This window comes from Pinus tabuliformis, chromosome 6 (genome assembly GCF_031772625.1).
Source record: "Pinus tabuliformis cultivar Carrire ecotype Pingquan chromosome 6, CPIR1, whole genome shotgun sequence".
Taxonomy (NCBI): domain Eukaryota; kingdom Viridiplantae; phylum Streptophyta; class Pinopsida; order Pinales; family Pinaceae; genus Pinus; species Pinus tabuliformis.
In genome coordinates this window covers 1,485,079,093-1,485,151,181 of record NC_142292.1, presented here as the reverse complement: position 1 = coordinate 1,485,151,181, position 72,089 = coordinate 1,485,079,093, and the positions used below count along the sequence as shown (strand labels likewise).

The following is a 72,089-nucleotide window of genomic DNA, read 5'->3' as shown; positions in this document are numbered from 1 at the left end:
AGATAGCTAGAGCAAGGAAACAAGGCCATCACCAAACGGGATAAGCATACTAAGAGGTAGGCCCTCTTAATTGGTTCTAACCTAAGTAAATCTTCATAGAATGTCTTGTTTGTGGCTAGACCCGCTCTCGGGCTAGAGGAATTGTTTGTGTCTGCACTTAGAATTCTACTTCACCACATGTCCTAAGGTATTGGTGATTGATAGGGGTACACATTTTCTGAATGAAACAATCAGCGCGATGCTTGAAGAATTCTAGGTGTACCCTCAAAAGAGTATGCCTTATCATCCCCAGGCCAATGGTACTATGGAAGAATTCAATAAGATTCTGGAGAACGCGTTGGCAAAGGTCTGTAACACGTAGAGGAATGACTGGGATGTGCATGTACCAGCAGTTTTGTGGGCATATAGGATGACCTGCAAGAAGTTAACAGGCCAAACTTTGTTTAGGTTGGTCTATGGGATTGAGGCGGTGATGCCTATGGTGTACATTGTGCCAAGCCTGTGTATTTCAACATTGATAGAGATGGTGGATCACAAGACCTTGGAGGAATGGCTCGAGCAGTTACTGGAGCTGGAAGAAGATCACTTTCTTACGGGATTTCACTATCAAGTGCAAAAGGAACACAAAAAAATTTAGCATGATAGGAATATTAGGCTGCGCACTTTCAAGGTGGATGAAATGGTGTTGCTATATGACAGCAAATTCACTAAGTTTCTGGGAAATTTTCAAATGCATTAGTTAGGGCCATATTTTATTTAGGAAATCATGGATGGTGGCGTTGTTCAACTCGCGAAGCTAAATGGGGAAGCTAGTTTTCTCTATATGTATCAACAAGTTTGGGAGGACCTAGTTTCCAGTCCAGCATTCGCGAAGCTGCCTGAAATTTGCCGGCGGCTTATTCTCAAACAAATGTTTGCTCCAGTAAGTTATGAAGTCATGATCTCTTAAGTAGAGACCCCTAAAATTGTGTCCATGGAAGCCATGCCCTCAGTGCCTACAGCGTCGAGGTCACCCCGACCAAAGAAATCGGCTGCTAAGGAGAAGCACAAGAAACATGTACCCATGAGGCAGTCACTGAGGAAGAACCTAGAGGTTCGACAAAAAGAAAAGAAGGACAAGGAAAAGCAGCCAGAGGAACCAGTGGGCTTATTACACAGTAATTTGTCACTGCCTTCACTCCAGTCCTTCTACTGTGTCATGTGTCCAATTCAAACATGATCATGTTGAAAAAATGCTCTCTTGTGCTACCAAATGACTCACTTTTCCTAAGTTATCTGCCTCATCGCGACTATGGACTTAATACATGCACTGAACGGCGCTCATAAACAGTCCAGCCGCGCTTTCAGTGTGGAAGTACATCTAATTCCCACGATGGTCCAATTTCATGCTCCAGCGTGAGCTTACTTATTATCTTTAGCGATGATATGACTGGCTACATTGCTCACTAGAGATGTCAGCGCTAAAGCTCAGTTATGCACCTATGATGATCCAGATTGGACGAATTTGTTCCAACAGTCGGCCTTCTGGATGACTCTAGACCTGGTTGTTAGCATGGTTTGTGTCGCCTTTCCTCCTCTAGTATGGGTGTTCCATCATTTGTGCTACCTTCCTTGGGGATAAGCTCACTCTTCCACCTTTCATGGAGACTCCTCCTATTTAAACTCTCGCCATTGATATGCTCTACTAGTTGGATAATTGGGTAGTTGGTAAATTCTTGGATTGAGCAGTGTTGTTAGTGTTTGTGAGTTTGCTAGATAGCTGGTGTGGGTGTGACAAGTGTAGGATTGTTGATAGCTTGTGGAAGGTTGTGAAGTGCCATTAACTTTATGTAAAACTTGTGAGTGAGAGAGAGAGAACTTTGTATGTTGGGAGATCCATCCTCAAAGAGTGAATGCTTGAGGAACATGCTGGCTAGATTCCTCTAAGACGGCTTGCGACGTCAAGACTTTGGTTGTAAGCTTGCTCTCATTTCATTATTAATACAATCAATGATGTTTTCCTATGTCTTGTATGTAATTTACTTGATAGCTCATGACTTCTTGAATTTGTGAGTAAATAGATCATTGTTGTTTTCCGATTACATGCTTTGTTGTATTTCCTTTGCATTGTTTCAAGTTGATCACTCGTTGTGGAGAAGGAAGCGGAAGCAGAGTAGCGCAACGGAACTCCATCGACCACCGGTTGAGGTAGGCCTCCAACTATGACTGTTTAAGGAAAGTTATTGTTGATATGTCCTTGTTTGTGACTAGACCCACTCTAGGGCTAGAGGGGTTGCCTCTGTCCACAGAGGGAACACTTTCCTGCATCACAAATTGGCGACTCCGCTGGGGAGTCTATCCTATGTTCTTCTCCTATTTACTCTTGTTTTGATTTTGGTTTGGTCTCTTTTGAAGTTTGGGGATTAGTTATCAGTCTTTTGAGTTTCTTGGCTTGATCTGGGAAATACCTCTATTTGATTGAAGGATTGATTGGTTTTGGTTTGGGAGTTTTTGTTCGCCTGTCATTGTTTTGAACATCATCGCGGATTAAAATTTAACAGTCGCACTGTCATCGCTCTTACCCTTTTGTAATATCCTGTGCGTCTCTTAATAACGTCTCACAGTCGTGATGGCTCTGTAAATCCATCCATTGTGGAAAATTCATGTACTTCCGCGATGACATCGCTCTGTTGCTGCAGTTAGTTCTTTATCAGCGCTAGTTGCTTGTGTATTACCTGTGCTGATTCCTGTAGAATTGATTTTTTCAATTCTGCCTCCTGAGTCCATCAGTCCTGCTGGTCCCTTGCTTTTTTCGCTTGCTCATTAGCTTGTTTTTCACTGTTTATGGTTAAGGCACTCTTTTGTCAGCTTTGTTGAATGAATCTTGCATTTTCACCTATGTGACCTAGTACATAATTTCAAGTTCCTTGAATCAGTTGTCTTGGTTGCTGGTTCGCTCAAGGTTCGTTTGCAGCTTTCTTGTTGGTTTGATTGAGCCTTCCCCATTGATTGTTTTTGGTTGATTGTTTAGTGACTGTTATTGAACCAATCTTTGGTATTGATTCGATTTCTTTTCACTATCAAACATAGATCACAATTGTTTGGATCAACGGGTTTTCTCCACACTTGCTTGTTTGCTTATTTGTTTCTTCTAGATTTAAAGACATCAAATTCAAAAAGATTGTATTCATTTAGCATACGAAAGTGAAAGTGAATTTGCATTTCAAGTTTGCATATTGGAAAGTGAATGTTAAAATCTCTCATTAGTAGTATCCATGCACTTTAAGAATTGATGTCTGTATGCACTTAGTGACTGTCTTTGTTTATCTTGGTTTTCTTGGTTTGGGAATGATTTCTCTACCCTCCCGTAGGTAGGTGTTCATTGAAGTAAAAAGATATTTTTCTCATTCTAGCTGCATCCTAGGATTTGTTGTATACATACGGTAAGGCCCAAAAACTGAAACATAATTCAAGATCAACTCTAAAATGAACTGAATAAACCTAACAACGCATTGGAACATAACGCACACTGTTTAGAGTTCTAGGCTAGAGACGTGCTCCAGCGTCGTTAAACCTAGTCACTATTGTTTTCACTCAAGGTTGGGTGATTCCTCCTTCTGTGACTCAATAGCGGTCTAGTACGGAATTGTGCTCCCATGTACCGTTGAGTATATGTTGGGAGACCCCACTAGGTTATCATCCTTTATCCTTAGGAAGTTGTGTCTGCCACCTTGCAAACCGTAACGCACCAAACACAGCGTTCGGGAAGATTGACTGCCATACGGAAATGCCTTGGTTTTCATACAACTGCCAAGGTGTATATACAGTTTTACGGGTTGTTTGTAAACCTTTTGCCTAGTTTCTCCAGAGTAGTCACTTTCGTTCCTTTTCAGACTCCCTAAAAGAAAAGGTCCATTTGAGCACTTGTCACTTCAGGCTCATTAAATATTCGAAGGAAACTAGAGTCATCTTTTCGTCCTTTTCTCGACTCTTTAAAGATGAAAATGCCAAGTTTTGTTCCTGCATCTTAAATTTATTCGGCCATGTTCACATTTACCCTGTTAGATCTTGCTTGCGTTTTAGCTTTTGTGGGGTCCTTTCTCGTTAAGTTTTCCTATGGTTTTTGAATTGAATCATCCTAGCGGAATCGTCGATCCCATCTCCCGTTCCAAGTGACCAAGGGTCTCCATCTTCTGTTGCTCCTGAGATACCGGTTGTTAGTGATACTCTCCCTGTTATTCCAAGTATCCAACTGATTAACTCTCGCACTCCAAAAGACGAGTCTTATGATATTCATTGGAACCCTGTTTGGGAGCCTTCCGAAGAAGATATTCCCGGTACTCCTCCTAGTGTTTCGGTCCCAATGTCTTCTTCTGACATGGATGACACATCCCCCATCACAAGTGAATAATCCGTTGTGACGAGCGGTGAAATTCCTATCCCAACAAAAACTTCACCCTTCCGTGTCACCCCTCTCGGTGTCACGCCACCTTTATGCTATAAGTATTTGAGGGATGTTATGGGTTCTAGAATGCCCTTACGAGTTCCATGTGGTCTCATACCATCACTCCGACTTCGGAGCCTTTTACCCCTCAAATTCACAATGTGTCTGTCACCTCAATCCCGACTATTCCAACTATTTGTGTGGCTTCTTCAGCCCCTGTTGTTGGTTCCGTCACTACATCCGCAGTTGTGACCACTGTTGTTGGTGTCGTCACTACATCCTCAGTTGTGACCACTGTTGTTGGACCTTCGTCTGGATTTGCGAATAGTGGCCCATCGGCATCTACATCCGGAGTTGTTGATCCTACACTAAATGCCCCACCTTCTTCTGGTTTCATTCCAGCAAGGGGGGCATACGATCAATATTTACAAGCTCTTCAGAATCCGGATCCCCAAGATCTGTTTCATTATTACGATTCTCGAGGAGCTCATATTTATTACCCCGGACCTTTGCCATCTCAACCTACGGTTGAGGTCTCGGTTCCGTTATCCATTGCTTGGGGTACCACCGCTTATCATGGTGGCCAAGTACCCCCTGCCAATTTTCAGGGACCACCCTATCAAGGTCAGCCATCTTACGCGCAGCCCTCTAATGGACAGCCATATTACGGACAACCTTATCTAGGGCAACCTGGAGGCCCACAAGGACAACCCTTTCATCTCTTACCTATTTTGGGTAGCCTTCTGGTAATCCGGGACAACCTTACTTAAAACAAGGCCAACCTGGTGTCCAGCAAGGCTACCCTTCTGGGCAAGTCGGTCAGCCTTACATTTAGCAAGGCCAACCCATTGTCTAGTCTAGTCAACCATCTGGACAAATTGGTCAGCCTCAAATCCAACTAGGCCAACCAACTGTCCAGTCTGCTCAGCCATCTGGTCAATCAGGACAGCCCTCAGTTGGGCAAATACAACCCAATACCCAGCAAGCTCAACCTTCTGGGCAAATGGGTCAACCTCAATATCAACTAGGTCAACCTTTTGGCCAGATGGCTCAGCCTTAGCAATCTCAAGGACATCCATCTGGGCCTGCTCAACCGGGAACTCAAATGATTGTTGCTTCTCAAGCTCCACCCGGTTTTCAGTCCCATTCTGGGCTCCATACCCAATCTGGTCCTCAAATGCAGGTTGGGTCTCAATCTCAACCTAGTTATCAAACACAGCCTAGCTCTCAGGCTCAGTTTGGAGCCCACCCGCCTTATGGTTTCTAGCAATCCCAAGGGCAAACCCAATTTTCCCCGTACCAAAATTATCAACAGCTGCAAGTGAGTCCTTACCAGAATTACCAGCAACCATATGTTGCTCCTCCAAGCCAAGTTGGTAATCAATGGAATGTTGGGGGGCAGATCCAGGGTCAGCCATCCAATTATAGTTATAACCCCTATGGACAAAATCCCTACGGACAGAACCCTTCTGGGTCAAATCCATCCGAACAAAATCAATGGGGGCAACAAGCAGCTAGCTGGAACTCTGGTGCTACCTCCTACCCATGGCCTCAGATGTCCTTTAACCCTCAATTACCCTTTTTAGCAACGTTGGAGTTACCGAATGTGTCCAAACTGACAAATGATCCTATTCTTCATAATCCGTATTGGCCACTAGTTCCAACTAAAATTCCCGATGATTGTCCCAAGTTCGACGGGAAAGCTGGAGAAGATCCCCAAGCCCACGTTATGACTTATCATCTATGGTGTTCGTCAAATTCGTCGCTTGATGATTCCATCTGGCTCCGCCTTTTTCAACAGACCCTCACTGGATCTACTGCTAAATGGTATATTGAGTTAGCTCGCGGATCTTTTCAGGACTTTAACTCGTTGGCTATGGCATTTTTTACTCATTTTCAGTTGCCGATTCGATATGAAACGGGCACACATCTCCTGACATCATTAAAATAAACAAAAGCTACACATATCTCCAATCATATCCATGAATGGAGACGGCGTCGCCGTTTGATTAAGTTTTGGATTCCCGATCAGCTTCTGACCAACTGGTTCACTACCTCATTTGTCGGTCCGATAGCGCGGGACATTGCTATGGGGGCATGTGTAACTGAAGAGCAGACTATTGCACATTCTCAGTACCTTGACTTGGTTTACTCCCAGTCCGGTACACTATATGATTATTTTCCTGATGCTTCGAGGCTCAGAACTTCCAAAGCCTCCCCAACACCATCTGTTGACATCGTCATTGGTTCTGTTAATCCGTCCTCTAAGAAATCTTTCGTGAACCGTGGGAAGCAAAAGACGAATGCTCCGAATGAAAACACTTCTTAGGCTGTATCCAATTCCAGTAATACTTCCTAGGTTAACATCGTCCAGTCCACCACAGCAGACAAAGCCTCAAAAGGAAAGAATAAAGCTGATCAACCGAAGCAGGATTCCCCTAAACCTCCACCCAAGGAAGGTACCAAACGCAAGCCTAAGTATCCTTGCCTTATCTGTGATGAGGATCACTATACCAAAGACTACCTGAGGCGGTCTGAAGTTAGTCATTTGTTGAAAGGTGCCCCCGGGACTCCTGCCATGCTCAAAGAACTTTTTCCCTCGTAGCAAACACAAATGGTGGTTGATCCATCCCAATCCTCTTCTCCCTTTGGTTCTCAGGTATTTATGGCTGGGACAATTCCCATCCACATTAGTACTCGGGAAAAAGAGTATTCGTCGCCTACCGGGAAAGAGCCTGAGATCCCCTCTAGCGCTCCTTTGTCCAGTTCTGGTCCCCTCCATATCAAGAGACCTAGCACTAAAACGACAATCTGACCCCCTCCTAAAGGTGTACTCCAGAAGTCTTGTTACAACCCTAATGCTCATGCTGCTCAGCACTATAGCATCATTAATGACTTAGCCCAAGATCCATTAGCTATGTCTGCTTTAGAAGTTCTCCAGAGCTACCCCTCCCAGAGGAAGTCCTTGCTATCAACTATCGGTGGCATTGACCTGGCCAACTTGGATTTGATCACTTTCGACCTAGATAGTCATATACCGAGACTGCCTCACCAAATTGCCTTCCTTATTCAGGTCATCATCAATTCTAAAACGATTCATCATACCGTCATTAATGAAGGCGCTTCTACTTGCATAATGTCTGTTGCTTGTTGGAAGGCTATTGGTTCTCCGACTCTAAGCCAGTCTCCTACGATCTTGGAAGCCTTTGATGGGAGAGAGTCTCGCCCTTATGGTATACTCCAACGCTTGCCTATTACTTTGGAAGGGAAGACTGTCAAACTGGAGGTTGAAGTCATTGATGCCAATCTAACTTACAACCTCCTTTTGGGATGAAGCTGGACATATGCCATGCGAGTCGTGGCTTCATCTCTATTTCGTGTCATTCATTTCCCTCATCGAGGGAATATCGTCACAGTAGACTAGTTGTCCTTCTTCGCCTCCTCCTCCTCCGATGGAAACATGCCTTTTGTGGATCATACCTCCATTCCATGTGAGAGTGTGGGAGCTGGACTCTTTAAAGATCCTACCCTTATGGGTGTTTTTTCACTCCCACCTCCCAACGTCACTCCTATTAGTATGATTTATGTTCGCTCTGATCCTTGGTTTCTCCCCCCCGCCGATCAGATAGAATCCTCGGGCGATGAGATGCCATTGATTCCTGCCGAGCTCAACTACATTGAAATCATTTCTGCATCGGCTCCACCCTCTGAATCTGCTCCTTTGAGCAGAGCTCTCGACTCGTACGCTCATTCCTCTTGGCTTGGAGATGGCATTTCTTTAGACCCTTTAAAGGAAATTTTTCCTTCTGATGAAGCCATTATTGAGACCATGTCTTTTGAGGAGCATCCTTGGTCCGATCATCAACATTGTTCCTCATTTCTCCCTACCCATTTGGAGATGCTTACATGTCTCGAGCGATTTGCTCCTTGTCTCCCATCCCAAACCCTTCAGACACCCATTCAAGTTCATCAAGTGTCTTCTGAAAGGAACATGGGAAACATCACGCAAACTCAGCCAATCGACATCTCTGTTAAACCAAGGATTTCCGAGCACATCCATGTCGGAGTAACCTGTACTCTGGAGGAGATTCAGATTTATACTGATCTTTTTCGTGAATCTCGTGATGTGTTCGCTTGGTCTTACAAAGAGATGCCCGACATCGATCCTAGCATCGTGGTGCATGAGATACCTACATATCTGGGTGCTAAGCCTGTTCGGCAGCGTTTACGCCCCGTGCACCCCCGAAAGGCTGCAACTATTAAAGCAGAAGTTGAAAAGCTTCTTAAGGTTGGTTTTATTTACCCCATCCCACTCACAGATTGGGTCTCTAATATTGTCCCTATGACTAAAAAACAGGGCACTATCAGGGTATGTGTTGATTATCGTGATATTAATCGAGCCTGTCCCAAAGATAACTACCCTACACCCTTCATTGACCAGCTCATTGATGAGTGTGTCGGGAGTGAAATGTACTCATTTATGGACGGTTTTTCTGGTTATAACCAGATTAATATTGCCCCTGCAGATCAACACAAGACCGCTTTTTTCTGTCCATGGGGCACTTTTGCTTACAAAAAGCTCCCTTTCGGTTTAAAAAATGTTGGTGCCACCTTCCAACGCGCAATGTCTTATGCATTCCATGATATTTGACACATTGTGCAGCCTTACCTGGATAATCTGCCAGCTCATTCAGTAAAGCGCCAGGACCATCCAGCTCACCTTTGTGAAATCTTTCTCTGCTGTCGGCACTACCGCATTCGGCTTAATCCTCATAAGTGTGTCTTCTGCGTTGATTCAGGTCGACTTCTCGGGTTCATAGTCTCCCGAGAGGGTATCCATCTGGATCCCCTTAAAGTCAAAGCCATCCTGAATCTCCCTCCCCCCACTTCTTTGCAAAAATTGCATAGTTTGCAGGGTAAAGTGAATTTTTTACGACGATTCATTCTGAACTATGCCGAAGTGGCCAAAGGCTATATGTGGTTATTGAAGCGGGCTACCCCTTTTCTTTGGGATGCCGCTACACAAGAGTCCTTCGAGCGCCTCAAGGATCTCCTTGTTTCTGCTCCATTGTTGTGTCCTCCTGATTATCACCATGATTACACTGTGTATTTAGCCGCTACAGATACCACTATTTGCATGGGTCTAGTTCAAGATGATGACGAAGACACTCAGCATGTCGTTTACTATCTCAGCCGCAATTTACTAGATACAGAAACTCGATATGCCTATGTCAAGAAATTGGCATTAGCCGCCGTTTGTGTTGTCCAACGTTTCCGCCATTATATCTTATTGCGCACTATGACAGTGGTTTCTGATTGTAACCCAATGATGTACATCCTGTCACGTCAGTTACTGAGGGGAAAGTACTCGAAGTGGGTTGTCATCCTCCAAGAGTTCGACTTGGAATTCACCATTGCCAAGTCTAAGAAATCCCTCATCTTTGTTGAGTTGCTTTTCTCTCTGCCATCTGTTACTGTGCCCTCTCAGTTAAAGGACCATATTCCGGACGAAACTCTATTCTTAATTAGCACCCTCGATCCTTGGTACAGGGATATCATTGTCTATCTCCAGACATCCTCTTTTCGTCCCGATTTGTCCAAGGATGCTTGATGACAGATTCGCCATCAGTCTCAGCCCTACCATATTATTAGGGACACCCTGTACCGTCTTGGTGCCGACTCTGTTCTCCGCCGATGCTTAACATTCGAGGAAGCCGAACGAGTTCTAAATGACTGCCATTTTGACGCCTGTGGTGGTCACATGTCCGGGTATGCTACTGCTCAGAAGATCCTCCATGCTGGTTAATTTTGGCCCTCCATCTTTAAGGATTGCATTCTTTTCGTCCACTCTTGTCATGAGTGCCAAATCTACCAACGGAAGATGCGCGCGCCTCCCGCTCTATTGCACCCTATTGTTACCGTCGGCCCTTTTTCAAATGGGGCATTGATTATATGACCTGTAACCCTCGCTCAGCCGGGGGGCATGGGTATATCATTGTTTTCGTTGATTATTTCACAAAATGGGTCGAGGCAATGCCTACACTATCTGAAGACGGTCACACAGCGGCGCAATTTTTATTTAATCATGTTATCTCACATTTCGGAGTCCCTCAGGCTATCGTCACTGATCACGGCAAGTATTTTTGTAATCATATGATGACTGAGTTAACAACCCATCTAGGCTTGCAGCATGATATTTCGACACCATACTATCCTCAAACCAATGGCCAAGTAGAATTCGTCAACAAGGTTCTAGTTACGATGCTTCAACGCACCATTGGCATGCACAAGTCCAACTGGCACTTGATGTTGTTCTCCGCCTTATGGGCCTACCAAACTTCTGTGAAGGATGCCACCGGATTCACCCCATTCCAATTGGTTTATGGGCTGGAGGCTACCCTTCTGATTGAGTGTGAGATCCCTTCTTTGAAATTAGCCATCGAATTACTCCCCAACACTACTCCAGTAGAAGAACGCCTTCTCTACCTAGAGCGACTGGACGAGACTCGTCGACTAGCCTCTCTAGCTATTGAAGCACAGAAGAAGAGAGTGAAAACTCACTTCGATCATACTATCCATCCTCGTTCTTTCGTTGAAGGAGATTTATTCCTGCTCTATGATCAAGCAAATGATAAGCTGGGGGCAGGCAAATTCGAGCCCATGTGGCACGCGGCTTATATTGTAAAGCGAGTTTTGAAAAAAGGGGCCTATGAGCTGTATTGATTATGAAGGGAACCCTCTGTATAAGCCCCTAAATGGGCTTTACCTGAAAAAATATTATGCGTGAACTCCATGCACTCTGATTTGTACATACGTGTGTTTTTAGCAGGTGTGTTATGTGTGCGTTTTCATGTTTGGCTTGGTGTGTAGGCATAATTTCCACTTATCGTGTCATTTTCTTCTTGTGCAGATGTCTGGTACACCTTATGTTGGTTTCGCTGATGGTGCCTGCCGCAGTACCTGCAACCTATCTTCTGCGGCATGGGTGATCTACGATCCTCACGGTGAGTTAGAAGACCTTCAAGGTGTTTGTCTGGGTTGTACCACAAAAAATGTCGCTAAATATAGTGTTGTTATTCAGTTACTGACCGAGGCTATCAATCTCGGTATTCATACATTGGTTGTGAATCTGGATTCTCAGCTTGTCGCCCACCAGCTTAATGGGCGTTATTCTGTCGGAGACCATTGGATTTTAAGGTTGTATTTACGTGTTAAATTGTTAGAAAGGAATTTTGATTTTATCACATATCGGCACATTCCCAGAAGATTAAACACGTTAACTGATGCATTAGCAACCATGTATTAGACAGACATTTGTGTAACATGTAATCAAAACAGCATATAGAAGCATTCAAAACACAATAATGAACCATAGGAATATGTATATATATAGATATATAGATATCTCGTGTGGTGCACCGAGGCGCTCAAAAAATAAGTGTATATGTCCAAATATAGTCTGTGTTCTCCGTACATCCGAGACACATTTCTCTCAAAAACTCAACAGGAAATAAAACCTAGGTGTCTACTACGGTGGGTTATGCTCCCTATAGCACACCACCACTCGTGCCACTCGCCTCAATAGGCGGTGCACCCTGGGTATCACTCCTACTGTGTGAATCTAGAACTTTATGGGGACCTCCTCGACCCCCATGTAATCAGGGATCCCCGCCGTCAAGTCCTCAAGATTTCGGGCCACTGTCTCCACCAGATCATCAGCTGGGGGAGCCAAGGCCAGCACTCCAATGCCCTGTGCATCCCTCCGTGCCTCTGTAACCAGTCCTATAGGTCTCACTGGTCCCACATCTGCGAATACCATAGAGTACATCATTAGGACATATACATGAAAAAATCTAAAAAACATCATAAAAAATAAAATGCAAAAACAATGTGATCAAGTGTCTTACCACCATCGTCCCACTGCTCGCCAACGGGCAGTTGCATGTCAGGGTCTTCACGAAAGTCCATGCCAGCATATGGCCAATCTTTGACGAAGATCATCTGGTGATCCAACCACTCACGGAATAGTGTCCCCCATGACATTGGTCGTCCGCCACCTCCTCGTGGCATAACGTGTGCCCACCGTGTGATCCTGGTCTCCCGTGGTCTAGGAAAATCCAAGTCCATATCCTGCAATTGTAACACCGGCACCCGCTCTAGCATGAGCGAGACTAAGATGGACCCGTAGCTAAACTGTTTCCTCTCTCCTCGACGATAGTTGGTAAGTTGTCTCTTCATATTGGTTGTCAATGTTTCCGCCCAGTTGAACATGGTTGGATTGAGACATTCGAGAGCCAAACGGAGATGGGTCTTCGATGCCTCGTGTTGGGCTTGGGAGCCCGCTGCCCTCATCACCATAAATAGCATTACACAAAGAACCACATCTTCCACCGTTAGGATTTCCACCTTCCCACTTCTCATTTTGCGTGCCCGTGGGCACACTCATGCCATCAGCATCTCTAGAGGTTCGGCCCCGGGTCACCGCCTCTCTAGAATTGGCCTCTCACCGCGATGGGACAACCCGGTCAGGAAATATACGTCCGTGGCATCGAACTCAATGTCTCGGCCTCGAATTATGAATTTGCTTTCTGTCAGATTCCAGGCATGAATCAGTAACTCTAGCAAATCAGGTTGGGCCCAAAGATGCGAAGTGAGGAAGAATTTTAGCAACCCGCACGCACATAAATCATTTCGGAACCCAGCATCAACAAAAGCTTCCACATCGTTATCATCGTGCGTTCATTCCTGCCAAACAAATGCCATGATGTCCTACATGACGAGAAGAAATGAATTAGAACTTTGTTTACAAATTTCAATCCATAATTTGCACAAAAAAATAATTTTGCGTCGTCATCGCGACTGTTTTTAAAACAGTTGCGATGGCGCAAAGTGGACAGTTCATTTTTCTCGTGGTCATCGTGAGAATACATCATATTCTCACGATGATTGGAAAATGTTACGTGTAAATCATGCTCGGTCATCGCGGACCCGAGCAACATACCTGCAATAACCAAGCGGCGGACTCTAACTCAAAAATCCGTCTAAACTTACATGTCTAACGCTAAAATGCATCAAAAAGATACTGAAATGAAGCGCAGGAAGAAGTCTACTTACCTGGTAGAAGTTTCAGGATGAACCATGGGCGAATGAGGCCGAAATCAGAGCGCCAACTTTGCTCAGGTTGGTGCTCCAAAAAGCTCCAAGGTGAAATGAACTGTGCCAATGGTAAAAGTAAATGGATTACCCCCCCTTTTATAGTAATTTTTGAAAATTAAAAAAAAAAAAAATTATATTTTAAAATGTGGGTTTTTCCTCATTTTTAACATGGTTAGTTAAATATTGGCTTTTTAACTATGTTTCCACATATATTGTTCATTTTATGTCGAATGGGTTTACATTTGACGTGTTTTGTGCAGAGCTACAGGTAGTGGAGGTCTGTCATGCTTCGTGTACACTTGATCCGTAAAGTCTTCTTTAACCCTAAAAACCCTCCCAAAAATGAAATGAAGGACTAAAACAAAAAATTAAACGGTTAAAATGAAGAGTGGGATGATGTGGATTACCTAGAGAAGACGGCGTTCGATTCCGACGATTGGATTTTCTGCAATCTTCACGGGAAGTTTTCTGAGCAAAAGCACTATTTTCTCACCCAAACTCAAACGGTAAAAATGAATTGACAAAGGCCCTTTTTATAAGTTTTTTGAGTAAATAAATTGCAAATTTGTTTATGTTTCACTTTGAAAAGGTATTTTTGCAACATTTTTATCCATTTCAAACAGGTATGAGTAATGTTTGTGTTTTTGTGCAGAATAAAGGATTATTCAGGTGAAATCTATCATTTTCAACGGAAAAAAATGTAGAGTCATCTTTAAGCTTTTTTCTGACTCCTAAAACATGAAAAGATTGCCGAGTGTTTCTTTTAAACTCGTTAAAATGGAATTAAAAGACGGTCCACTTACAGCTCTTTTCCGACCGTAAAAACATGAAAAGATTGCCGGATTTTTGTCGTTTCGAATTCAATATTGGTTATAAAACGACGTGTCATTGATCGCTTTTTTACTTTTTTGGGTCAAGGGCACTAATAACGAAAAGTACTCCTTGGTCATAAAAGATCAAGCGGTTCTCTCAAGTATTATTTTATACTTTTTCGGGCTTGGGAGACACAAATTTACGAAAAAGGTCAACCCTGGAGTCTTCTTAAGTTTTTTCAGACTCTCTAAAATTGAAAAACGCCGAGTTTCTCCTATACTGGACTCGTTAAAATTTCACAGTAAAGGACCTGTTCAATTACAAACAGGAATGAACCACTCCTTCTTAGGGTTCGAATTTAAACTAAGTTGGACTCATCCGAAGGATGAGCTTATAATCAAGCAAATGTTATCCTCCTCAAGCTTGTCAAAAATAAAGAGGTACTTGCCAGAAATGGTGGGGGAAAAGAGAGAAAAATGAGTCTGTTTGTCATACTTTGTAACCACTCTTGAACACGACACTTTTATTCACCTGGGTTGGGAAATCCTTTGCCTAACAGTTGATCAAACCACATTGAAAGTCTTCAGCCGATTTCTGGGTATTAACTTTGGGCCAATTGTCACCAAGCCATCTGTCGTGTCGTTATGTGTTCAAGAGGTCACTGCCAATAACCCATTCATCTGCAAAATATCTGTCATCCATCTTGACCATCCCTGAGTCAATCCTTGCAACTAAATTTCTTCAACTTGATCTATGATTTCGTGTTGTGGGCTTGCCTACGACGGATCGCTTTCTATCGACATCAGCTTATTAGCTAGAAAGATGATCTAGGAATCGTCAGTACCTTGAGATCTGCATGCCTCAATGGAAGGTTTCTCGCCTTTGACGACAGTTTACATCATTGACTTTCGATCGAAGGATTCCGTGATATGTTCGACATCAACACATCTATTCACATCTCAAGGATTGTACTAGGTACTTTGAGAGCCATTGACATCACTAGTGGTTTCTCTCACACTTGTTAACAGTTTACATCATTGACTGGTAATCAAGTGGTTTCTACCATGTTCGACATCAACACATTTATTCGCATGGATAGAATCGTACTATTTCGAGAAGTAGAAATGAAGACCCTGGATCTAGTTTCCACCATCCAGGCTGCGAGGAATTTTGTATTCATTATGTTGTGGACTATTCATAAACAGATGGCTGCGTCCATACTGTGTTCACATGAGTCTATACTTGTGATGTTTTACAAGATCATTCCTATATCAGAGCAGTAGATAGTTTTCTAGTTAGTTTTGATCTGAGTATGGGAATGCCTACCTCAGCGATGATATGATATCATATATATATATCTTGCATTGAATGTTTTTACAGGTTTCGACTGGGCTCTCCACAAGATGATCCTCGAAATGATAAAGTACTTCACTCTTCCTATATGATAAATGAAATCCTCATCTACTACAGACTTCGCACTTTAGGGGGCAATATGTTACACAAAAATATCGTCACCATGATTATTTGCAGTCAGTATGGGTCTATCATCACTTGTACTGTCCTCCTAAGCAAGTCTAAGACCTCAGCTCTTCAAATCAAGCTTTGGAAATGGGAGAAAGACATTAAAAATCAATGTAACTCTGGTTCCGCACTTTCTCTCATGGTCACCTGTGGTCCCGCACCTTCTATGTACAAAAGCTGCGTACCTACCCACTCTGTCCCTAACGGTGTAGGTGCGGACCCCTGTGAAAGTCAAAAGGCGCAAGTTTTATCTTTAAAAACTCACTTTGGGTTAATTCTAGAGTTTTCTAGAAGGAATTTTGACGTGGATTGTTCGCTCTGAGGTGGTTCATGCATCCCAAAAGAGAAGGAGCTAATCCCTTGACTAAAGGAGCTATCCCTTTGAAGGAGTGTTTTATCCCTTTGAAGGAGGACCTAGTAACTTCCCTCCATTGCACTATAAATACAGGCATTGGAGTGAGGACTAGAGAGGTTAGAAGTTGAAGATTTTGAGGGTAAATGCTGGTGAAATTAAGACTTCCTAGTTGAGCTTAAGAGGAGAGATCACATACCTTTTTTGGCTTCATTGGGGAGTGAGTGAAACTTGTCAAAGTAGAGGAGACTTCTTGTTGGACCCTGGGAGGAGCTTGTACAGCATCAAGGCAAAGGTTGTAAAGTTCTTCTTCTTTTGAATTAATGCAATCAAACTCATTTTTCTCAACAAGTATCTTATGTTATTTGTTTCATGAACTCCTTGACTTTCATGTTAAATATGTTTTATGCAATTGGCTTTTCAGGTGCTATTTAATTTGTTTGCCTTGTTTGTGTTTGCAGATTCGCGAAAAGGAGCTCATTTGGATCAAAGGAGCGAGGGCATCCACAAGCTTGCGTTGGACCAAAGGTAGGCCCTAAAAACACTTGTTTGCTATTGTTTATCAAAACATATTTAGAGAAAGATAGTGTCTGGTTGGTTTGCTTGTCATTAGGTCTTCTTTAGATTCTAGGAAGGTTTATCTTGTCTGCAAGATCGACTCATTCCGTGTGACAAAATGGCGACTCCACTGGGGAATTAATTGTTTTCCTTGTTTATACTTTGACCTGAGAAACTGTATTTTTTGTTTCTGTTTTTGACTTGATGATTGTGGGATTGGGTGAATTTAGTTAATTTTGAGTCAGTTTTTATTTTTCATAGTTTTGGGAGAAGTACGCACCCTCTGAGTTAAGCACAGTGCGTACCTGTACGCACTTTTGCTTTGTGCACAGAGCGTGAACGCACCTGTGTAAACAGGCTGCCTGCGTACCTTGTCAAAAATTTGAGAAATTTTAATTTTTTCTCTTTTTTATCAGTTTAGAATTTGTTTATAGGTTTTAGCCATTGCCCAGACCTGCTTGTTCCCTGTCAAAAACTTTCCTTGGTTTAATTTCATTAGTGTTAGGGTTTTAGGTGGAATTCCTAGGAGTTTTGCTTGTTGGGCTTGTTTTTCAATTTGGTTGTGTAGTGGCTCTGAGCTTAGAAGCTGTAGGGACCTCAGATCACATTGGTGTCTACCAGCCTTCTTATGAGTCTGACCATTTATGAAATCTCCCCTTGTTGAGGAATCCGCTTTGTGTTTTCTCATTTCAAAATTTCGAAAAGCTTGTATTTAAAAGTTTGGATTTTCATTTTTTAAAAAGAAAACGAAAGATCGGTTGTTTTTTGACTAATTGTGATTCTGCATAAATTAGTCCTTAGCTCACATTTAGCTAAATAAAACATCCTCAAAAAGACACTTTGTAAGCTTTGACTTCAAATGGGTTTTTCTAGTTTGTAGAACTCAAGATTAGTCATTTTCATAGTTTTGAGTGTCTTATGAAAAATATAAAAAAAAATCTCTTTTGGAAAAAGTTTGTTTTTGTAGTGGTTGAGTGCTCTGAAAAGAAAAGGGAATTTTTTGTGAAATAACTAGTTGTCTCGTTTTGAGTGCTTTGGAAAGGAAAAAGATCTTCTTTTAATTTGTTTAATTGAGAAAGATTTGTGTTTACAAAGTATTTGCATTCTCAAACTCTTTCTTAGTTTAGAAGTTCATCGAAGAGAAAAGATTGTTTAAATCATCTTAGGTGCATCTTTTTAGTGATTTCGAGTCGAGTCTTTACACCACGAGTTTCATCTCCGCCACCTCTTGACTTAAACAACAACCACTAAAATTAACACTTAAAGTAAAATTCACCTAGTAACATTTTATTTCTAGGGCTCTGATACACCAACTTAGCTTAGGCTAGTGTCTTGGAGTAGGAGAGTAATTAACTCTCCAAGACAGTAAAAACAAACAAGTAGCTGTATCGTGTGGTAGGAAGAAATCCAATTGTTGCATTTATGCTCTGGGAAAGCTCCTCTTAAAGGAGAAGCACGAGATCGTGTCCGAACCAGTGTGGGAATCAATCCTTCCTCATTGGGAACGACGCCAGATATTCACGTATTAAAAACGGTAAACCTCGGATTAACCATTGTCGAGGAGCCTGGGGTCACTTGTTGGTAAACCTTGGATTATGTCAAGGAGCCTTCAAGGGGATTGAGCTTGCTACTCTGCCCTTGTGTGCGTATCGGATCGTAGACTGTTCCCCCAGGTGTATTTGTCTCAGTTGGTAACCTTAGTGGCCATATTCTTTAGGATTATTCCTAAGGTGACAGTGGTGGGAAGATCCCACTGTACCTAGAGCAGACGTCGGCTAGACTCACTTGGATTTTCTGGGGGGTTCACTTCACTCGAGACGGTTAAGTGGAGGAACTTGGTCCAGTCTATTCATTAAGCAGGTTGCCGGGGTAACTGTTCCAACCGCCATTTCTGTACTGAATTCTGCGACGTTGGATTTCATCACCAACTAGTGTTTTCGGTCCGGAAAGTTACTGTTTGTGTGTGTTTGATCTCCGGAAAGTTACTATTTGTGTGTGTTTGTTCCTACTATGGGGTTGGTCTCCACACCTGTTTCAATATGTTGTGGATATTCCAAATCAAAAAAGGAAGGAATAGATACGACAATAAAATGTTGTATGAAAGGAAATAAAGGTATTAAAGGCATGGATGAAGACCAAAGGATACCACAGTTCCTGTCATCTTGCGTATATTTTGTTGTTCTACAACTAGTCAACCTTTCCTGTAATAAAGTGGAGTTTACTACTTTTTTGTTGTTATACTACCTGTATCTTCAGACATTGTACCTTGATCTTGTGATTGGTAATGTCGTAGCAAGTCCTATATGGGTACCTTTCTCTATGAGACCTTTAATTCTGCAGAGCATAACTGAAATTATTTCAAAAATTGATGCTTCACTACTCATCGAATTATTCACATCTTGAGTCATTTAAAAAAAATTAATTCTAGAATACTCGTTTGTGTCCACAACTCAAGTTATTTCAAAATTAATTCTAGGAATCTAGACTATTCATCTGATAATTTCAGTTATATGGGATCTAGTTGCAGAACATTAATTCACAGAAACATGCAAGTTCAAAACTTTTTTGGATTGCATTCGATTTTGATTTATTTAAGTGAAGATTGAATTCAAGTCTGAACTATTTCAAAAACGGGAAAACAAAATAATACATTGTTAGAAACTAAAATTAGGCCATAAATTTAGATTTGACTTCATCATATACTAGAAAATGTTAAAGTGGTTAGTTGCAACTTGCACTAAAAAAGTGAGGTTCTCTACAGTCCAGGTGGGGAAGATGCGCCTTCATCTGTGTATGTAACGCTAAATAAATTAAAAAAAAAAAAGCAAATAAAAAGGTGACCTTTTGTTTCTTTTACCTATTGTATTTAAACAATAATTAAAAAAACTAGCATAGATCTATTTTGAGTTGAAGCAAAAAAATCCTAAGCGTAACCCTAGATCTCTTAAGCATCAAGAGGGAGGATCCATAAATTCTCTTTGAGCTTTTGACCCCTATTGGAACTTGATATATCTGGGGCTAAGATGGATCTATCCTTTTATAAAATGATAAATATGTGGAAGAGAGATCTCTATTTTCTAACTAAGCATGCATCTCCTGTAAAAAAATGGTTATTAGCTATAGATGAAAATATTTGATATTGTTTGGAATTACTACCATTGTTGCATACTAGGTTCAAAAATATCGTTGTCTAATGTGGATGATGTTTTGAACTTGTAGTTTAAGATGGAATATTAGTTATGTTACCAAGTGTTGGAACTTGTTATTAATGGTCCATAGTCCTAATAGATGTTTTTACATTGAGAAAATGATAGTTCTTTGCATTTAGTTTAAGTTGATGACTGCTTAGTATTAACAATCATAGTCATGAATTATTCTATTTGTCTTTGACATCACTGCATATTCCAATCATCAATGTTTATCTAGTGTGCACTTCCACAAAGAATTGGTTATTAGCTAAGAATTAGACATGCCTCTAAGGGAAAACAAGAATCATGAGTGGAAGGGGGCTATCCTTTCATTCATACAAACACATTGAAGATGCAAAAGGTCAAATGGGAAACAACAAAGGAATTCATTGATTTAATCAATGCCATAGAGGAAAAATGTGAAACAAAACCAACATAATCTTGTTTGAGTTAGAACATTATATTTGTATTAACTTAGTCTTGGAAATGATTTTACAATATAGCTCAACAATTCATTTCATTACAATTAAGGGCATTAGATGGAGATTGTATAATATCATCCATAGGCCTATCACTTTTCATATCGCATTTTGGAGATTCTCGTGTACTTATAGAGAAAAGAACAAGGAGAGAATGAAAACAATTTTGTAGATCCCAATTTAGTATACCCTTAGATAAACTTCTACAACCTATTGTTATGACAAATATTGAATTTTTTGTAATTGAACTCTTCTTTATAACCCATGGGGGGTCTACTTATTGATCCATTAATTACTCTAAATTTGGAATGAAATAATGAATTCAATGCTTGGTGTGTTGGTAATGAGGTGAAATTAGGGTTTCTCTTGCGAGAATAACCAAATTTAGTGTTTTCATTTCTTCATTTTTTTTAGATGTATCTTCTCTTTGAGAATGTGACCTGCCTTGCTATGAAATTTGAGCAACCATAATGTGCTAATGAGTGGCTTCATAAATTTCCATGCTCTATTGGAGGTTGCTATCACTTAGTTTTATACCACCCTTGAGGGCATGGGAGGTCTTGTCAGCTTAGTTATTTTCCACGTTAAGGTTCTACAAGGCCTTGGCTAGCTTGATTTTGTTTGTGAAATTTGTGGGAGGAAGAGTTCGAAAGAACCTCTGTGTTAAGATCCATGTGTATATGGAAAGTTGTAAATGGCCCAAAAATATCTAATGTTGATGGAGGTTTTTCCAGATCTATTATGATCGATAGTTCCTCTTTTACAACCTTTGTGTTCTCTTGGTAATTTTCCTTGACTATGGAGATCTCACTAGTCATTCCAAGGACATGGAAGTCTAAAGGTCCCCATGTGAGGGACATTATTTTTGTAGTTGCTATACATTAGAGCTCACGATGGAGGTTCTTGTGTGTACGAGAGGAATCCCTTGTCGCTTATTTTGATTGAGTTTGAACTCTAAAGTAGAGATTGCAAATATTGCTTGATTCAATTGACTTCTTAGGGAGGAGTTTTTCCTTTGTTCCTCTTGGAATGATATTATCCTTTCTTCAAGGTCTTTCCTAGATGCATGTTGATATTCTTATTTAAAAATACAATCTCCCCCTTCAATTGTTGTTTCTGCAGCAAAGTGTTTGTACATCATAGAGTGGTTCAACAATGATAATAACTTCAAATGCTTGGATCTGTTCTTACTTTTCCCTTAAAATGTGGTTAACTTCAACAATAGTTTGTTAATATTTATAGTACACTTATTTGGTGCTCTATAGTCTAGTATTGAAACAATGTAGTAATGTCAACATAAACATTTAGACTTGATAAAAAAAATCATTTTTTTTTTTTAATCTACACCCCTTTGTAGATATGATTAGCTTGACCTCAGTTTAGAGCCAAAAAGTGGCAATTAAAAGTTATTTTTTCAATAGTTTCAAGTTACCCTTTGAGTGGATAGAAGTTCTGCATATAATAAAGACTAGGAAAAATAATAGAACAAGAGGTTGCCAAACGTGTACAAAGTATTCTATGTATTTATATGAAAAAAATATTGACTATTAAAATTGATTACCACATTTCATTTGCTTGGAAGATTTGAGTGTCATTTCTTTTTTTATAAATCCTATTCCAACCTACAAAGTTGTTTGCAATTGTCAATAAAAGATTACAACATGAGACTCATTAAGTAACAAATTAATATATTGTGAATAATGCTAGTGGGCATGCCATGAGATTTTTTAAATGAACTTATATGAAGAAAATTTCAAAGTATTTAAAAAGAAAACAAAATTACTTGCACTTAATTCATGTATATAAAAAAGACAATAACATGCCACCACATAACTCTTGTTAAATTTTAAATAAATATTAAAATTATATATATATATATATATATATATATATATATATAAAGGTCCATGGGCTTTGGATTGGTGGTGAATAGGTGCACTGTTAGGACACTCCTTGTGATAGGTCACTCGTTCAAATGTTTACCTACTAAAATAAAATTTAATATATAAAAATAGACAAATGATATATATATATATATGGATATGGATATTACTACACACATAATCTCCTCCATATTTTTATACTTTATAATACTAATTTAAAAAGATTTTTTTAATATTTTAATATTTTTTAAATTTCTATAAAATATATTTTTTAATATTTTAATTGAAAAAAAAAACTCTGAAATTTTAAAGGAAATTTAAACCTATAAAAAGAATTATTAATCTAACTTTATTGAATTCACCCATATAAACATATAAAAAGAGTTCTTAATCTAACTTTATTGAATTCGCCCATATTTATGTTTATAATGAGAGTCACATCTTAATAGAATCTTTATTGTAACCCATACCACTAATATTCTTCTTAATTTAATTCCAATATATATCTTTTTTAAGGATCTTTGTGTTTAATAACTATCAATTCATTTTATTAATAATTATTATCTCATAATAAAATTATATTTTTAAAGTTATTTTTTAATGATGGAGGTTTTTTTTAATGTTTTATCATCGTTCTTTCCGTTATTATTTAATTTTAGTTTTTTTTATTATCATATTTTATAATAATAGGTTGAGTGTCTATTTAAAATGCGGGATGTTTGGTAAATTAATACAAATTTTATTTCATAAAATTCAAGTTATAAATAACATCATAATTAATTATGAAAATCTTTATTTATATTTAAAAAAAAAAAATTACAGAAAAGATTGTCTCAATAAAACTAATATCTTTAAAAAATTGAATTATAATTTACATATTTTTCTTTTCAATTTAATTATAATATTTATTTTTTTTCAAATATTTTTATTAATAACTATCTGTTTTAAATCTTTCTACAAAGGGTTATCTAAATAAAATCAATATTTCAAAAAAATGAATTATAATTTATTTATATATATATATATATATATATATATTAATTTAATTATAGTATTTATTTACCAATATTTTTGTTTAAAACTATCTATTTTAAATCTTTATAGAGAACATTTTCTCAATAAAATCAATATCTTTAAAGAATTGAATTATGATTTATATATTTTTCTTTTTAATTTAATTATAGTGTTTTTATTAACTAGTATCTATTCATTTTATTAATAATTCTTATTTTAATAATTTTTTCATAAATTATAACTTGAAAGGGTGAATGAATGGAATTATGAGGGGAACAGCGGTATGCCTTCCCTCCTCCTCTAGAGTTGAACCACAATACAACTGGCATGTGGTACACATACACATAACGTGGACGTTTCTTGATGGATGGTGTTAATTTTATATGTGCGAGGGTAGGTGAATTGATGTTGTTATTGGTTTTGGGCATGAGCAGTTGTGAAGTTGATAGAGAGAATGAAGTGTTTCTGTAGGCCACCAACTTATGCAAACTTCTTTGATCATTGCTCCCAGTGATACAGGTTGTTATCTGTAAGCAAGGATTTCTTTGGCACATTATTGGAGGCAACGACCATCAGGTCTAGGACCCCGAAGAGGAATTTAGCTAGAGGCTATGCTACAGAGTGGTTAACAAGACGCGTGAGAGGAGCTCACATAACTGGTTTACAATAGTGGACACATTGATCTGGTGTGCAAATTCAGACACCCTGGTAAGTCCACAAAATGGGCATCTCAAATTCTATATTGTGATTTCGCATTGTATCTGGGGGTTGGTGTTAAATAGTTGTGTTGGTCTCCAGATTTTATAATTCCCTGCTAAGGTTAGCCTGGCCTTTCGAGCTTTCTAGGCCTATTGTAGTAGTGTTGGTGGTTTTGTTGCTTTTGATTGGAATTCAAGGTTAGAAACTTTGCATTGGGAGATTTGCCTAAGTTCTCAAGGCCTTTTAGTTGAGACCAACGTTAGAGGGGGGCACAATACCTGATGTGGTGTTCTCATACTTTTTCTCATGGTGCTTCTCTCCATAAGGGTTGTTGTTGGGAGAGGGTTCACACATAATAGGGCTAGCAGATGGGGTCTTCTCCACTGGTCATGCCAAATTGGGGTTAGTGAGGTGTCCTCAGGGTACCGTGAACCCCATATCTATTTGGGAGCTGAGTTGTTGGAGCTAGTGGAAAAATTGTTAAAGGAGAGTTACTGTGGTCTTTTGGTGATAGTAATGCAATAAGGTTTGAATACAACCGTTGATGGAGGTGGCCGCCTAGAAAAGAGGTGCAACTCTCACAGCCCTAGAATTCTATAGTTGGGTGCTGGAGGTTGGTGGATTATTTGGTCTGTGGTGAATCAAAGGAGGTTTGGCTCTATGTACATCAGACTTGAGGGGTGGTGAAGATGTTTAGACAGAGGGGTAGAGTAAGGAGAGGGATAGGACTGTGAGGGTAAGGGGTAGAACATAGAAGAGAAGTTGTGACAATGGAGGGGGAAGGTGTCGAGGATGTAGAGCTCGATGAGAGGATGGCCCATAACCCTTATCAATCCCCTGGTCGTATCTTTCTTCCTATCTCCTTTTACACCTTGGAAGCACAATTGGGGTAAGTCACAATGCTCTTGGAACAACTGAGTGAAAATAGGCACGATGATTGCAAGGAAATTATAAACTTTGTGAATGAGTTGCAACGCAACTAATGGAACATGTAGGATCACCTAACGTCACTTCAACAAGGCCAAAGGCAACTAGCTCAATGTATGGAGCAACTAGAGGGGCATTTGGAACATGCAGTATTTCATGTCCATGGTGAACATGGGCTTCCAAATCCTCCAAGCAATGTTTTGGATCATCCTCCTGTTCATTGATGTTTGTGGGTTGTGCTTTTATCTTAGGATCTTTTTGGGCATATTAGTCTTTCTGGTTCACAGTTTTAAGAATCTCTTGATATTTTGTAAACAATTTTTGTGTTATTCTTTTGGCCAACAAATCTAGTCGGAGTGAGGCCGAAAAAGTGCTGAAATTTGGAAAAGAAAAATGTAATATTTTGATAAATTAATAAAATCCTTTGAATAATAAAAAAAAAAATCTCTTAAATTTTATACTATTTTTACATGCTTATAAAATTTTCATCTTCCTTTTAAACACTTTCACTGACAGATACTGATATAAATGAAGTGTCTGTTTGAAAATGTCATGACTCATGTATACTTCCTCCTAATTTAACTTTAATATTTATTTTTACATGGTTTAAAAAGTATTTATTCAATTTCTTAGTATTGGGTAGCTTCCCTTTTAGACACTTATAAAATTTTCATCTTCCATTTACACACTTTTAATTGGTTCTTATTTCCCTTTGAGACACTTTACCAACATTATTTTAGGTCACACATAATAGGTCACCATTATAGGAGTTTTTGAAATGAAAAGCTTTGGAGGTGCATAAAAATTTCTAATTTAATTAGAAAATTCAATCGTTAAATAACAGAAATCATAAAAATATAAAAATAAATAACTAATATTTTTAATTAATAAAACTTAATATTTTAATTTTAAAAAGGAAAAATAAAATATAAATATATGTTTTTAAATATTATTAAATGGAGTTGTTTTTAGTGTAATTTTTTAGAGTTTTTTTGCCAAATTCAGTGGAAATATTTGTGGTGAAATCTTGATTTGTGTTATTTAAATTAGTTTTTTTACTATATATATAGATTCAACCTCTTGAAAAATCTCTAGGGCGCTTCTATTGTGCAAGGGTTACCTATCAAACTTGTGATTTCAATGAATTCTTGCTAGATTTTAGAGAAATTAAACCGAAAAATTCCACCCAAAAAACTTTCAAAAAATCATATTAAAAACAACTTACTGTACTTACACAGACAACTCGATTACCATTCGCCATCATAATAAACAGTTAAGTCTCGAAGATTCTGGATTCAAACCATGTAAATCAGCGAAATTAAAAAAGAAAGAAAAATTTAATAAAATATATATGTATATATATATATATATATAAACATTTATAAATATAAAATTTATAAATATAAACCAATGAATATCTGGCTCATTTTCTCGTTGTGGAGAAACTTTAGCCGCTGGGTGGGAGGGAATCGTTGTTGTAGGAGGCTTGCTTTTCCAGCAGATTCTTGGAGTAAGTGAGGGTTCTGACATGCTGTTTTGAAAATGTTATAGTATTGTGATTGAATAAAAAATTTATTTAAATTTTTAAAAATAAAATTATACATATATAATATTTATTATTTTATTAATAAATATATTGTTTTTTTGTTATAGGAAAAAATTAGTATAGTTTATGGAGAAAAAAGATTAGTATAATTTGATATATAAAAGTGAAAAAAAAATTATTTTAAAATTAATTTTATTCGATAAAGGTTTTTTTTTCCGAAAACATGAAATAAATTAATGAATGCAAAAGCATCTCGCAAAATGAAAGCCTATCTCTCATCGACCACCAATAAAATAATTCCGAATGGAGTGATTCAATGCTCATTAGTGAATAGCAGCAAATGATAGCTGTTCCACTAAGACAACTAAATATTATAAATTTTCCTACCTGTATAAATTTCTTTTATGAAACCCTAAACATTTATATTATATCAGTGACTGTAAATAATCTTTCACATCATCATGTAAATGAGACTTTTCATTTAATTGAGACGACAAAAAAGGTTCTCGATTTATTCAAAGTCATAGCAACGCCTAACCAGCGATCCCCAGGGTATTTAATGTCCTGGGATATGCACGTTCGTTAACGCGATAACAAGGGAGTCGGCAGTTTCGGTTTTAAATAATATTTTGTCTTTCGCATGTTATCGGGCTAAGCTGCGTGTATATCCTTGGACATTAAATACTCTGAGGATGGCTGGTTAGGGGTAGCCAAGTCAGTGTCGGTGAGACTTTTCATTTAATTGAGACGACAAAAAGGTTTTCGATTTATTCAAAATCAGTCACAGTCTGTAAGCTGTATGTCTCTGTATTGATAAAACCTTTAACTGATATGTTGTTTCGAAGAGAAGATTAAAAAAAATAGCGTTATCTGTGTCTCTGTATTGAAAAAGCCTTTCATCTGACATCTCATTTCGCAGAGAAAGATGCCAAAACACAGGGCAACCAATAAATCTTATGGCTACCATGAGCATGCCTCTATTGCAGGGCGGTTCTTATTTCCAACCCATAGCTGTGATTCAATGATCATTAGTGAATCACAGTAAATGATAGCTGTTCCACTAAGACAACTTTTATTAAACCCTAAACATTTATATTATATCAGTGACTGTAAATAATCTTTCACATCATCATGTAAATGAGAGTTTTTATTTAATTGAGACGACAAAAAAGGTTCTCGACTTATTCAATGTCAGTGTCGGTGAGACTTTTAATTTAATTGAGGCGACAAAAGGTTTTCGATTTATTCAAAATCAGTCAGAGTCTGTCAGCTGTATGTCTCTGTATTGATATGTCTCGAACAGAAGATTAAAGTTCTGTGTCTCTGTATTGAAAAACCCTTTCATCTGACATCTCATTTCGCACTCATGCCCGTATGCCCGTATTTAGGTTTTTTGACGCCCGTATGCCCGTATTTAGGTTTTTTATACGTAAAATACGTTTTAGTTTTAAACTTCCACGTCAGGTGTAACTTGCCATTCATTTCCACGTCAGATGTAACTTGCCATTAATTATTAAATTAAACATTAAAAAGTTTTAATTTTTTTTTATAAATTATATATATATTTATATATTTATATTTAACATTGCAAGTTGCGCTGAATGGAGGATTTATCAACATTTTTAATGTTTAATTTAATAATCCACGGTAATCAGTAATAGGTATAATCCACCTGGCACCCGTAACCTGTTACCCGTGTAACCGACTGTCTGCAATCCGACGATAAGTAAATATCAATTAACTTATCTATCAATAAGCTATCACTAGATAAGTTCTTGGCTGATAACTTCGATGCCCATAAGTTATAGACAGATCACTTCTCGCCGAAATGAACCCAGTTGTCCGCCGGATAACTTATTCGCTGAAGAAAACCTCATCTATCTGCCAAAAAACTCGCCGGAGAACTTCTGTTCTGCACAAAATGAACATCATTTTTCCGCCGGAGAACTTATCGCCATCAATTTGTTCGCGCCTTTCATCGCTCCGGATGTCTGCAACTGCAGCGTTCTTACCATTCTGAATATCAGAAACAACCAATTTCTGGTTTTATTTCTCCAGATCTGGGTAATCTCGTCAGCCTTCTGGTTTTATTCCTATTGAACTTGGTAATCTGGTAAGCCTGAGTACGCTCTTGATAAGATATAAATGATCTGAGTGTTACTATTCCTTCGCCTATCGGAAATCTTTGGAGTGTTGAGACAATCAAGGCAAATACTGTGACAATTTCAGTCAGCTGCGAATTTTATACTTGGATTCTTCGGGATTGCAAGGAAAGATTCCATGGGAAATTGAGGAAATAGTCCTGAAAAATCTGAGATATTTATGGGACTATAACAATCATCTTACTGGCGCCATCTCCAGAGGCTAGGCTTTTTCACCAGACTGCCGAAGTTGGAGGAATTTGATGCATCTGACAATAATCTGACTGGGGTTCAATTTATTTTGAAATAAATTAGAACTCATATTTTCCCTTTCAGTGACTGCTCTGTAAAAACTTATTTATTAAACATTTATTATACCTCACCCATTCTATTGAACATCCGACAAAGCTGGAGCCAAGAGCATGTGGGTTGGATTGCGATCCGGGAGGTGCAACCACCACAACAGCGATGCCTCCATAAGCAGTGTGAGACTAGCAACCACCAGAACAGACGCACTGTTTTCATGGGGAATGAATGTTAAAATAACTTTATATTTGTATTTTGGTTTTCATGAGTAACATGTACTGATAGAGTTCAAATTTCAATTTTATATATGTTAAATTCTAAATATTAATCTTAAAATTGTTTTATGTAAATGTAAGATTCAACTTCACTTTTCAGAACATCTGCTCTCAACTTTTGATCTTTAAAGCCATGAAAAAATTTGGCGGTCATATTCACTTCTCTTGAAAAATGGCTAATATTCTTCTAATTTAGTCTCTGATTATTTTACTGACTTTTGATATAGCCAGCGAACAATTTAAGAACCAATATTTATCGTTTAGCTATTTTTTTTCCAATTTTTCCCCAAAGTTTGTTTAATATGTTTCTAATTTACTATCAAATCCTTAATTTACTATGGAATTGTATTAGATATATTCGCTATTTTGGTCCTTTTCTTCAGTTTTTCCATAAAGATTAGTTAATATTTTTTTTAAAATTTACCATCAAAAACTGGAAAAATTTAAATGTTGTTCACCTTTCTGCTAATTTTTGCCTTTTTGGAAAAAAAGATCTTCTATTCTTCAAATTTACAAACAAAAGCTATTTTTTCTTCTTTTGAGTGAGTGAATTATTTTTGTCAAATTTGTTGCAACAATATTAAAAGTAATTATGAATATATATTTTTTCACTTCATGATATTGTTTTTTGTTGTTTTTATATGTATTTCCCATCTATTTTATCACTATTTCCATTTTAAACAAAAAAAAACTCAAAACATTTGAACAATTTGAAAAATTTGCAGAAAAATTTGATTAGCAGGTCTCAAAACAAAGTGTAACAATGAGACTTGAGCCAAATGGTACAACAAAAAACAGAAAATTTGAACAATTAGGAGTACAATTTGAAATCAGATTGTACAAATAAATTTTAGAAGTCATATGATGGGCAATTTAAAAATAAAAACGTCATAAAAGAATTCCTTGACGAGTAAGGTCACCCGTCAAATTTAACCCCTGTTTCGCAGCAAAAGATGCCAAAACACAGGGCAACCAATAAATCTTATGCTATTGGGCTATTGGTTACCAGTACCTTAGGGCATGAGCGCTGTGTCTACCTCGTCTGTCGTGCCTCTATTGCAGGAGTGCTGTGTCTACCTCGTCTGTTGTGCCTCACATTGGTAGCAGTGAATGGTACGTGGCACGAACACGTCACCCTCCGCCATGGAGTGCAGAATTTTGATATCGACCACACCATGTGAAACCACCATTGAGTTGAATACGAGTATTAAAGTGTTGTGAAACTACTTCGCTCCAGGGCATTAATTTAGGACATGTTGTTTTTAGTGCCACAACAACAAAGTCTACAGAAGATTAAATACTTCGCAGGTGGGATGATGTATATCAGATTAAATAATAAATATTATTCCATATATTTAAAAATATATTTATTATTTAAATTAAGTATATATAATTTACAATTTACAATTTTATCTGATTTTAATTAGATTTTTACAAAACATACTAAGTATATAAAAACTTTTTTTTTTCTATCTAAAATGCTATTATTTTATGTATTTTAATATTCTAGTATCAAATATGGGACGATCCACTAGTCAATGGCAAAACAAGCAGATAAGACAAAACAACATATCTGCATTGAAGAGGCCAGGGTCTTCTTAAGTAAGTGTTGGATCCTGCCTTGTCTTTTTAACTTAATTTTGTTTTTTTTTCCTTAATCTTATTTTTATTTGCTTTAATGTCCTCTTAATTTAATTATTGTTATTACTATTATTCCCTTTAACTTGTTAAAATTGCTTTTAAACATTAGAATCAATTTTGTCAATAGCTTTTGAACATTAGAATTTGAGTTGTTTCTTTATTTCCCGTGATTTATTTATTTAATTTGTTTCTATATAATTTCATTTTTTATTTATTTATTGTTTATTTCAGTTTGATCAATTTTTTTCATTATAAATTTAATATTTATTAGAATTTCTTTTCAAACTAAATCTTTTCTTGATTCAATATTAATAGCTATATTTTAACAACTTTTTTATTTATATTAAAATGAGATAATATTTCTTTAATTAAAACTAGTTATTATATTATATTATAATAGTTAATTATTTTCATCTATTTAATTTGTTGTCAATATTTGATTCTGTTATATTTTAATTCATCTATTTAATTTGTTGCCAAAATCTTATTTTTAATCTTACCTTGAAGATGAACCACCCAAAATAATTTAAAATATTAAAAAATCATTCTTTTATCCAGCTAAACGCTTTTATTGTAAAATTTTCTTGTTTCTCAATTTTAATCTATTTTAAATAGTCCAAAAACTGGTTAATCAAGCACATTTTCAATGCAAAACTGGTACGTTGCATGGAAACACGCGTCTTTACAGCATTTAGTGTACAGTTCGGGAACAGCATGTGAAAAAACCATTGAATTAAATACTAGTCACGTTCTCCGAAACCTTGTCGTTTTAATAAAGTAGAAAGATTCATGGTTTTAAAAATCTATGCATGAATTAGTTAAAATATTATTTATGTTATTTATTTTTACTTAATAAAAAATTATGAAGCTAGTGTTTATAGTTTATAAGTTTTTATGAAGCTAGTGTTTATAGCTTATAAGTTAATATTAGAAGGATTTTGATATAAAAAAGAAAATATTTTATTAAGGGAATTTGTATTTTTTGAATTGATTAAATATAAATTTTCTATTAGATTGATTTAGTCATATAATTTATATAAAAAAACAATATTTTTAATCATTAAATTTATTAATAATTACCAACTAAATTTATTTATGTTATTTATTATAATACTTTCAATTTTTTACATAAAATAACTAACTATCAAAACATTCACTTAAAAAACAATATATGATATCTTATCCCACTGAACTCTTTATCTTTTGAGCTTCAATATAAAGAGCAAAACATCAACTCTATTTGGTTAATCTTAATGTATGTATAGCATTCGTTACACTTTTACCTAACATAGCTAAATGTCAAAATACCTAAATGGAAGGAAGGAATTGTTAAAAAAATATTTAAAAAAAAAAAGATAAATGATTTTTTTTATCTAACTCAAACAATTAAGCTAATTACAATTAATCTAATTCAAATAAAAGTAGTTGGACAAACCGATATAGCATGTCAGAGCTGTATTTTAATTATAGTATGACAGCTCGAGTTGAACAAACTTTGTACGTTCACGTCACACGAAATTCAAAGCCAATTACATTTGAGCTTAGAAATCCTGCGAGGAACATTAAAGCGCCACCCCACAGTAGATTATTAAATCAAGATAGTTCGAGTTCAACGAACCTATTATGTTCGTGAATTCCTGCATTCAAAGCGATACACATTCAAGCGAGGACGCGCCTTAAAGTTCCACCAAAATTTACTAACTTTCACACAATATGTGAAAGTTGTATTTTGTTGAACAAAGTGAGCTACGTTCAAAAGTTTGTCCATTTAGGCAAGAATGAGAGTTGAACATCGATCAGAAATCTGAGAATGAATATTGAAATGAACCTCGAATATTTGTGCGAAACCCAATGATGAATATTGAAGTGGAAAGAGCATTTCAAAACAATCTCGCTTTTTTTTGGTTTTTTTGGGAGAATTTTTATTTTTCTGTGTTAAAATAAACTAATTACTCATGACATGAAGAGTTAGTTAAATTTAGGGAGTCAAGTCAAGTCAAGTCAAGTCTAATTTAGTGTGTGGTTGTATGTCAAGTTAGAGTTAGTTAAATTTAGGGAGTCAAATTAAGTCAAGTCAAGTCTAATTTAGTGTGTGGTTGTATGTCAAGTTAGAGTTAATTAAATTTAGGGAGTTAAGTTAAGTCAAGTCAAGTCTAATTTAATGTGTGGTTGTATGTCAAGTTATTTTAGGTGAGTTGTTAGTTGAAAAGGTTTAAATACCTTTCACCAGGGTTATTGTAATAATCAAGTTTTAGTTGATCAATAGAAGAGCCACAACTCATATTGTTTGTGAATGTTAATTTTTGTGTTTCTCATCTTTGTCTTTCCAACAAATTGGTATCAGAGCTGAGGAAAGACCACAAGATCCGTGGTGCCTGTAGAGCTAGTGTGAAGAGGGCCAAGAGAAGAAGGTCAATGATTTTTAAAAAAAATTGCATTTCAAATTTGTCACACTGTTAAGAGTGGCAAATGCGCAAGTGAAACGAAAACCGCACCGCATTTAATTAGTGCACAAACTGCACAAAAATCAGGTTAAATACGTAGTTTTATATTTGTCAGGGGTGTGCATATCCAGTGGTTTATTAAAGCAGTAACGAATCAGGTGGGGTTTTTGAAACATTACGTGTTTATTAAAGTTTTTTAAAAGGGAGCGCTAACCCGCAACAAGTTCATAGACCAAGCCCCATTACCGTCAAGTCAAAGGTTCAAAAAAAAATCCTCCACGACGAAGAAGCTCTCATCAAGAGTTTATAACTAGCATTTACACCAAAAGGTGCAAAGATACACCGATATTTTATTTGGGTTTTTTTACCCTTTGAACAAAATTATTGTACTTACCTCACAAGTGTGGGCTTGCAGCCAAGTCTAGCTTGGGTATTCTCATCGATAATGAGTTGTTTCCAACAAGCTTGGGGCTTTGGGCACAGTTGGACTTGCACCCAATGCAGGTTGGGTAACCTCTTACCCATGGAAGGGTTGTCAATATTCTAGAATGGAATTATATTAGAACTTCATTAGTGATTTATCTATCAAAAATGTTCAATGTACAAACCATCCCAACCATGGCGAGAATATGGAAACTTGCCACCCATGTGACAATGAAAATGTGGGAGCCTAGTAAGAAACCTGCAATTGAGCTAAAGTGTTCTGCATTGGTCTTCGTATTGTGGGGGTGTGAATATTTCACACACATAACAAAATACATTCCGATTTTGGCAAAAAAAAATGAATTTTCCAAAAAACTAGTAACAGATGCAAAAGTTACCATTTAAAGAAACAACATCCCCATTATACCCAAAAATGACATTAAAATTTAGCAATACCTATTCGTGAGAGTAATGCAAAAACATTTTTCATTTATTGGGCATCCTAAACAGATTGCAGGGATTCAAGTACAAGAGAGAGAGAGAGAGAGAGAGATTGAAAAATTCAATTAAACTTGGCCTTCCAGTATATTGAAAAAACATATACAATGACCACTCCTACTTGAGTAGACTTCTATCTACCATGTCTTTGTCTCTCTAGGCACCATGCCATATAATTGTTTGAGGTGTAGGAAATGAACCCATAACACCCACCAATTTGATAATGTTTTCTGTGAGAGAAATCAAACAGAGTGAGAACGTATTTGCAAATTGTTTACAACTGATCAATGATTTGAAATGTGTATAAAAATCTGGAATTGCAAATGCACTAGGTTGATATGCTTATTTGTAGAGGATATCTTTGTTGAGTATCTCTTGTATCACCATCAGGGCTAAACAGAAACATGAATAGGGAAAAAATGGCCTCAGAGGCAGAAAGCTTTGAAGAGAATGGGATGAGGCCACAAAGAATCTTAGAAAAAGCTGGGAAATACTCTTCCTATATGAATCAAATCCATTTTTTTCTACTATCTATAGGTGTTTCACAACTAAATGTGTGAATGATATGGTAATGGTTGTAGAGAAAGACTGCATATTTCTGTCTAGAGGTTGTAATAATGCTTCACTGAATTTTCCAGGCCTTGTTGGCTTGGGCAAATAGTTTCCTTCACTTTGACACCATTCTTGTAAATCTTGAACGTGGGTACAGTAAATGCTTTCAGACGTTGTGAAAATCTATTTTTTTTTTTCCAGTGTGCACCTTTAACAATTAAAGACAAGTCCATGTTAGAGAAAGTTAAACAATCTACAATTTTATCTCAAATGCATCTCTGGTTAACCAACAATTCAATACAACTTTGTTTTTTCAGTGTCCACCTTCATCAATTAAACACAAGTTCATGTTAGAGAAAGTTAAACAATGTTCATTTTTCTCTCAAATGCATCACAAAATAATAATATTAATTCAATTTTAAAATTATATTATACATCAATTTCCAAAAAACAAATATCATCTTTGTCCTTTAGCATAAATCCCATGCTCATCTACTGTATGAAATTTGACCCACAATTTGATGTAAAACGTGAATGCCTATAAAATATATACAAAAGTTTTGCAGGTCATCATCGTTCAGTTGTACTAGCCCTTACTCCCTGTGAAATGATCTATAATCTGATCTAGAACTTCAATACTTGTAAAATATCTACAAAAATTTAGCATCAGCCATCATCAGTCACTTATATTAGTCCTTACCGATTCTTCTACCTATGGGCACCTTCAAGAAGTTGACAAAATAGTATCATCCACATAGCTAATCGAGAAAGGGAGAAATATTTTTGCATTGGTCATTTGATATTGTGTTGAAATGGACTACTGCTAGGCTTGCATATCCATAACATATAAAGCAAGTTATTCAAGGAGTTTTTCATCTCGTACTATGAAAAAACATGAAACCTTAAAATGGGACAACAAGCAAATATAGCATAAATGTCTCACATGAATGCATTACCAACCAGGTGAATTAATAGCATCGCTGAATTGATCATCACTGGAAACCACCTCTAATTCCCCTCGAAACTTGATATCGCAAATCTCTTCTCCACTAGATTATTTTGAGTTTTACTTACAACAAAGCATTCTGAATAACTGGGGGAATTTACATGTCTTATATTAATCATTTCAAGGGCTAACAATAAAATGACATGAAGAATATGTCTTTCCTTTTTCATTATATATTTCAAAGGGCTAAAATATTAATTATGAAGACCGACCATAGCTACAAAATTCTACAGGGGGTTCCATCTAGGGAGCAAGACATACCATGGCACGACTCCTCTAGTCAAACATTTATCAAGAGCTTCCTTTCTTCAACATCAAAAGTTAGGACAAATATCGAGATTGCAATTCCAGCAAAAGACATTTCGTCCTCCTATTTGCAAGAGATAGTGGTAGCACCAGGATGTGTTGAGGCACCCTCTTGAGTTTCCTCACACATGATATTTCTCTTCTTGGTCTTAGGATTACATATTCTAAATAACAAGATGATTACTATATCGACACTACAATTTTATATGCTTAGGCTTTAGATCCTATATCTTAGATTAGATTTTCTTTTATCTTGCTTTATAGATGTGGCCCTTGTACTCCCGCTTCATATTGACTCAGATTATTTAGCAGTCCCATTGACCATTTAATGGTCATTCGTTGGAAAATAATAAAATTATCTCTTATTATCTTCTCTTGTTGATGCCATGGATTGTTATGACGCCAAGCAAATTTCATCCCCTTTAAATGCATACTTTGAAGAAATAGCAAGGACTTTCAAGTAAATCAATATCCCAACCATTCAATACAAGCATAAACAAAATATTTTATTGTTTTTTATTCCATTGGCCAGTACATAGTTGTTTTTCTCATTTAGAAAATGAGTTTCCAGCAATATTTGAAAAACATGATTCATGCCATACAATTATCTATTTTTTGGCACTGTATTAAGGTCAGATATACCATAAAATACACTACAACTTCAATATTGTACCCTCTTTGAAGAAATTGCTTTAAATATTAGGAATCTGACAAGATACCAGAGTCAGTGAAAATCTTTGTTGAAGTGATGTCAGAAGTCAAGCTAAAGCCATATATTTACAATCATAATTAATTAGGAAGTCCCATGGCTATACATAAGCGCCCTAGTCGCAGTGATAACAATATGTTATTCAACAACCATTAGTACTGACAAAATATGTAGCCTTTAGGAAAAAAGAAGGATTTTGGTTGAATAGGTGAACATTAATATATAAAACAAGTCATAATCCTCGATTAGAAATGGGTATACAGATTTGTAATTTTATACCACCCCAATATTTTGCTAAGAATATAACCTTATTTGAAGGAGTTGCATGTTTCCAAGATGAATAGTGAACACTGGAATAACTTTCATCAAAGTATCCATTTCATTTGGAAGGTCATTAATTTCTTTAAATATAATAGTGAATAGTGAAATTTAGTGACCTTCATTGAATATTTACAAATAGATGCATTGTAGGGCATTGATGGAAACCCAGGAAAGTCTACCACTGTAAATTGGCACACCCAACGGAATGAATGTCGATCTTCTTCAGTTGAAAACAGACATAAGTCTTGATCTTGAAATGTTCTTTGAGCATTCATATTAAGTTATGTTGATCAATAGTACAAGATAGAAGGAAAAGTGGAAAAAAATATGGTATCATGGTCTAAGTTTTCAAAAGCTGAAAGCATAGCTCTTTACATGCTTTGGCCTAACCATTCAAGTAATCTAAAAAAAGTCTCATGACTATAGATTTTAAGGTACATCAAACCAATGATAACATAATCATAATTCAATGAAGTTTTATAAAATCAAAACACTCAGAATCCATATTTGAAGAATTTTGAGGAGGACAGAAACTAAATTATCACATTTCTTATGTCAAGGAGATGGTCATGGTCAACAGGCATAAATCTACAACCATCATTTCTAAAGGCATATAAAGTTCATCACACATACTATTATAATAATATTCTTGTAGATAAAAAAGGAAGAGCCTCCAAAGTTATGCTTTAACTATTACTATTGTCACCATAGTTGGTATACATATATCCAACCACTAAAAAGGCAAACAAGAATTCATTTCATTTGGTTTCTTTGAATGATCATTGATGCAATCAGAACAATCTAGTACAAATTGCATTATTTTTGTTAGAGCTCTTGAGCTTACCTGTCGTCCAACACCAAACGAATTGGGATTATTAGAACCAGGAGTCCCAGGCACTGACTGGACATGAGATTGTGGAATATAAAATGATGGGATGGAAACTTCAACTTCTGTAGCCACCCAATAAAAGTGTTCATTCAGTGAAAAAATAAATTATAAATCATAAATTGATCTCAAGAGGAAGGTTGAAGGGTAAAACATGATTTTATATGCAAATAACTACATTGAATCACAAACCAAAATCAAGCCTCTACCCTGCAAACAAAGCCACTGCTCTTGGTTGTAATAGTCTAATTTTCTGACATCTAAATAAATATAAATTCTCTTAGAGCACAAACCTGGGAAGAAAAAAGTTTTTGATGCTGCAGTAGAACTCATTGCTGCCAAAAATTATGTGTACGATTTTTCATGAGATAGGATGAAAAAGAAATCAAAAATAAAAGTCATCGGTCATCCCTAATGTTAATAATTGACAGATAAGTGAAACCATTGGTAATTGTAAAACATAATAACATTGTTTTCTCAACTGTTAATATTGTTGTGCCCTTAAAGCGATCACTGATAGTCCTTTATCGAATGATGAATCCACTTACATGATAATGATATTATGTACCATAGAACATAATATTAAATGGTAATACCTATTTGGAATATTAGAATTTCCATATGACACAGTCCAAGCTTCTGCTACCAAATGCCATGAAAGAATTATATTCACATTTGTACCTGGAAACACGAGGTCATATGTGTCAGCAGCCATAAAAAATTTACATTTGTATATATAACTAGGAAAATATCATTATGTAAAAGCATGACTTCTTAGTCTATTATAACAAGTCATCCAAAGATGTTACAACAAACTCTTCTAGACTGAAACTAGGGAAACAACTTTTATTTATTGGAAAAATAGATGTACCAGGAAGTACTGGTTGGGGTTTTTCCCATGCATTTTCTTGTCCTATTCTAGACACTTTCTCTGCATAACCATAAAAGCGTCCATTTGGCGGGCCTATCTTAAGAACATATCAATAAAAAATGATCAAATCATATTTGTTTTGACGTACACTTCCATAATAGACATGTCAAGTGCAGATGAACCTTCAGACTGACATGGTAAAATATAGTGTTTATAGTATCTTGGGACACTATTTACCAGTGACTATTGCTTCATACCCTCCTTATCATTATACTCTTGATAACTGCGAAGCCTCTAAAATTATAAAAGAAATGTCACATGGGTGAAGATCTCAACATGTTTAGATAACTTATATGTGATTCAAGCACAAAAGAGAGAAAAAGCAAGTTACAACATCATCGTCAAATGTGTTGAAATATGATCTAACCAACCAGCCCGCTCAAAGTGCTTAGGTGAGTGTAGTGACCAAATAACTTTATATTGTACACAAAAATATCTGATCAAGGCAAGCTATCTTAAGTTTTGTAGTTGATAGTTCTGTATTTTGTTGACCGAGGGGGTCATTAAACTTGTAAGCAATAGTGCCTAGATGATCAACAACATTAGCCAGAGCCTTTACTGCATAATCTTTCAAATTTTTCAAAACACTAAATAAAGGAAATATGAACCTTTGTTAAAACATGTGGTCATAAAAGAAAATGAGGAATATTATTTATCTAACTCATATCTACATGTTGGTCTCCTAGCGACCATAAATTCAAGTAAAGATGCCATCTATATAAGTTGTCCAATGCATATCCTTTAAAGTTAGGGTTTCTTATAAGGATGGTTTTGAATTTCATATGAAAATTATAAGTTTATCATAACTAGAGATTAACAAAATAATTCATGTTAAAACTATTAGTATTTCAACTTTAAAGTAATTGTTGAGGTACACTCAGGGAAATGCAGCTCATGTCAAGTTCAAGCATAGAATCCCTATAAAAGTGGACATACTTTCTCAATCTACTCTAAATTCTCCAAAATTATTAACAAACAGTTTTGATTGTTAAAAAACTTTTCCTTTTTCTCTCCTCTCTCAGGTCTTCAAATTGAAAGTGAAGTAAATTGTGAAAATGCACTACTAGTTGGAACATTAGTGTTGTGCATTCCTAAGCGCTTATGGTGGCTGGAATTGTGCCATGGTACAACTAATCTCAAAGAAACTGTGCCACAATGTGCCCAGTTTCTTGGCATCCTAGGGGGCAACCAACAAATTTACATTCTATTTCACAAGAGACTTGCAACAAGAATCTAGGATCAAGTGGCTTGTTAATCAAGAATGATCTACAATATCCCAACATTCAAACATATTGGAGCATTTGATCTCCCTATCGAAGATTCTTTGGTCTGTAACTTCATCTTATAGTTGATATCATGTCATCCTTTCAAAAAAAATTCCAACCAAATTAACTTTTCAGAGAATTCTATTGAACATACCCAAGATGAAGAAAATCTTGGAGTGATAGTTCTTCACATTATTTACTATATGTTTGACTTTCTCTAAGAAAAAATATTGAATTATAACTTACTAGTTAAATAAGAGTTCATGTCAAATTTTTTAACTCAGATATTGGCCTCTAGTGATTCTGTTTCATGAATTTTATAGATGGAAAAAGCTAGCAAGATGAACACAATTCACTACAAGAATTCTTTGTGCGGAAGCATAGGAAAGGCATTGTTTGATTAAAGCCATCTATAAAATGCTCATGACTATGCTGAATCTAAAGACTTTGTATTTTTCTTTTCTTAATTGGTTATTTTCCAAGACCACGGATGCAATCCTATCAATCCAGACTCAACTAGAAGACATAATCATTATCCAACCATGCACATAAGGATACAATAACAAAGAAAGTGTAAGAAGGCATACGCCTGTTTTTATTCATAATTATCAAGATATGACATTTCACAATACTCTGTTGCAGAATAAAGTTGTGGCCTTGAATTCTTGAGTTCCTGCAATCGGTGACCAATCAAACCATCAAAAAAATTATATAACCATTTCATCATTAGACAGTTTCACTTCCAAATATTTGTAGGATGATGTTTTCCTTAAAGTCATTCCAGCATCATGAAAAACCCAAAGATAAGATGAAATGTATTTTCTAAAAAAAGAATTTTCAATTTTTTAAGTTAATAAAAAATTGAAAATGGAGAAACGGAGGCAAATGCAAATATCTAAAACAAGTTACAACAAACAAATGAAATGGAATTATACAGTGACTGTATCTCATGCTAGAATAGACAGTAAAATGCGAGTTGAACATTTCCCCTAACGTTTGCAGCCTCAAGATCAATTCATCTCTTCAGTTCCAGAGTTCATCATAGAGCTACAACAACTCCCCTCCATGCCTAGTCCAGGCAGGCAAGATCATTTCACCAGGTTCTTCCGCTCCAAGGGTATTTCAGTCTTGAATAGTAGAAGAGTTATTGTAAAGGGTTCTTTACAAGTTACAACCCCCACTATTAGTCGAACAACCTCTTCTCAGCCTCGAGCACTCACTTGACGACATCATCAAGCTCTACATTAGGAATTTTATTGTGATTGTGAGAATTGAACACTCTTCCACACTCAAACTCCATTTCCCATTTCTTCAATATGTTCCTATACTTCCTGTCAATTCTCTTCTACATTGTATAGGGCTTCCTTCACAGGGCACAGGTTGAACTGGTATTGCGTGCAACAACATTTCTATCAATACCTAGAACTAAACAAAGAAAGCTTACATAATCTTCATAGATTGCATAAAAAATGAGGCTTGGATCAAGCACAGACTTAGGGTTCACTGCACCACTTCCATGATCGAAGGGTGTGGAAGCAATAAGAGTTATTGGACTATCTTCTCCAGATTGAATTTGTGCTTGCAGGGGCTTCCCCATGTGGTCAACAACTGTTGATGTTGTTTGTAATGCTGACTTGATGGTAGTAGGGCTCCAATCGAGATGATTTTGCTTCACCAAAGTTGCAATGCCAACTATGTGTGGTGTCGCCATGGTTGTCGCTGATATCATGGAAAATCCTTATGTTTGATAATTGACTTCATCAATGCCATTAGGAGACCATGTTGCCCATATTAGAGAACCAGGAACCAAAATATTTGGCTTTAAAACATCAGTGTCCTGAAAGATGGAATCCTTAATATTTGGCCCTATAGAAGAATAAAATGCTACTTGAGGAGTTGTACCTTGATATATAGGCTTCAACCCATTTCCAATGGAAGCCTTAACTCTAAACCTTGTGATTTGACCTGATGGATCCCTTATTGTTGATCTATTATAGTAATCTACAAGAATTTGTGTTTGATCTACTTCTTTTATAACAATTCTTGGAATTCCCACTGGAACTAGATCAAATTTAGCTCCCGGAGATGGGTTCTCCATAGCCATAATGAACACAGTTGCACCTAAACTCTTTGCATGATCTAGGTGGATGTTGGTGGCCACCCACCTATCCCATTTGGACCCCCATGACTGTCTCTTTCAGTTTTTCATTTTCTGTAATTGTAGCACAATTTACTATTTTTAGGAGTTTTTTCAAGTCTTGAACTTTCGGCGCTGTTTTGAGGCCCTAAGCGACATTTTTTGGGAAATCTGGGAGCAGCATGGGTCCAGGGACCGATGTTGCTCTTCCCAAAGTTGTAGTGCTCATATAGATCTTTCTAACGAGCTATTGTACGCGTCAAATGAAGATCGGGTGCCAAAGTTACAACCCCGAGAAGTTGAAGTAGCAACTTACCTAAAACGGGGCCCACAATTTGCTGTTTCATCTTCTAGGGTTAGGTTTTGGGATGTTAAGGGTTTTCCATTGTTTATCAACAATAAATAGGCCTTCAAGCCTCATTGTAACACAGTTCAAAGGCATGTAGCCGCCACATCTCTTCTCAAAGATAAGCTACCATCGCCTGAGCTGGTTTATTTCCATTGTTGTTTGTAAGCATATTTCAGTATTTTAGATTAATGAAATGAAGTATTATTTCCGCTGCATCTTTTTGTTTATGGTTATCTCTGTAATTTATTGCGTTCCTGTTTAAATCCGGATCAATGGTATCATAGCGGTATGCTTTTTCTCTATTTTTCTTTGCATGTCCCCAATGAGGTCGGGGCATAAGGAGTTAGGGCTTGAGCTGGTCGAACCTTTGCAAGACTAGCCTCGAAAATCCCAACGGCCTCCCATTGGATGAAAAGAAAGATGAGGGGGCAGGAGTTCCTATCAAAATCTTGCTCGAAGAAGCCCTTGAGCGGTAAAGGAATGCGATGATGGATAACTTTGCGCAGATCCTTCAGTGGCTACCCAGGGGCGACGCATTGGCTTCCAACAGCTACTCTGGAAATGCCACACCGTTTAAGGTACAAGTTAATTTTGAAATCCCCATCTTCGAGGGTCAAATAGATGTAGATGCCATAGATAAATGGTTAAATATGCTAGATGGGTATTTTTCTGTTCATGAATTTTCGAGTTGAGAAAAGATTGTTTTCGCTCTTCTCAAAGTAGCCCCCCACGTCAAGGACTGGTGGGAAACCTACTCCAATCAGAAGAATGAAAGTACGGGCTCACTATTTTCAGCCACACCCAGTTGGGATTCATTTCGGGATGCCGTCAAGGAGGAGTACTACCCTGTCAAAAGCTATGAGGACAAATACATAAAGTGGACCACGCTACAGCAGGGAAGGGACCAAGATGTGCCAGAGTTCACAAACATTTTTCATACCCTTTGCACATAGTTGGGTATCATGGACTCTGAGCTGCATTTGGTACTCAAATATCGCGACTTCCTACACAAATACATCTAGGATGAGATGGAGTTCCTCAACATCTCCTCACTCTGCACGGCGTACCGATACACTATCAAAATCGAGCAAAAGTTCAAACAGAAGAAGCGAGACTTTGGATCTGAAAATCCGAAGACCAAAGGACAAAGCCAAGGCGGGGTGACCCAAGACAACCCGTCGAAGCCACAAGAAAAGAACAACACCCTTTACTCATGCACCAGGCTCCATCTAGGTCTTACATTACATGTTCAGTTCCATCCAGCTTTCCTCGAGCTCCATTAACTTCCTCCTTCCATACCAATTCCAAGACTCTCAAAACATAAAAGGTAAGAACAAGAAAGTCAAAAAGAAGAAAACCATGAAAACAAATAGAAATATGACATCACAAACAAAGTCGCAAGGTCATCCACTAGACATAAAAAAAACTTCAAATCAAGCGCAAACAAACCATAAAGCACCGAAAGAACAAAACTAGCAACAAAAACCATGACTCAATCCCCATGGGTTCCCAAAGCTCCCAAGGGAAAGCTCAACCTAAGCCTTTTTCAAGATTTCATAGCAGTCTCTTTTTCCATGCAATCTTTGCATCATACTTACATAAACACATAATTGTCAGTGCATAAATAAATATGCAATATACTAGTTACATTACCTTGTTGTGCCAAGTGTTACACAACATTTTGTCACTATCCCTATACTCCCCATTCCTTGATCCTGGAGGACCTCTACAGTGAACCCCACATGCTTTGCCTTCATGAAGAAACTCCCATTGTGTCCCTCTTCATGAGTAGATCAATTCCCTTTTGCACAATTTCCCCTGAAACTTCTGTTTTGCCCAGTTTACAAGACCAACGCTAATGGCCTTTGTCTCCACCGCGCCGATGTGTAGAGATTAGCACTATCCCTAGTGCCAACCAGAGCGACTGAGCTGTGTTCCAGTCGCGTTGGTCCTGTTATGGAAACTTTTTTAAATTAGGAGCTGAAGCTTCCAGTTCTAGAAGCTTCGTAACGGAAGTCTGGTAAATGGTTTGGCCGGATGGGATCGAGGATGCCAGTTTGGGCTCATTTCCCCTATAATGATGGAACTACCTCAAGGGATAAGCCCTTCTCCCATGAGAAGAGGATCCATTTCCCATCCATTCATCCTATATAAACCTCCCTTCTTCCCAAGCACAAGCTAGTGTTGATATTGGTGTGCTAATGCTATTTTGGTTTGGAAGAAACAACAAGCTATTACTAGTTGTAGCTATCTAGTTGTGTGAGGGAGAAGTGTGATTTGGTTTGGAGTGAAGCCTAAAGGGAAGAGCCTTAAAACTATTGTTGATTGAGGCCATCATGGAATGCTAGCAAAAGTGTGTGGGAACCTGGTCTTGTCAAAGGAGGACTGCAACGTCAAGACAAATGGTTGTAGTCTCTCTTTGATATTAATATATGCAACTATCGATTGATTTCCTACATGATTTATCATCTTACGTATTCATGGCTTAATGTTTCATGACTTGTTAAGTAGGTTGAATTACAATTTGTCTATTATCACGTTTGTTGTTTGTTGTTGTTTACTTGTTTCAAGTGCTTGAAGAAGGAAGCGAGAGATAGCTGGAGTGAGCAAGCAAGGACATCATCAAACAGGATAAGCGGACTAAGAGGTAGGCCCTCTTAATTGGTTATAACCTAAGGAAATCTTCCATAGAATGTATCTGTTGTGGCTAGACCCATTATCAGGCTAGAGGAATTCGTTTGTGTTTGCACTTATAATTTTACTTCACAACAAATTGGCGACTCCGCTGGGGATCCCAATCCTTTTGTTTGTCTTAGATTTCATGATTTCGTGAGAACTTTTCTAGTTCCACTTTTTCCCTTTGGTTCTGTTTCTTTTCTCCTGCTTACTGGCCTGAGTCTAAAATTCATAGTAGCAGATCTGGTCCCTGTTTCAAAGTTTTTTATTTTTTTCCTTAGCTCCCTCGATTAGTGCGCTTAATTCGCTGACAGTCGCACCGATCAGCGCGATATGCTGAGGAACAGTCACGCCAACTAGCCTCTGGCACTTGTTGTCAGTTAGGCAATCACACCGATGCCTGTAAGTGAAGATTAGGGTTTGTCCCCAATCTTGGCCAGTGTGTTTTTCTCTCATGATTTCGACCCTGTAAGCCTTTTAGATCGTTTTCTCCCTGACTAGAGAGCTTCATTTAGCTTGGTTTGTGTGCTTGCTTGGTTTAGCCCACCCTCTGATGTGTTAAGTCTGGCCCTGTGTGAAGTTATTTTTTATTTTTTATTTGAATCCCTTGATCGGTGCTATTTTTGGCCAAAAAGTCACACCGATCAGCCATCAACACTAATTGTAGTACTAGTCAGTCGTGCTGATCAGTGCTACTTTTGGCCCAAAAGTCGCTCTGGTCTCTGAGTTAAGAAAAATCAGAATTTCTCCCATTCCAGTGCCAGTGTGTCTTGACCCTCAAACTCTCTTCTTCTGCCCAGAAGTGACTAGGATTCTTTGTTTTCAATTGAATGAGTGAAAGAATCTCGTTTGTTCTCTTATTTCGAGTGTCTCTTTTCTCTTTCCAAGCATAGATTACATTACTTGGTTTCTCGATTGAAACATTTATGTGTTTGGTTTGTTCAATTCAAGGAAGAAGTTGGTTTTAGTTTCATTTATAATGCTTTGGATTTGATTGAAGCTTGTTTGTTCGGAATTGTGAAAATTTTCATTTAAAGTGCTTTATGTGAAAGATTCATTTTGCATTTTACGAAAAGGAGAACATCATTCTAGTTTACTTAAGCGAAAATATTGCATTAGTAGCATTATTGAGAAGCTAGAATTGCATCATCATAAGAATTGGAAATGAAATGAAACTTCTTATGTTGTTATAGGAAGATAAATTGCGTTTAGGAGATTTATTAAAGAAAGATTTCATTCTTTGATTGTTGCATTGATTTTGTGTTCCCTATCTCTGAATTAATGTTAACTTTCATCGAAGACAAAGATCTCTTTTCTCATATAGCTGCATATAGGAGTTTTCAGATGACAGCGGTAGGGCCTTGTAATTGAAACCTAATTCAATATCAACCGTTAAAATTTATTGAATTAACCTAAGGAAGCATTGAAACTTAACGCTCACATTTAGTGGTCTAGGCTAGAGACGTGTTCCGGCGTCTTTAAACCTAGCAGTTGTCGTTCTCTTCGACACAAGACAACTCTAGTACGAACTTGTGCTCCCCGTACCATCATGTATATAAAGGGAGACCCCATTAGGTCTGCAATCCTTTATCCATAAGAAGCCGAGTCTGTCGCCTTGTAAACGTGATACATCGAACACAGCATTTGGGGAGATTGCCTACCCATACTTCTCGGTTCACCGGGAGGTATTCTGCAGTTCATGGTTACCTGGTAATCCTTCATGCCTAGAGTACCCTAAGCAGTCATTTTGGTCTTTTTGACTCTTTAAATTTAAAAGATCACTGAGAACTTTTCCTTTTGAGCTCATTAACTCCGAAAGTGACTAGAGTCATCTTTCGTCCTTTTCTCGACTCTTAAAATATGAAAAGGTAAAGTTTTGTTTCAGTGTCTAAAAATTAACTTCCCACGAAATATCCCTGGTAAAAGTTATCTTCCTTAGTAATTATTTAGGGTTGATTCCAATGGCAACACTTCCAGATTCCACCAGTCAAGGGTTCCCCTCGGATGGGAATCTTGGTCCTTTTCCTTCTTTTGGAAATGTTGGTGCTCCCTATATGGCAACGTTGTCCCTTCCTGGGTTAACCATTGGTTTACATGTCTGGTTGTTTTTTACCTCAGTGGTCCCGAGTGTCCCGAATCTTGTCCAAACATCTCCTTCATTCGAATCATGTCATGATGATTCTAAGGTTGACCTCTCCCCTTCTTCCCCTGTTTCTTCACCCTCCTCTTCTACTTCGCTTGGTGAAAGCTTGAAATCCAATAACCATGAGGCTAAGAAGAAGAAGAAGAAGGCGAAGAAGAAGAAGTCAAATAAGTGAGAGGCCAACCGTGCAGCTATTACTCCAAATACACCCCCTGTCGACAAACCTTCTGATTCTTCGCGGAAGGTAAAATTCCCTTGCAATCTGTGTAAGGGTGACCATCTCCTTTGAGACTATCCCGACATTCCCAAAGTCTTAGAGGTATGGTCTCAAGACCTGAACCGACCATCCCCGTCAACCTCTGGAGATCATGTCGATGCTACGCCTTTAGCTAATGATGGTAAGAGGAAGGGAAAGATTAGACTCCCCTGTAGGTTATGTGAAGGAGAGCATCTTCTTCACCTTTGTCCTCTTATGGATAAAGCTTCCAAATTTTTGGAAAACCTTATAGCTCCTCAACCCTAACTTCTTGTTGGTTATCAGAGGCTTTCTTCTAACCCTTTCCCAGTTGGTAAAGAGATTGACTTAGATTCATCCCATGCCCGTCCTGCTCTTCTTGAGCATGACTCTCTTGTGTCTATTCCCGACCAACCATTGGTCGAAAAGAGTGTCAACTTGGTTTCACCACCAGTTGCTCACTCTGTTCTGGAAGAGAGTGGTGATCATACTGTTCATGTTCTTCTCGTCTCCTCAAATTATCATGAATCAAAGAGTGACCATCCCATCCTGGTTGTTCAGGAGAGTCCTCCTCCTATTCTTGTATAGCATGGGGGCAATCATATGATACCCCCACCAAGTAGCTCTGTCATTTCCTTCGATTGGGGTCCATTGAATGCTTTCCGCCTTCCATCTTATGTGCCTTTCTAGATCACAGTACAAGCCTATAATATGGTAGTACATGGCACTATATTAGATGAAGGCACATCTGTTAGCATCATGTCTTCTACTACTTGGAAAGATTTGGGCTACCCACGGCTTGTGCCTGTCACTCAGAATCTGTTGACATTCAACAGAGGAACCAGTCAATCCTTAGGGGTCCTTCTGAAGTTCCCTATTACTTTGGGAGGAAAGATGGTCTATATAGACGTGATGGTAGTCCAAGGTCCCTTAGATTTCAATCTTATCCTTGGATGTGACTATGTTTATATCATGGGAGCTCTTGTTTCTTCGCTTTTCCATGTGGTTTGTTTTCTGTATGAAGGGAGAATGGTGATCATTGATCAATTGTAGTTCATTGGTCACCAGGCGCCTCCTTTGCAACCATTGTCCCCTATCGACTCTTGTTTGCAAGCAGTACCTTCCCCGCCATAGGTCAATTATGTGGCTACATGTTCTTTCTCCGCGTCTTCTAATGTTCACATAGATGGTATTTCACATTATGTACTAGGGGCATTAGAACCCGATCTGTCTTTGGTACCAAATGACATGCATTCCTCCAGAGCGTGGTTCTTCCGTCCAGTGAAGACCTCTTGGGAGCCATGTTCTCGTATGGTTCATAAATAGATGGGTATGAGGATAATTCCTGGTCTTGTGTTAACCTCGTTAAAAAATGAAAGAAGGGACGAGGATAGTTTGTTCTTGTGTCAACCTCGTTAAAAAATGAAACAAGGGATGAGGATAATTCCTGGCCTTGTTGTAACCTCATTAAAAAAATGAAACAAGGGATGAGGATGGTTCCTTGTCTTGTGACAACCTCGTTAAAAAATGAATCAAGGAGTGCGGAGTAGAGTTCGTTGTCTTGTGTCAAGCTCCTTACAAAATGAAACAAGGGATGTGAGCATAGTTCCTTGTCTTGTGTCAAGCTCATTAAACAATGAATCAAGGAGACGGAGGATGGTTCTTTTACTATGTCAACCTCGTTAAAAAATGAAACAACTCCCTTTTCCAAATCGAGTCTTGATTAAGATCTCGTAAAATCCCAGTCGATTCTTTCCTCGATCTCGAAAGTGAACCTTCATTCCATTCACCCAGTTGACTGAAATGAAGCTTGGGAGGCATGTACCTCGATTGAATCATTATGCTGGGGGCATGCAAACTTATAGCACACATAGTTTTTTGTTTCAAGCTTGTGTAAACATGAAATCGAATCCAAGTAGAGTTCTCCATGGTTCAAGCTTGTGTAAAAGTGAACCCATGCCTAATTTACATCTCGTGATTGCCCTTTTAATCAGTTGATTTATGCTAGATGAGACTTGGTTGTTTCATTCCATCACCACCATCTCTTTGGTTGATCATATGCTTTCACTTGGTTGTTTTTCCTTTCCTGAGGGACTGCAACGATGAGTGGTTATTTAGCCAGCCTCTTGACCATTACATGTTTTGAGCAGTTCCTTCATAACCGGAACCAGTTGCTACCCTTTGTACCACTCGTTCCTCTAGGACAAGTCACCTTTAAGCTCTTTTGTGACCCTTTAAAAGTAAAAAGATGGTTGAGCCCTTGTCATTTCGAACTCGTTAATGGATGCAAAACGTCGTGCACCCAATATAAGTTTACCCATTTTTTGGGCTGGGAGGCACTATTTATGAAAAAAGTACTCCTTGACTGAAATGGTCAAGCGGTTCTCTCAAGTATTGTTTTCTACCTTTTTGGGCTCGAGAGACACAAACGTACGAAAAGGGACTATGTGGAGTTTTTTTTACATGTTTTTTTCAAACTCTCTAAACATGAAAAAGATACCGAGTTACACCTTTGTCGGACTTGTTAAATTATTAAACGACATCAGATTCGTCACGATGATGAACATGAGCTTCTCCTTCCTAGGGCTCGTTAAACTTACTAGGTCAGATTCATCCAAAGGATGAACTTTCAGTGCAAGCATATGCTATCATATTCAAGCTTGCGATTAAAAATAATTGAGGTACCTGCTAGAAATGGTGGGGGGAAATTTGGACATCTATCAGTTGTGTCGGCAGCTCACTCTTGAACATGACACTCTTTGCTTCGTGTCGGGTTGGGATATCCTCCTTTGTATTGTTGACCTTCTTGGGTTTGAGCTGTTCATTTTTGCCTTCCATTTGATCTCTGCCGCATCATCATGACCACCGATCCCATGGATCCAAAAGCTGCCAAACTTCCAGTTGTGTTGCCGATATGTTCAAGAGTTGTCCTTCTGCAGCTACACTTACCCTTGATTCTCTGCATCATCCAAAATCATTTTGCATCCTTTCGTCTCGCGTCGATGATGTGGGATTCATTATGGCCCTTATTCGACACAGTCGCTTTCCGTCAGCTTCAACTCATTATCCGGGAAGTTGACCGAGAGTCTCCTTTCCAGTAGCTTAGATCTTGCATGCCCTAATGCCCTAAATGATGATATCTAATGTTTATTTTCAAAAACAAATCAATTAATTTTATTTTTTTAATCTAATTTTTCTACATTCTGATTGGTTAGAGTCTTATTCTGTAATGATAATATGTACTTTGACATATTAATAGTAGCGTAAAACATCCAACTTAGTTAACTTTAATTACTGTGGGAAGAGACACCACAAATAAATTACTAATTTTTTTTTAAAGTTTTTAATATCCATTCTTTTTGGTTAAGTTTTTAATATCCCTCCATGGGTCGATCATTAAATGAAAAGTTATGATTTATTCATTAAAATGTTCTAAAATGGACTACCGTATAACTACCATTTCCATCAAATTTAAGCCCCTCCAGCCACGCCTATGTTTACGTTTTTAATTATTTATGTTTGGGTATATGTACGGTAAAGTTCCAATTCAACCACCGAAAAAACTAAATGGATTTACACTCATTTATGAAATAGATTTCACTACAACATGCTCAATTATTAAATGATTAAGTTGCAAGAGGCGATACGTGCAAATGTCTTGCATGCTCTTCCTTCGACCGAAACTCCCTCGGTGCGATTTATTGGTAAGCAGTCGCCATTCAATATTTTGTGGTTACAAATGTTCGAACACAAACAAATAGAATTGGATCCGTGGTGACATATAGAAATGATGAGACTAAATTCACACTTGGCCTTCCATAACAATCTCCACCGTGCTCACATTTAATTTCTCGACCACCACCTTTTTCTCATCTACCACAACAACCAGTGTTGCATGGTGGTTGTCATGTTTGGTTTCAGAAAGTTTAGCAAATGCAAGTGAAACTACCCTTGAATTTCTGTAGATGAAGTACACGATGAGTTGGATCATTCCCATCACAGACCCAATACCATTGGGTACCTACAATGTCAGAAAGAAACCAAAATAAGAGAAGATAATTTTATACACAAATTAGTACTGAACCAAAATAGGCAAAAATAATAATAATAATAATAATAATAATAATATCACCCCTATGAAGATACCTATGAAGATATCTAGTGTGACCGAAAAGATAATTTTATACACAAATTAGTACTGAACCAAAATAGGCAAAAATAATAATAATAATAATAATAATAATAATATCACCCCTATGAAGATACCTATGAAGATATCTAGTGTGACCATAAAGTATGCGCCATTGCATTTAGAAAGTTGAATAATGAAAGTAAGAATGGCATGTACTCCATGCTTTTAGTTCTGATAACAAGCCTCTGAAAAGCATCCAGAAAACACAGGTACTGGTCATTATGTATTACATTTATGAGCCTTTTTAAATTAGGGTGAAGTGAAACCTCATCAGGAACGTAAAAATATATTTATAGCAGTAGTCTTTAACGCGACTTTTTGAAAGCCTTTCCGGCGATTTTTCCCGGTGAAAATCCGGCAGTGATTTATTGGAATCCAAGTTTGATAGCTAATTTCTGCACAATGAAACCGTCCCAGGGGTTTTTCAGGGTGCTGAATCCGAATATGCAGTTAAAAAACCATTTTAACTGGAACAAATCATGATTTCATCTCAATTTCTTCCGCCGGATTCCGTCACCGGAATCTCAAAAAGTCGCATTATAGACAACTCCTATATTTATATCTATAAGCGTTTTATTGAACGTTGCAGCTTAACTTTTCTTGTACATCAAATTTTATGGTCGTAATTTTTTATCTTTTTGTTTGTGCATACTTTTTTTCTCTTTATTTTACTATTATTTCCTGTCACAATAGAGTAATAACCTATTCAAAAAACATTGATGTTGACATTAATTTTAAATTTATCAAAAATTAAATAATATTATTTAATATTTATCTTTAAAAAAAAATTAATTTATTTTTCCTTTTATTTTTTTATATCTAATTTTTCTACATTCTAATTGATTCTAGAAAACACCAAATTACAAAGCTCCTCCTCCTTGCGAGAATGCATGCGATAACGATCTAACATCAGTAACATCTGATAAACTCTCGCATATATCCAATGCACAACAATCGGGGCCAGCGCCCCCATTGTTTCATCACTCACATATCCCTTCCAGAAAACCATATTTTCTTTCCTTCGAGTGCCCCAACAGAGAAGATAACGGACGGATATGTCTCTGTCTTGGACATATTGTTAACAGAAAAAACTTGATTGTCCCTTTCACGGAATGAACTAATTAAATTACGAATGAAAGTAAATGTTCATTTTCTTTTTAATGCTCAATTTAAATTCCCCCACGTTAAATATTCGTATCCATAGTACAAAGGTCTTTAGTAGATCGCATTGGATTTGCCTGGAGTCATAATTTGCGGCAGTTTTCACTTTTAATGGTTATTTTTCAATATTAAATTAATATTTTTTGAAATGATATATAATTAGTTTACATTAATATTATTTTTTTAGATATAGTTGTTATATTTTCAAATAAATTAGAATTATGATAGATTTTCTTACTTAAAACACAAAATTATAGATAAATTAGACATATTTTAAATTAGATAATATTTTTTTTACTTATTAAAACATATTAAAAAAGCATTGATGTTGACATTAATTTTGGATTTGGTGAATTTTGTCTATTGTCAAGAGGTTTTCAACTAAAAGTAAAAGTAAGAAGGTGCAATGGACTTAAGTGTCTCCCCAAATTCATGTTTAATATTTTGGAAATTATTTTTTTTAGTGAAAATTTTAATATGCCCTATATTTTTAGTTTTTGTTGTATTTAATTATTTTGGATTTTTGAATTTTTATTTTTAAAATTTATATTAAATTTCAATTTCTAGAATGATACAATTATAAAATAGTCATATATACTATCAAATAACATATTACATGATATAAAATAACAAATTACATCATATAAAAAATATATTATCAAATAATAAATAATACATTTCATTTTGAGAACTATAGAAATTATTAAAAAATGTAATATTTAGCTAAATTATTATTTTACAGTACTTAGATTACATAACTTTTAATCTATTGGTTCTTGGAATACACATTAAAATACCCATTTTCATATTTATTTTGAAAGTCTTTGATATAATAGTTGGTTAAATTATAATTTTATATTGTTGAAATGACATTTTTAATATTAGTTTTGCCAAATACTTTATTAATTTTGAAATGTCATAAGGTAATTAATGCAAATGTAATTTTTCTTTATAGTTTTGACAATACATTGGAATCTAGTTATGTAAGTCATGGTCAAATTGTCACTAGTGAATTTTGCCTAAAATCAAATAAAAATTAATTGAAATATCTTTAAATTATTATGCATTTAAAAACACATTATTAAAAAATATATATATCATAATTTTGTTAAAAGTATATCACCTAAAACTAACATGGTAATTGTGTCTTTATTACATAAAACATTACAACATCAATATTTTCTTAATCTATTAGTTTGTTTATTGTGTTTGATAAAAATCTCTAATTGAGTGTTTATTTCATTTCTGTAGAACATATATTTTTTGTTCATATTTAGTATATTCATATATATTTGTGATGTTTATCTTGAACATATTCATATGTATTCAAACAAATGTAATATTGTGTAAAAATAGAATTTGATGAAAGATTATATATATGTATATATTAGCAGTTTTGGTAGAAACATTTTTTTGTTTGGAAGTATGGTTCTAGAATTTTGGTTCAAGTACTAAGTCTCACGTCATTAGCAGTATTTTATGGCTACTAAAAACACTTTATTCATTCATTCATGTATGTCTTATTTGTTTCTTACTCTAATTTAAGGATACTTAAAACAAACAAGAATATCTACAAAGTAGCCCTTGTTCAAATAACTAATAGTTAGTTCATACATTTCAAAATTCAATAATTGAACTAAGTGGCAGGGAAACTCTAGCTATGCGACCTTGTTTGATAATAAAAATCCACTCATAATTTATTACAATAACCATAGAATTTGGAATCTTTCATAAAAACAATTTATTACAATAACCATAGGATTTGGAATCTTTCATAAAAACAATATGTCGTACAATTAAGCCTCACATGATATTACACATTATCTAAAAGCAAATTGACGGTATGTGGAATTAAAGAAAAAAAAGAAATATAACCTATAGTTAAGAATATAAACTTAAAACACAGTTTTTTAAATTAATAACTTAATTTCTTAATCAAAACATATATATATAGTAATAAAAAGATGTTTGGCTCACACCATATATCTACATAAATTTTGGAAAATCTTTTTCATTTATTATCAATGAGATATTACATTGTATAAATAATTAGTTATAAGTAAAAGTATGATGACATCATATATGTAACATGTATATAAATTAATGATATCTATAAAAGTATAAATTATATGATTGGTTGTAGATAAGTAACTAATCATTTAAATTTTTAATTTATTTGGATGCCTTTGTTTTTGTTTTTGTTTTTTTAAATTGATATATTGCTTTTATTTTTTTTTAATCTCCATATTCCTTCTTAAAAGGTCTTGTAAATGTCTGCTATTAAGTTTATAAAAAAAACCACCATATCTACATTTTTTTTTGTAAATTGAATTTATATTTTATTGGAAAAAGGAGATTAAAGAGATTGTCATTCAAATCTACCCAGTGTACCAAAAAACCATAATAAATCAGACAACCAAGTACATTCAAAGCAAGAGAGTGGAATCTTCAATCTAGCACATCTAGGCATAATTATACTGATCATTTCCACAATATATACAAATATGACAAAAAGAGACCAGGTCTGCTAGTACTTCTCTATAGTGATGGAAAAGTTAAAATTCATTAAGAGGAGAGACCATCAAGTTCGTCAATAGTAAATAGAGTATACCAACACTAGCAAACCAGCAAGTCAGGGTTTTTCCAAACTGGGTCCCACCAGTAAAAACAGTCCCATGAGATGATTCCTCCACTTTTTCCACTCCAAATGCATCGAGATGGATGACAAATAATATAATGATCCAATCTGGATCATTGTTGAATGTGGCAATGCAGGTCTTGGAGGGATTGAGATATTTGCAGCATCCTATTTGCTGATAAAAAGGAAGCAAGAAGTAAAAATTGCAGACCTCGGGGTGAGAAAAATTATGTCTTGGACATTGGATCCCTACAATACGTATGTGGGTACCTGCCCTTACATGAGCTTCGAGAGATTTGACCCTGAGACCCACGTAAGAAGGTGTGACAGATCTCCAAGAGAATTGGACTCTAGCTAGGCCGATTGTTGTTTCTCTTCATCGCTTTGGAGTGTAGCCATGAGAGGGTTGTGAGGCAATCATCTTAGGTAGTAGGGAGGCAGTGCTTGGGAGCAAGTGTGTAATTGATAAAAATGGAAATTTCTCAACATTGATCGTTCAAATGCAACATGTGTGGAAACATAACCAAGCTAAAGATCCCATGATGAAGGCCATTAAAATAAAGGCAATGTTGTTGTTGTTTGTAGTATGTATATGCACATTTGCAATTTCTTGGAGGCTTTCATGGAAGTGGAAACCACGTGGAGTTCATGCCGAAGTTTATATAGTTGTCATTTATTCCAATGTTGTAACCCATTGAACCCCAACCCATTAGGAAATTTTCCATAGCATCGTGTTACTTCAAGGCTAAGCCTATCATTCTTCCTACATTGCATGTAAGATTAGAAACTATCTCCACACATATTCGGTCACTAGGCTATAGGGTGAGTGACTTTCAATGCAGTGTTGTTTTCATCACAAACAAAGCAAATGTTAATTGAGATTCTGTAAAGAATTTCAAAATAGTGGAAAGTGTGGGAGCAGGTGTAATAGATCTAAAGAACTAAGATCATATACTTCCTTTGTTCGCTGAGCAGTGTAGATATTGTGTTTATTGTAACTCTAAGAATACCAATTTATGTGGAATGTTCAAAGTGGATGCCTTTTGAACTGTTATGGAGAGTGATGGGAAATCTCATTTCTCTATTGGCAGAAAACTGGTTTATCATTTCATGTGATCCACCTTCAGGGAGTACACGATTGTTGACTATGCCCATGTTGTTAAAATAAATCCGAACGCTCCTCTCGAAAAAGAACATTGCCTTATGAGCTGCGGAATAGGCGCTGGTATATGAGCCCATTCATCACCATTTTTCCTTAATTTCAATTAGTTTTTTATATTCCACTTAGATGTTTGGAGAGGAAAGAAGCTTTAGAACTATGATTGTTTAATGTTATTGGTATATGTTGATGATTCATTTTAATTCTTGGTTGGTTCATATATTTTAATTTTAATTTATTTTTGTTCACATTCACAAATAAAAACCTATTTGTGACGGTTGAAGACACAGATTGAAGTATGATCACCAAATAATTCATCTTGAGGATATCAGATCTGCAGGTGTGGGTGAGTTCACTTCTTCTTGGGTGAATTTAGTATATCTATTTTCTTATATATAAAAAAAATACATTGGAATTATGAGATTTAAAATCAGTCGAAATTGCAATGTTATTGACATATTTGTGTTGGAAGCATTCTTATTGTTTTATTATTTTGGGTTCGAATTTAATGTAAATCTAGCTATTGTGTTCTCAACCATTCCATTCAAAAGTATGATTTTCAATGTAGTGAGATTTGTGACTACATTGTAAAGTGCTTTTATTAAATTTATTTTAAGAGTGATTTGTTAAATTTCTATAAGGGAAATTTGTATTCCATTAATCAAATATGATATTACATATATACAGGATTATTTTCTCAAGATAGGAAGACTATCTTGGACACACAATCTGTTGGTTGAGAGAATATCTCGACCACACACAAATCTAGGAACATAGTTAGGAACAGACTCCTCCAGATAGAAATAATCACAACTGAGACAAGTAGGAAATACATATTCCAACACACCTCCTTAATGAATACTTGTCTCAATATCAATCTGCAAAGTCTAGTTGTGGTCAAACATAACAAAATAATATGTTGATGTCCATATAAAGGAGCAACCATCCACCAAAATGCATGGGTGTCAACCGTTCCAACCGCCAGCGTACTAGGATGCCCTTCACATACATGGTTATGTCAACCATTATAACTACATAAATGTACTTGTACCTGTAAATCCCCCTTCAATATCATCATCATGGGTTTTATCGGATTAACCATAACCATGCTCTGGGTTTTATCGGATCACCCTCAACCATGCCACTAAGAGTTCTCAGCCGCCACGACTCAACACATCCACCAAGAATCAACACAGCTACGAAGGCTCTCCAGCCACTATGGGCCACAAATCTACCATTAAGGCACTCCAGCCAATATAGGCCACAAACCTGCCACTAGGGCACTCCAGCCACTCTGGGCTACAAACCTGCCACTAAGGCACTCTAGTCAATCTAGGCCACAAACCTGCCACTAGGTCACTCTAGCCACTCTAGGCTACAAACCTGCCACTAGGGCACTCCAGCCAGTAAGGCTCACCAAAGACCTGACTCAACCAGGCTGAGGGTTTTCTCGGCTAACCCTAAACCATGCCAACAGGAATCGCTGTCCCACTTCACTCTTACATGTGGTTTATGGCTTACCACAAATCGACACTGCAAATACAAAATGGTTTTTAGAATACCACAAACTGTATGAGGGTACACATGCCTTACAATGCTTACACCACAACTCCAACTTTTGGAGTTACTAGGTACATACATTACAAAGACCACTACAAAACATCCTAGACTTGCTTACTAATAAAATGTGTGACTCATAATACAACATGCTAGTGAGTCTATCCCGCAAACTCACACTAACTCACACAAACATTCATTGCATTGTCCTTGGATCCTTTGCCACTCATGTTGGATATACCACACCATTCATATGCTGGAACAGACTATTTCCATCATAGACTTTGTAATTTTAAGTCTTGGATATACTGGTCTTAGATCTCTATACTTTACCTGTCATCAGTTAGAGTCGCGAATTCTAACAAAATGACTTCATATTGAGGTCGCGAATCTCAATATCTATACAAATTTCCGAGACATATTTTCCTTCAAAAAAATATGAAATAAAAGCACAAGACATGATCTAAAAATGACTATGATTTTATGCATTAATGCAAAAGCACCAACACATAATATGAGTAAACTAGCTTTTCCTAATTCTGCCAGGTTTACAGAAGTATCCCGCCTTTGAAGCGCAATGGATATCCTCTCTACTCTTGCACAATTTTTCAAGGGCGTACACTGCCTTCAGCACCTCCAGGTTTGCGTGATCGATACCAAGAAGCCCATTGGTCCATTCATTAGAGAAGCGACCATCTGGATCGAGCCTCTCCTTGACCTTCAAATGCGTAAAAATCAGCTAAGATTGTTGTTGGATTACTGCAATTGGGCTCTGTACAACGTACTTGCCATCGCTCCAAGCCAACGACCCAAAGACGCTATCGAAATCGGCTCCTGGGAGAAATTTCACGGGCTGGGCGTTGACACTCAACTTGAAGCTCAACTTCTCGTTTCTCTTGCTAAACTTCAGGGTTTGTTACCTGTACCCCTGTTGGAGCAACCATCACATCGTTGGATTCTTCGTCGTCCCTGACCCTCTTGTGGGGCAGGGGTAGAGGCAGAGGGTTGTCACTGCTATGAGAAACAACATTTGAATTGAGATAACAATCTTCCGCTGGAGCCGATAGATCTATGCACCGACGCTTGAACATGATCTCCAGTAACACGATGCCTAAGCTGTAAACATCACTCTTGATGCTCATACCTGCTTCCATGAGCCATTCAGGCGCCATGTAGCCCGGAGTGCTTCTCATCCCAACTGAGAAGCCTAGTAGCGTCTGTAGGGAAGAGCCAACTTGTATCCACAGATCCGCTGCTCCTCCACGATGGGTAGATTCACCACCACCTGATCACCCCCGATCATCCATAAAACCGCTGAAGAGCCACGGATTGGCCAAGCTGAGTGCAGAGATGCTCCTCCAATTCTCCAACAGTTAGAACCTCCAGCACTTTATTGCATCGCACCACAGCTCCACAAGTCTGTGTTGATGGATAAACAAAAACTAAAAAATATACTCTCTTATTTCCCTCAGCCCAGGACAGGCCAAGCTTCCTCAGCCCAAGACGGGCCAAGCCTAGGAGGGGCCAGGCCCTTAGGTCTTTGATACCATGTTAAATTTCCATAAGGGAAATCTGTATTCCATTAATCAAATATGATATTACATATATACAGGAGTATTGTCTCAAGATAGGAAAACTATCTTGGACACACAATCTGTTGGTTGAGAGAATATCTCAACCACACACAAATCTAGGAACATAGTTAGGAACAGACTCCTCCAAATAGAAATAATCACAACTGAGACAAGTAGGAATTACATATTCCAACATGATTTTGATGTAATTTCAGTTGTTGTGATTTTAATTTGGATGTATTTTTATTTTAACTATGTATTGTAACTATAAATGAAATAAAATTGATCAAAATAGTGATTAATATTTTATTTTAATTTTGATTGTTTTATTATTTTGTTTAACGAAATTGTTTGTAGTAGCCTATTATTTTTATTGTGAATCTTAAAAAAAAAACTAGTTTCATTTGTAAACACAAAATTAGTTTTAACACTGATTGGGTAGTTAGTATTGGAAGAAAAATAAAAAACAATCTCTTTAATTGCAAGAACTGTAATAGTTTGTAATGTTCAACGATTAAAAAAAAAAAGAATTCTTTCAATTTCAACTTTCTTTCACATTTCGCTGTCCCCTCTTGACATTCTTTGCACCTCATGGTATAATTACTAATATTATAATTACTATATGATTCTTCCTACACAAACTAATAACTCTCAAAGGAAAAATTAATTAAGTCAAATATTCTCTCATTACATTGCTATAGTTCTTAATTTTCTTTTTTCCTCCCATTACTTACTCCCGTACCACTTCAAACCAAAAAAGATTTTTATAAGAGTACCCAAAACCGTTTGTGCCATCAGTGTATAATAAAATATATTAATTAAACATATATAAATTTATGTATATATAATATTTTAAATTATTATAATTTTATTAAAATTATTTAAATTTAATAAAATAATATTCAATAAATTAATAAAAATATTAAAATTTTATTTTTTTAAATACTCAAATTAATGCAACAGCTCAAACATTCTTTATCAATTACAAAAATCATTTAAATCCATTAATAAAAATAAACTATAATAATACACTTTATTTTGAAAAGCATATATATAAAATATACCCCATCCAAAGCCATATACAATATACATTGGCAAAGTTTCATTATTTACTTTACAACTTAACCGTATAAATTTACCAAATATTTATAACATAATTACTCACATTTAAATACATCCAGATGTGCATATTATCTGGCCCCTCCTAGAATGCAAAATACTACTCCATCCGTCATTCTTCCCCATTCCAATGTCTATTATTATTTTTTAATTTATATAATAAGAATATATTATTTTACAATTCAAAAATTAAATATAAAAAACCATTTATAACTCAAAAATATTTTTCTCTTGAAATATTAAGCTAAAATAGTTTTAAAATTACCTATAATCACTGGATTAAAATACTTTTAAAATTACATACAATTACTACATTAAAATACTTTTAAAATTACATACAATTACTACATTAAAATAAAATCTAAAAAACATTGTTTTAGGTATCAAATATTTATATAATAATGGGAGATTACCACAGAGCTTGAGGTGGGAATCGGGAGATAAACAGCACATGTGAATGCGTGTGGGGTCCATGTGCGTTTGTTATTTTGATCAATGCAGTCCCTGTGTGTTTGTTATTTTGATCAATGCGTGTGGGGTCCATCAGCGTCTTATCTTTTAGACCAATGTGTGTGGGGTCCATCCGCGTCTTATCTTTGACTTCAAAAACGCGTTGGATATCGCCATGTGAATGCGTGTGGGGTCCGTGTACGTCTTATCTTTTAGACCAATGCGTGTGGGGTCCATCCGCGTCTTGTCTTTGACTTCAAAAACACGTTGGATATCGCCATATTCTATGGTCTATGTCGGTTACCGCAGGTGAAGGTTTAATCTAGATACCCACAATTCCTCATGCCCTTTTAGTACCCAATCTTCTACAATTTCTCTGCGCTTTTAAAACAGTGAATCGTCTCTTTGCAGACTCTGCGTCCATAGCATCCAACCATTACTACCTTAATTTCTGTTTTGATCTCGGCAATGGCATCATCTTCATCCTCCACCTTCTCCTCCGCTGCTGCTAATTCCAGCAACAAATCCCACCAAGTTTTCATAAACCATCGCGGGGTTGATGTGAAGAAAACCTTCGCCAGGTCTCTCTACCTTCGCCTTCGCGAGAAAGGATTGACGGCTTTCCTCGATGAGGAGGAGATGCAAGGGGGATATGAAATTTCTTCTCAACTCGCAGACGCTATTAGGACGGCCTCCGTTCATGTGGCCATCTTCTCTCCGAGATACGCTGAATCAGATTGGTGCCTCAATGAGCTCCTTCTGATGTTAAAGTCAAATGCTCCTATAATTCCTGTATTTTACGGCATCAGTCCGGCTGACGTTCGGTGGATGCGGGGCGTCTATGGTGAAGCTCTACAAACTCATGAAAAGAAGGGGCGAAATGATCCCAGCACTATTGAAGAATGGAGAAATGCACTCCATCAAGTTGCAAACAACAGCGGGTTCGAGCTCGACAAGTACAATGGGTAAAAACTCAAACCTTCCTCTGGCTGTATTTTATATTGGATAAATAGGCATAGACGTTTGTTTCTCACTAGGTCTACTTAATTTCTCCAGCGAGGATTTGGTGCTGGAACTGCTAGATAAGGTGGTTAAACGTCTGTTGGAAATGGTGCCAAAGCCAGATTTGTACGTGGCGGAGTATCCAACAGGCCTCGATGACAAACTGAAAGATTTTGAAGATACAGTCCTGTTGACGCAACAACAGGGCCGAAAACCCCAGATCTTAGGGATTGTGGGGTTAGGTGGTGTGGGAAAGACAACACTTGCCAAAGCATTCTTCAATAAGAAGAAATCAGATTATGATAGAAGTTGTTTTTTATGTGATGTCAGAGATCATACAACCAATAGGTCTTTACATTTGTTGCAGAGTCAACTTCTTAATAGCTTGATTGGCTTCAATCAGCATGTAAACAGTGTGGATGAAGGTAAGGGGATGCTTATAGAGCCTCTCAAATCTTGTAAAGCCATAATAATCTTAGATGATGTTGACGATGTGAATCAGGTGAAGGCATTTTTGCCCCAATCTGATGGTCTCAATTCAGGGAGCTTAATATTGATTACATCTAGAGATAAGAATGTTTTGAGAAGCTCAAAGGTTGAAAATTCATCAATTTATAGCCTATCAGGACTTAATAAAGAGCACTCCCTAGAGCTCTTTTGTTCCCATGCCTTCAGCCAAGCATTTCCTTTCCCAGAATTTAAATCTCTGGTAGATAAGTTCATAGATTATTGTAATGGATTACCCCTATCTTTAAAAGTAATTGGGGCACTTCTTTATGGTAAAGAAATATCTCAGTGGAAAGAAGAATGGGATAGTCTCCGACAAATAGCTCCCAGTGCCATACAGGACACATTTAAAATAAGCTATAACTCCCTCAATCAAGAGGAAAAAGATATATTCTTAGACATTGCCTGCTTTTTCCGATATCGCAACAGAGATGCCGCAATAAGCATATGGAACTCATCGGGCTGGAGAGGAAATCGGGGGTTTCTAAATCTACAGGACAAATCTCTTGTAGAAGTGGACCACGTGAATTTTATACATATGCACGACCACCTAAGAGACCTGGGAAGACAGGTTGCAGCGTCCTCGTTGCCTCGTCGTCTTTTAATAACAAAGAACCTCATCCATAATTTGTCACACCAATCATCTGTAAGTGTTCAGTCATTCAATCCTTTAAAGATTATTCACTAAAAGTCTGTGATTGTTTGTTGAATGAACAAATAATAACGATTGTTTTTCAACAATGGACAGGAAATAACCTTCCGCGGAATTGGGATGGTTCCCGGTGAATATAGTGGCCAGGATGATGATGATGATGTATTTGGCGTCGTTGATACTGAAAATGCTGTCTTGGAACGCAGTTTCAGGAGTGTGCAAATTCTTGATATGGAAGGTTGTCACCTGGAACCCATTTTGAGGAAGGCGAAGCCACCAAACCTATCATGCCTCAGGTGGAACAGATGTCCTCACTCTTCCCTGCCTTCCTGGGTTTCAGTGAAGAATTTAAGGATTCTACATCTGTACAAATGCGAATTAATGGCTCTATTGTGGAACCAGAAAAGTGAATCACAGGTAAATAGAAATTTGTTGGGTTAGCGTTTATATATTTAGCAGCTATTACAGCTGCACGACATTTGTGTTTGGAATGAATTCAAAAGGTTCTACAGATGAGAATGATGAACATTTTGTTTTTGCAGACACCTCTGCAGTTTCCGATATCTTTGGAGGAGATGCGGGTACGCCAATGTGAGAATTTGAGAAGCTTAACCGGTTGGAGCGGGCTACAAAGCTCAGATTACTGGATGTTTCTTTGTGCTCTCAGTTGGAAGAGCTGCCTAGTATGAAAACATTGGTATTGTTGGAGCGTTTGCGGGCTGATGGATGTAAGAAACTGAAAGGCATACGAGGGTTGGTGCATGCGACAAGGCTTAGAAGCCTGTGTGTTTCTAACTGCTCTGAGTTAGAAGAATTGCCTAGTTTGGAAACACTGGTATCGTTGGAGGATTTGCGGGCTGATGGATGTAAGAAACTGAAAGGCATAGGAGCGTCGGCGCAGGTGACAAAGCTTAGATACCTATTTGTTCGTAAGTGCTCTGAGTTAAATGAGCTGCCTAGTTTGGAAACATTGGTATCCTTGGAGGATTTGCGGGCTGATGGATGTAAGAAACTGAAAGGCATACGAGCGTCGGCGCAGGTGACAAAGCTAAGATACCTATTTGTTCGTAAGTGCTCTGAGTTAAAAGAGCTTCCTAGTTTGGAAACATTGGTATCTTTGGAGGATTTGCGCGCTGATGGGTGTAAGAAACTGAAAGGCATACGAGCGTCGGCGCAGGGGACAAAGCTTAGACGCCTATATGTTTCTAACTGCTCTGAGTTAGAAGAGCTGCCTAGTTTGGAAACATTGGTATCCTTGGAGCAGTTATGGGCTGATGGGTGTAAGAAACTGAAAGGCATACGAGCGTCGGCGCAGGTGACAAAGCTTCGATACCTATATGTGTTGGATTTAGAGACGTCTAATTTCATAAATTTAAGTTGGACATACGTGCATTGTGATTATAATGTCAAATACTGTCAGCAAGATTACATTTATATGCCAAATAATGTGATTAATTAAGTCATGGCATTAAACGTATTTAAAATAAGGATTTGGATACAAATACATGTAGAATAATGTTAATCAATTATAATTGTTAATGGACCGATTATAGTTGATTAAAATAAATAGCAATAATAATTATAGCTGAATAAGGAAATCAGAATCTATTCTGATTGATTGATTGATTGATTGATTGATTGATTTCAATCAATCTGAAATTTCAGACAGACTTGTTTCAGCTAAATTTTAGGCTGCCCTAGGATTGGGGTTTTGCACTGCTATAAAAGGGCTGAGTCTCCAAGGCTTGCAATCACTCAAAAAAAATTGTCTAATCCATTGAGGACTAGGTACTCTGTCATTTAGGATAGCCAGAGAAAAGGATTGCAACCTCTTGGAATGATTCAAGACCCAATAACTCAAGTCAAGACCAGGAGCCTTTGAGGATGGAAAGTAAGTTCCGCTGTGCATTAATTTCAATTTCTTACAAAGGAGTAGATCTTGGTTGGGGTTTAAGGTAATTAGGAAAACTCACAAATTAAATCTAACAATTGGTATCGGAGCACCCTTATGTAAGAAATCCTTGTGCTGTCTCTAATGGCTGACTCTGTGGTTGCGTACAAGTTGCAAACTCTATTCTTTTTTTTTTTTGGCTCCATTTTCTTGGCTTTGAATGGTTATGGCTAAAATGCGGCATTTTTTGGGGCGTATTTTGAGTTATTATAGCACTGCTTTAATGGCTTTAAATAGCTGCAGTAGTTTAGATCGCATGAAGTAAAGTGCCTGACTTAGGGTAAGCTTGCATTTTGTGAAGATTAATGGCACTTGAATTGTGCTGCATCGCCTGACATATCTGTTCCTTGGACATTAAATGAAATGCAGTATGGTCAAACCTTTTCTGCGAATGTGCTCTTGTAATTTTCATTTTACGTTTCATGCTCTTTTGGTTGTAACTGCTATTTGATGCATGCTTACCTCTTTTGAGGGCGTTTTATGTTGTTCGGCGCTATGTGGAGGTTTCTTCTGACTGTTTTCAGATATTGAGATAAACAAAACAATTGTAAACCTAAGCTTTGCACCTCTGATTTGCACAATTGAGGAACTGTTTTTCTTTTCTGGATTATCTGCGAGCAACTTTGGAACAGTTGAAGTCCAATTTTAAAATGTAACTCTCAGATGTATGAGTAAATTGGTCTCCATGAAATCCCTTTTATTTAGGGCTGTAGGATATCAATAGTTGTATGCTGTATAGGGCCTATATAAATTGTTGTTTGATAAATAATTTTTTTGTTATCGAGGTTACCGCATGTGGTTTATTTTTAGAGCAATATATTTTGATGTATTGGGAACATTTCGTTACTTGACCGAATGCTAAATGTAGAGTAAGTGTGGCAGTATACGGCCGTATTGGTGTAAGTAGTCTTTGATTTGATTTCCATGATTTCAATATCATATTTCATATAATCTATTTACATTTCAATTTACCAATGTTCTTGCTAAGGAATTATTTGCCAGGTAGAGTATGCTTGATGTTTTTATCCCGTTATGTGTATAAGCATTCATCTTGCCTTGACATTACAGTGTACTCCATTGATGGATAATCCTGCAAAGGTTTTGGCAATCAAACATTTTTGTTTTGTTGGATATAAATCATGCCTTTCGTATATGTAAGGGCACTGCAGTTTTGAATGGACATGGACATCCATTGTTTTCTTTTTTTAGTCCTTTTTTGTCTGATCTAGTATTCCGTGTTATTTAAAAAAAATAAAATATATATATATATATATATAATGCTAAAGGTTTTATATTTCTCATGCAGTGATCACTTCACATTTATAGGATAATTACTATAATTACTATGCTATATTTAGGCTAATTATTAGGATTTAGATATTATTTAAAATTGGTATTAACACCAATTAAAGGGTATAATACTGAATTCTAAATTGATCACAATTATGGCATAAAAATTTGTATTAACGTTAATTACTGATATAATACCAAATTCGGATTTTATCACAATAATGCTAATTATGGCATAAAAATTTGTATTAACGTTAATTACTGATATAATACCAAATTCGGATTTTATCACAATAATGCTAATTATGGCATAAAAAATTTGTATTAACGTTAATTACTGATATAATACCAAATTCGGATTTTATCACAATGATGCTAATTATGGCATAAAATTTGTATTAACGTTAATTATTGATATAATACTAAAATTCGGATTTGATCACAATGATGCTAATCATGGCAACCATAAAATTATTTAGTATTCTCTAAATAAATTATTGAAGCATTTCTAAAAGGTAATCATTGTAGAAACTGCTAAAGTTTTACTAAAATCTAATAATTATTTTGATGAATATAGTTGACATATTAAATTTAAAAGTGTCATAAGATACTGTATTCTATATAGGACGAGTAGATTCTATAGGTACGTCCTAGATTAGGTTTTAGACATAATTTTGGAATCTAACTAAAGACGGTGTTTGGTATACATGTGTTGTTTTCGCATGAGTCAAGCATTGATGTTCGCAAACGAACCACTCTCTGTAAGACAATTGCAAGGATGACTCATGACAAGTTGAAGTAACGTGCTGGCAATGGACGTGGGTGTTAGCTTTCCCAAAGGAGGGTTGGCGCCTGCTAAGTTGTTTGGTGCATAAGGGTTGCCTGAAGGTAATGATTGCACCCAAAGGTGTTTCATTACTGAATGGTGTTTTGGCTAAAGTTTTAATTGAGCAAATAGTTTTACACATGCCTTTAGATAGATTTTAGAATTATGATTAAATCGTGACGCATCGTATCTAAATTATTTCCTTGTTCTTGAATTTTTCAGATCCAAACATAATGTTAAGTCTAAGTCAGATTAAGCCCCTCATGGGGAACAATTTCAAACAGTGGGAGGAAAAGCTGAAATTAGTCTTAGGGATCATGCAATTGGACACAGCACTGAGATTTGATCGCCCCAAGCCTAATAAAGAGAGTGAGGTAACTCCTCAAGAGAAGGCTGATATTGCTAGATGGGAGCATTCAGATCGCATGTGCATAATGGTGATGAAGCAAACGATCCATGAGACTTTTCAAGGCATCATACCTGATACAGAGACAGGCGCTATTGAATACCTTAAGGCCCTTGAAGAAAAATTCACAAAGAGTAAAAAGACTGATGTGAGTACACTCTTTGTGAAGTTGGCAACAATAAAATACAAGGGAAAAGAAGGGGTTAGAGAGCATGTTATTGAGATGACAAGACTTCAACGTGCCTTGAAAGGGCATAATTATGACATCTCTGATGAGGTTCTCATTGAGTTCATTTTTCTGTCTCTCCCGTCTAACTTTAGTCAATTCAAGATGACTTATAATTGTCAAAAAGAGACGTGGACATTACCTGAGTTTGAGGCTCGGTTGGTGCAGGAGGAAGAGAGACAGAAAATGACTAAGGGAGAAAGTGCTCATGTAGTAACATCTAATCCTAAGGGTAAAGGCAAGAAGCGCAAGTTTACTGCCAAGGAAAAGGGACCTACCAAGGTAGCTGCAAACAATGCCGCGCAGAAAAGCAAGAAGGAAGATACTTCTGTGAAAGCAGGAGAAAGGAATTGTTTTTTCTGCAAAGCGCCAGGACATACAAAGAAATTCTGCACCAACTATCATGCATGGTTGGCAAAGAAAGGTATGTCTCTTGCTTTGGTTTGTTCTGAAGTTAATTTAAGTTCTGTATCTAGATATACTTGGTGGATAGATTCAGGTGCAACGACTAACATCAGTATGTCGATGCAGGGTTGCCTAAGCCATCGCAAGCCAAGTGAGGCAGAGCGCTACGTTTACGTAGGAAATGGCAATAAAGTAGAAGTGGAAAGCATAGGAAAATTTAGATTATTATGTAAGACAGGATTTTATTTAAGTTTTGATGCTTTAGTGGTTCCATCTTTCAGAAGGAACCTAATTTCTATATCTTATTTGGACAAAAATGGTTATGTATGTTCATTTGGTAATGGAAATTTCAGTTTGTGTCAAGATTCTAAGCTTCTTGCTTCTGGTATCCTGTCTTCTTATGATAATCTTTATTTTCTAGATATAGACACTTCACATTCAGAGGCACTGCATATAGATAATAGAAAACGTAAATTAACTTGCGAGAAATCTGCAACATTATGGCACAAGCGATTAGGACATATCTCTATGAAAAGGATAGAACGTCTTGTGTCTAATGAAATTCTCCAACCTTTAGATTTTACAAACTTAAGTGATTGTGTAAATTGTATAAAGGGAAAACAAACTAATAAACGTAAGTATGATGCAAAAAGGTGTAATGATGTCTTAGAATTGATTCATACGGATATCTGTGGTCCTTTTCCAAAGGCTACAAGAAATGGTGACCGTTACTTTATCACATTCATAGATGATTATTCAAGATATGGTCATATTTACTTAATAAAAGAAAAGGCGGAAGCATTAGACGTGTTCATAAAGTTCAAAACGGAAGTTGAGTTACAACTTAACAAACGTATAAAGTCCATTCGTTCTGATCGTGGTGGTGAATACTACGGTCGTTATGATGGATCAGGAGAACAACGTCAAGGTCCCTTTGCAAAATACTTAGAGGAATGCGGAATTGTGCCTCAGTATACGTTGCCAGGTTCGCCTGCAATGAATGGTGTTGCTGAGCGACGAAATCGCACCCTTAAAGACATGGTGAGAAGTATGATTGCTCGTACAACTCTACCTGAGAATTTGTGGGGAGAAGCCTTAAAGACTGTAGCATACATACTTAATAGAGTGCCTACTAAAGCAGCTAACAAGACCCCTTACGAGTTATGGGTTGGGCGCAAGCCTAGCTTGAATCATTTGAGAGTTTGGGGATGTCCATGTGAAGCTAGGCCTTATAAGCCAAGCAAAAAGAAACTGGACGAAAGAACCGTTAGTTGTTACTTTATAGGCTATTCTGAACGATCTAGGGGGTTCAAATTCTATAATCCAACAGAACATACAGTTTTCGAGTCAGGAAGTGCAAATTTTTTTGAGGATAATGAGTTTGTGGGGGAGATATGACAAAAGATAGTATTTTTGAAGAAGAAGAGACGAATGCGAATGAGACTATGGACCAAAGTCCTAGTTTTGTTCAAATTCCGATTGCGTTTAGAAATACATCTTTTGACAATGTGCAAACTTCATCATCCCAAACAACTCAGTTAGAAACTCAACATGGAATAGAGAACACAAATGGACCTGAACCCAACCCAAACCCTCACATTGACATGACAAATGTTGATGGCCTAGGGCCTGTGGGAGAGTCAGAAGTTGGTAATGATGTTCTTCCTCCTGTTGAAGATCAAGTTGTAAATGAACCTCAAGAAAATCTAGAGCCTGTGCCAATTAGGAGATCTACTAGAGAGAAAAGATCTACACAATCAAAGGATTATGCATATCTTCAAGAACATGAGTTTGACATTGGCATGTTTGAAAATGATCCTGTTAATATCAAACAAGTTGTGGAAAGCTCTAACTCTCAAATGTGGATTAATGCCATGAATGAAGAGATGAAATCTATGTATGACAATGACGTTTGGGATATCGTTCCGTTGCCTAAAGACAAGAAACCCGTTGGTTGCAAATGGATATTTAAGACTAAGCGGGATTCTAAAGGCAATGTTGAAAAATACAAGGCACGTCTTGTTGCAAAAGGTTTCACACAGAAAGAAGGCATTGATTATAAAGAGACTTTCTCTCCAGTTTCATCGAAAGACTCTTTAAGGATTATATTGGCGCTTGTAGCACATTATGATTTAGAACTTCATCAGATGGATGTAAAGACGGCGTTTCTCAATGGTGACATTGATGAAACGATCTATATGAAGCAGCTAGAAAACTTTGTATCAGGTGATGCAGGGTCTATGGTTTGCAGACTTAAGAAATCTATCTATGGGCTAAAACAAGCATCTCGACAATGGTATTATAAGTTTCACCAAGTTATTAGCTCATTTGGTTTTGAGTCTAACATAGTAGATGAATGTATATACCTTAAGTTCTGTGGGAGTAAATTTATTTTCTTGGTTTTATATGTAGATGACATATTGCTTGCCAGTAACGATAAGGACATGTTGCATCAAACTAAGAATTTTTTATTTAAGAACTTTGAAATGAAAGATCTTGGTGATGCATCATTTGTTCTAGGGATTGAAATACTTAGAGATAGATCTCAAGGTATTCTGAGGTTATCCCAGAGGAACTATATCGATAAGATTCTAACAAGATTTGGCATGCAAAACAGCAAACCAGGAGATACCCCTATATCAAAAGGAGATAAGTTTAGTATGAAACAATGTCCCCAAACTGACTTAGATAAAAACCTCATGAAAGATATTCCCTATGCCTCAGCCGTGGGTAGCATCATGTATGCACAAGTATGCACGCGTCCAGATATTGCGTTCATTACCGGAATGCTAGGGAGATATTTGAGTAACCCAGGTATGGAACACTGGAAGGCAGCCAAGCGAGTGTTGAGATACCTAAAGAGAACAAGGGACTATATGCTCACGTATCGGAGATCGGAACAGCTCGAGGTCATTGGATACACCGATTCTGATTTTGGAGGATGTGTCGACAGCATGAAATCAACATCAGGATACATCTTCATGATGGCAGGTGGTGCTGTGTCATGGAAGAGCGCTAAACAGTCATTGGTAGCCTCCTCCACTATGGCAGCTGAATTTGTTGCATGTTTTGAAGCATCTAATCATGGCGTATGGCTGAAGAACTTCGTCACAAGTTTGAAAATTGTGGATTCTATTCAGAAACCACTCAAATTATTATGTGACAACAATT

The 72,089-nt window shown here is 36.9% G+C and overlaps 1 protein-coding gene and 1 pseudogene across 1 annotated transcript; one reads left to right on the top strand and one right to left on the bottom strand.

Moving 5' to 3' along the window:
• Positions 1–41,629: 41,629 nt before the first annotated feature.
• On the bottom strand, positions 41,630–41,974 carry LOC149264244 (subtilisin-like protease SBT2.6 pseudogene; annotated as a pseudogene).
• Positions 41,975–61,990: 20,016 nt separating this feature from the next.
• LOC149264243 (TMV resistance protein N-like) lies at positions 61,991–64,509 on the top strand. Its single transcript, XM_089427885.1, has 4 exons — positions 61,991–62,618; positions 62,710–63,808; positions 63,911–64,231; positions 64,357–64,509. The coding sequence occupies exons 1-4, from the start codon at positions 62,122–62,124 to the stop codon at positions 64,501–64,503; spliced, it is 2,064 nt and encodes a 687-aa protein (XP_089284011.1). The 5' UTR covers positions 61,991–62,121; the 3' UTR covers positions 64,504–64,509.
• Positions 64,510–72,089: the final 7,580 nt, after the last annotated feature.

Excerpts from the sequence above, each read along its gene's own strand:
- LOC149264243 (XM_089427885.1), top strand. The coding sequence starts at position 62,122 with ATGGCATCATCTTCATCCTCCACCTTCTCCTCCGCTGCTGCTAATTCC. Across the intron at positions 63,809-63,910 it reads ATTTGTCACACCAATCATCT|GAAATAACCTTCCGCGGAAT; the intron begins GTAAGTGTTCAG and ends AACAATGGACAG. Across the intron at positions 64,232-64,356 it reads ACCAGAAAAGTGAATCACAG|ACACCTCTGCAGTTTCCGAT; the intron begins GTAAATAGAAAT and ends TTGTTTTTGCAG.